This window comes from Nicotiana attenuata, unplaced genomic scaffold (assembly GCF_001879085.1).
Source record: "Nicotiana attenuata strain UT unplaced genomic scaffold, NIATTr2, whole genome shotgun sequence".
NCBI classification, from domain to species: Eukaryota; Viridiplantae; Streptophyta; class Magnoliopsida; order Solanales; family Solanaceae; genus Nicotiana; species Nicotiana attenuata.
The window spans coordinates 41,563-113,651 of NW_017670976.1; the positions used below are offsets into that span (position 1 = coordinate 41,563).

The window sequence follows — 72,089 nt, forward strand, 5'->3', positions numbered from 1 at the left end:
GCTAAGTCTGTAACTTAAGCTAGTAGCTCGTCTACGTAAATTCGGGCAGCATCTCCCTTGTAACAAGGGCCTCCTCCAATACCATATACCAACAACAACTGCCAGGGAAGTTCAGCAACCTATAAATATCAATAACAAGACACCATATAACAACAACAAGTCACAACTACTTCACGACGAGCGGCAAGCTCCGATTGGAATCCGTATAGCCCATATCACCCCTTATAGACTTCTTACATTAATTTAAAAGTATCATTAACATGATAATGAAGTCATTCATCAATGATTCCATCCTTATACCATATATTTATAACAAAGGAAACAATCCTCAACTCCAACTATCTTCAATTAGTAGCTTTATTCACTAGTTCATGTCTACTCCATCCATTTAACTTAATCAACGTCAAGATAACCTTAAGCACATGCAAGAAGACAATACACACAACTCCTATAGTAACTTCAAGTCGAAATCCAAGTTATATTCAGCTCACAACAACCCTCAATAGCAATACAACACCATAGAAGTGACTTAAGCTAATCCAAGTATTATCTTGTAGTTTATCATCCTAACAACTTAACCAACATACAAGCAAGCTTAATCACAATTAGTAGGCTGTTATACTCACCTTAGACAGCAGCAACAACTTGGAATTTCATCCAAATACAGCCCACAACAATCCTCAATGACAACACAACCTCAAAGAGGTGTTGTTCTTCACTAGAGCTAAGTTTTGATGTTGAGATATGGTGTAATCACTTTGGAATCACTTCAAACACTTGTGGAATCTGTTTAGAAGGGTTAGGAGAAGTTTGTAAACGAAGTTGAGTCGAAAATAAGTGAAAAATAGGCGTCCAAATCGTTTATAAAGTGAAGTAGGTCGACCACCGCCTAAGTGGGTCCCATTGGGAGCTGCTTGCGCGGTCTCGCGAAAATGCGAATATCTCTCTACTCCGATATCGTATTGACAAATGGTTTAATGCGTTGGAAACTAGACTCGTAGATCTTCAATTTGATATGTAGATCATCCATTTATGCCAAGAATATTGGGAGAAAAGTGCATCTACATTTGACCTAAATTTCAGCACATTATAAATGCAACTTGTGATGACCTTTGCTAACTTTTGTTCCATAACTCGTTTGACTTAAAAACATAACACAGGACTATCATACGACTACAATAAATCATAAATTAACCTCCTCATCATGTTAATCACCCTAGTCTCACCCCGAAACAATATGTTATAACATTCCAAACTTGTCAATTTTCGACGAAACTTATTTTCTTCAATTCGTTTAGCTTCTAAGCCTTCAAACCCTCTTGCTACTTGGTATTAATGATATTAAAAATTTGTAACCTCCACGTTAACATGATGAACTAACTTTGTAAACTTTTCAAAGATGATTCCATTTCTGAGCTTACATTAATTGGCTTATGTCGTACTGTTACGTACGAAAATATGGGGTGTAACAGATTTCATCGAAAAATCAGTGATGGTAATATGTATACTTCTCTTAGATGTGTTTGTATAGAGGTACATGTTTCCTTATATAGAGATGAAGATATATAATTCTAATTTTACAAAGAGTGGTTTGGAGTTATGAGAGAGCAAAAGAAAATGAGAATATTTTAATAGAGAGAGAAGAAGATGAGAACATTTTAATAGTATTCGGTTTAAGTTTGCCCCGATCTTTTGGAGGTTTTGGAGTGTGTGGGTCTGTGAGTTAAGAGAAGGAGAAGAAGATGAGAATTTTTAATAAAAAAAGTGGTGGGTTAATTAGTGCAACCTGCTTACTTGGCTGCTGACATGAAAAAAATATTAGAGAAGTCAGATGCCACGGTGAAGGGACGTTAGGACAAAGAGCAATTGTGAAACTTTGTTAACGGTAGGGGTAGATCTGGACGAAATGTATAACAGGGGATAAATGTAAACTATATGCCATAGTAGAGGGACAAATTCGAACCTTTTCCCTAAAAAAATATGGATAAGAGGAAGTGATGGGACATGTTCTTTTCTAATAATCTATACTATATTAAAAGCACGAAAGCCCTTAGTGAAATGTCGTTCGCCTTTTTTACCCTTCAAAATTAAAGCTTACACTAGACAAAATAGTCATTTAATTATTTTTCTAATATTTAGGAATATTCATTTAATTAATTCCCTACTATTTAGGAATAGTCATTTAATTAACTTTCTAATATTTAGGACTTTGAAATCAACTAAAACTTAACTTATTAGTAAATTTTTTCTTATTTTATGTCACGACCCAAATTCCATTTTAGGTCGTGATGACGCCCAACACCGTGGTTAGGCAAGCCAACCCTAACAACTAGTGAGTTCTCAATTATTTTATTAAACATTCCCAACATTCACTTAACTTATATTTAAAACAGTCGTTAATTGACAATTTCATAACAATAGAAATACAACCCAAAAATAGTAGTCTATTAATGTGTGTGCCAGGAACTAGTGTCACAAGTACTAGGGCAACTAAGAGAATGTAAAAAAAGAATACCACTATCCTACTGCCCGAAACAGAATAGACAGTACATAATAAAAACAAAATAAGAGAAACTCCGGTATGCTGCTGAACGGCTCAGAAGGGGCAGCTCACCGTGAGATCTCGACCAGGAATCAGGAACGCGTGCCGGAGGGGTAACTAGATGCACCTGCCTCAGATCCTGTACAGTTAAGTACATAAGCATAATATGAGTACATAAACAACATGTACCCAGCAAGTATCCAGTCTAACCTCGAAGAAGTAGTGACGAGGGATCGACTTGACACTTACTAAGGTCAATATCAATAATATATAAGGTTTACACTAAGCATGGATGGCATGTATATAATGACATTCTCAGAACAAGGAGCAACAATATATATCGGATTCAGTCATGTCATATAATAACTTACATTTCAAGGCATTTAAGCAGAGTAAATCATGGGTGAATTCCACATAAATAACATGCGCACATTATGCCGAGGTCGTACGGCCCTGTCTAACATGTCCTAAGTGTCACGCCCCCTTTTTTCCCGCTTTTGACGGGGAGGTCCGGATTTCGACATTCATGGGGGTGATAACTCATTTCCTTTTGGGAATTGGGTATTTGTTGAGTTTCCACTTAACGAATTATGGTGCGTTAGGGCACCTAGAGTGATTAACTCTTGAGTTTGCATTACCAGAGATTAGGGTAAGGGCTCGAAGTAACCTCGAGGGGAAGGTGTTAGGCACCCCTCTTGGTCCACCAACGGTGGGTCCCGGCCAAACTTATATTCACAAATTAGTCCATTACAAGTAAACAGTTGAATCAAATAGGTTGCAAGTAAAGCACGTTAGATAACTCAAGTAATAAGATTTAGACAAATTGTAAAAACAAAAGTTTTGAATAAAAAAGGGAAATTTGGTAAAGGAGGGGTCCTAGGTTGGTTGTCCTATAGGATCACCCCACACAATGTCCAGTAAACACTCCTTAATGAGGGGCTACACGTGACATTAGCGCGTATTCATCGTATCCCATATCTACCCTTCCCATCCCCTTATTGGTCATGCGAAGCGAGTGTTTGGTCAACGATTTCTATTGCGTGCTGATACCCGTCCCTTCTTAATGGTCCTGGAGGGAGTTAGGACCTCTACCTATAGGTGGTTCTAGACGTACACCTAAGGTTTTAAAAGGTGAAAATTCTAAGGCGACAATCAAAACACTTAGGACTTTCAGCACGTAAAAGGGGCAATTAGAGGCTCAGAGTTTCCTCCTCAAACAAACACATAAGCAGCACGACTCAAGCACAGTTAAGGTCTTTTATTAGACAATGTCCTAAGGCAGGATATCTAGGTGAATATGCAGAAGACAAACAACCTCTTTTAGACTCAGAAGTTACAACCCTAGCAATTGCCTATGGATTTTTAAAGCTTGTTAGGATCATAAAACATTAAGCAATAGAAACAGTTTCAGAGATGCATTTTTGAAAACGCCCTAAGGGCTTGCCTATACGCGGAGTGCTGATAAGCACATTTGTATAGAAACAAAACAGGTTTTGAAACGGACTTCGTTAATACCTATAGGCATGATATCTAATGAGATTGAGGCAGTTTGAAAGAACTTGTTTCAAGAAATATGAAACACTTAATAAAACCAATTCAAAAATGAACTAGGCGTGGACTAAGTTTATTTATTTAGACTTACTGGATTGACAGGCAGAATTTCAAATATGGTTCCCTATAGGCATGATGTCTACGTTTGTTAATATGATTTTAAGACATGCAGACATAAACACTTGCCATAACATAATTTGGATTAATTTCTATAGGCATGGCATCTATTAGTTAATCTGATTGAAGGCATGATTATTTAGAACCTATAGGCATGGTTTCTAAACATGACGGAATGTAAAACCTTATGAACATGATTTCTACTTGGTGAGGCAATCGAATTTAAACATGAAGGCCTAGGAGCATGATTTCTATTGGAAAAAACAATCACATTTAAACATGAAGTCCTAGGAGCATGATTTCTACTTGGTAGAGCAAACAGATTTAAAAGTAAAGTCCTATGAGCATGATTTCTACCCGAATTACCCCATAAAACATGTATCTACCCACCCTTTTCACTAAATACCCCAATATCTGTTTACAAGTTACTACAGACCAATGAATGAATTACATAAGTAAAATAAAAAATCAAGAAGCTATTCTATAGGGAGCCTCCGATTAGGCCCAGACTTCCCAAAGCCTCCAATGGTCTCATATGCCTCAATTCCATAGACAAAGTCAGAGTCTAGGTGCATCAAAGTTCCCTAAGGATCTCAAGGATCCCGGGCAGTGCTTACACCTAGACTTAGTAACCAAAAATTGAACAAGTGCAGTGTGGAAAGGCCAGCCTCAGTATGCCAGAGTTCAGAGGGTTCTCAAGAGGATCCTAAGGCAGTACACATACTAGAGGGGGCAGAACTTATTGACTAAGAGCAGAGTGAGAAGTGATGGACACAAGTTGAAAGGTTTTAGTAGAAAACTGTATTAAAACAAAAGTCTGTTTGAAATTAATTTAGTAAAGAAATGGAGACTATTTGAAAAGAGATTGAAGGAATGAACAGAAGTACAAACATCTTAGGATAGGTTTATACATAGACAATTCACAGAACCAAGTAAACTCAGTAGTCACACATAGGGGTCAAGGGGTTTGGGATACATAGAACACTTGACTGCAAACACATAACCCAGCAAAGGTCTAGGACTGGTTTAGACATGCTCAGAAACACCTGACCCTGGCATAGTCACAAACCAGACATGAAGAACATAACCACATAGAGGGGTGATAGGGATTTGGGGATTCATGGTGGTAAACACATAACAAGTAAGAGATGATTGGTGTAGACATGCTCAGAAACAAACAGAAGGGGAACTGATCTCAAGGGAGGGGAAGACATGATAACATGCTAGTAATGTAACCCTCAACTACAAGTTTCACAACAAAACCACAAATAGAAGCAAACTAGAAACAAGATGAACTGAAACAACAAGAGAATTATATTGTTGTTGGAACTTTGAATTGAAACTACTAGGACATACCAGTAAAGAGGATAGTGAGCAGAATGAAAGAACAAGAGAGAACAAATGGTTAGCCTTGGGCTTGCAGCGGCTTAACTTAGAGCAGGAGCAAGTAGCACAAGAGAGAGAGAGCAGAAATCTTTAAGTATGAGAGATAGTTTTTGAACCAAGTGTTCCCTGTCTGTGTGTGTTTTATGAGAAAGCATATATATAGTTTGAAACTAGTAGAATTAATAAGGTAAGAATCAAAGTCCATAGTAATTAAGGAACTCAGAATCAATCAGTCAGGAAATCAAGGTAAGTAACTCCCTTTAATTGAGGAATTAACCTCAAACGGTAATAGACATATAACAAATAAGGAAGGAAATCGTATAAGGCTGAACATGCCAATTAAGGACATATTTTCTGCATGGTACAAGTACACAATATGTAATAGAGGCCAGGTTCAGCAAACTTCAATCAAGGAAAGACTTGAGCAATCAATTAATAGCATAATTGACCATAGAATAAGGTTAGAAAACATTCTACAAGGTAAAAATCAGTAGAAATAACATGCGGAATCAGTGAAAGATCAATCATAATGATTTAAGGATGTAAGAATAGGAGATAACACTGATTTAGCACCACTCTATAAGAACAAGCACATCGTAAGCAAAAATCAGAACCCTAAGAGGTCGAGTAGGACAAGAATCACATATAAAATTAGGGATTCATGTAGAGCATAGTCTGAATTAGTAGGCTAAGCATGATACTGGTAGGAGAAGTGAAGAATCAGAAACATCGGTGAACAAAAATATAGCAAAATCATACAATAGGCAAGGATAACCACAATTAGGAAAGCTAACAAGCAAACGTAGGGCAAAAATCACAGAATCATAGGAACATACAGATTAACTGAACATATTATCAAAACGACACTCAGAAACCCAAGGTTAGGACTAAGAAATTAGGGTTTTCAACATAGACGCGTTGAAAAAGGAGAAAAACACAGAATCAATCGAGATATGCAAAGGATAGAGGTTTAAACATGAAGAATCGATTTAAACAGAGTGTAGAAAAAGTTTCGAAAACCCTAACTTTTAAAAGAAAGTAAAACAACTCACAATCGATGATTTTTGCAAAAGAGGTTTGAGAACGGTGTAAAACATAGAAAGAACAGACTCGAATCGTTAAAAAAATAGCACATATCTAAGAAATACAAACGAAAGTTAGGGTTCCAAAGGAAGCCCAAATAGAAACGGAAGAACCTGTTTAGAACCTCAAAGATCGTAACAAATATAGTATGATTTGGCTCAAAATCACACTGGAGAAGCCATGAACAGCCAAAACAGCAACCCTAGATACAAGTTGGTGTGGCCCAGGGCCCTTGAAGGCTTCAGAGAAGATGAGCAAGGCAATGGAGGAGCCATTAGAGGCTTGGGGTTGAAGAGTGGTCGCTGGAGAAGACCGGAGAAGGGAGGCGGTCGAAAAAGGTTTAGGGTTAGGTTGAGAGAAGAGAGGAGATGGGAGCATCTGAGGGCGGCGGGCTGTAAGGAATGACTAGGGTTAGGGGGTGTTAATTAGGGATTAAAAAAGGAAAGAATGGGTATGGACCAGATTTGATCGGGTAGATGGGTTCCGGGTTTGGGTAAGTGTATATAGGGTCTGGGTCGGGTAATTTGGTAGGAAATTGGGCTGGGGTTGGGTTCAATTTAGGCTACAATTGAAAGCCAAATCTGGCTATAATTTAAATAGCCAATTTTCCCTATTTTAACTTATAATAAATAATAAATGGTTTTATTAAAATAATTTTGTGTACCAAATGATTTAAAATATATATTTATCATTTTAAAAATATAGGGACCAATTTTACACATATAAAATGTAATTATCCATTAAATGGGCTAACATTGCAATTATATGCAATTTAGTTTTAAAAAAATACCAAATGCGATTATAAAAATGCATAAAATATTAACCATATTTTGGTAGAAGTATAGAAACTAAATGAATAAATCATCATAACAATAATTTGGGAAATAATTATTGGGGATTTTATGAATAAAAGGGAAGGAAATAAAATCAAATTAAATCCTTAAAATTATGGGAAAAAATTATAAAAATCTTGTGCATGCTTATATATGCATGTATATGCTCTTTTGAAGGTATTTATGCATATTTAAAATATATAGGGAAAAATTGAGTATCAACACTAAGTGATCTCAGTAGCAAGCAAGAACGTAATCATTTGCAAGTATGGCATGATACGGGTCCTAAACTACCCGGACAATTAGCATAATAGTAGCTACGCACGGACTCTCGTCACCACGTACGTACGTAGCCCCCACAGACAAGCACATACATTTATTTAATTCACCTAGGGGTTTATTTCCCTCTTACGAGGTTAGAAAGGAGACTCACCTTGCTCCAAAGCTTACTTCCAATATCAAGAACGCGCTCAAACCCTCAATTCGGAGCTGAACAATCCAAAACTAATCAAACGGGGTAAGAACTAGCCAATACAAGCTCAAGAGTTCATATTCTAACTATTAAAGAAATTTTCCAACCCTAAATACAAGTTGCCTAAAATCCATCCCCGGGCCCACGTGCCCGGATTCCGAAAATTCTCAAGGGAAGTTGTTACCCATAACCTAAGGATCAAGAATATATGATTTTTACTTTATTCCACAACAAATTTCGTGGTAAAATCTTGTTTCTATCAAAACCCTAGGTTTTACTCTAAATCTACAATTTTTACTAATTTACAATGTATAATCTACCCCTAAACTATGTATTAAACTCACATTATATAGAAATAACTTACCTCACAATGCTAGGCCGAAATCCCCTCTTTGGAAGATCCCAAGTCGCCCAACAATTGAATGAAATGTGTCAAAAATGACACATTTTCCGTATTAAATGAAGGCACTGCCTTCTGCGATTTTCGTACCTGCAGTTAGGGGACCACATCTGCGGTCTCGCTTCTGCGAGGAAGTGTCTGCATCTGCGGACTTTGCTTGGGCTGGCTGGGGGCTGAACCTGCGGTCTGGGGCTGCTTCTGCGGAAAAGGAGCCGCATCTGCGGTTCCTGGGCTCCTCCCCTAGGGCCGCACCTGCGAGGGATCGACCGCTTCTGCGGTCTCGCACCTGCGGCTGGTCAACCGCAGGTGCGGTTATGACAGATGCCTGGAGCTTCAGCTCCTTCCAAATATTCTAACTCAACTCGAGCCTCGTCCAATTGACACTCGGGGCTCCCGAGGCCCCGCCCGAACATACTGACAAGTTTGAAATGATTAAACGGACTCGCTCGAACCCTCGGAAAACTGGAAACAACATTAAACTAGGAATCACACCCTAAAACCAATTGATTCAAACTTATGAACTTCAAGTTCTTCAATTTACTTGTAACGCGCCGAAATGTACTTATACTACTCGGATTGACAAAAAATTTTGCGTGCAAGTCTTAAATGAGACTACGGAACTATTCTCGGTCTTTAAATTCCATTCGGACCTCGATATCACAAAAACCCGCTCCAAACCAAATTTCAAGAACTTCAAAATTCTTAAAGGACCAACTTTCAGTATTACGCGTCAAAATGCTCCCGGGTCATCCGAAACCCGATCCGGACATACGCCCAAGTTCGAAATCATCATACGAACCTGTTGGAACCTTCAAATCCTGATTTCGAGGTCGTTTACTCAAAATTTTGACCGAAGTCAAACTTGGTCTTTTAAGCCAACCTTAAGGAACCAAGTGTTTCGATTTCAACCCAAACTCTTCCAAATCCCGAACCAACCATCCCCGCAAGTCATAAATCAGTAAAAGCAAGTACGGGAAGTCTTGTTTAGGGGAACGGGGTTCTAGAAAGCAAAACGACCAGTCGGGTCGTTACATTTTAATTATGTAGATTAATCCCACCCCAACTTTTTGTCTTAAACGTGTTAACATTGTGACTCAAGGTTGTAGTCACTTTTTTATTTGGGTATTTGTCAAGAACCGGATTTTGCACCTTCGGAAATCGTAATGACGCCTACTCGTGAAAGCTAGGCAAGCCGACAATTGCCATTTTACTACCATTATAGTTAACCAAACAGGGACATATATTAATTTAAAACAAAAATAATTAAGAAGTGCGGAAATGAAGTAACAGTGCCACAACTCAACTACATAACTACCCCATAGATGTGGTGTCACAATCCACGAACGACTAAGATTTACTACAAATACAAGTCTAAAAGAAATACAACTGTTCTCGATGTGGAAGAGACAGCAGAAAACTAAAGTAGGGAAAGGGGGACTTCAGGCTCTACGAATGCCAGCAGATCTACCTTGGTCTCCCTGGACTGAAGGCAGCTACCTCAAGCTACTCAAAAGGTTCGGAACCAAAATCTGCACAAAAAGTGCAGAGTGCAATATCAGTACAACCAACCCCATGTACTGGTAAGTGTCGAGCATAACTCGGCGAAGTAGTGACGAGGCTAGGACACGACAACCATATAAACCTGTGCAGTTAAGTCATATATGAACAGAACAATAATAACAGGAAATAACAGATAAAGATAGGAAGGGGGACATGCTGCGGGGAATATCAAATTCTAACAGTATATCAATAGAGAAGCATAATGAACACCATATTTGTATCAACAGAAATAAGGAAACAGTAACACGTGCACAACATCACCCTTCTTGCTTTTACTCTTGTCCTCACCATAAGAAAACAACAGAAACGGCACGACATCACCCTTCGTGCATTAACTCTCACAATATCGGCACGGCTTTACCCTTCGTGCATTAACACTCACAATATCGGCACGGCATCACCCTTCGTGCATTAACACTCACTCACAATATCATGCACGCCATCACCCTTCGTGCTTTACACTCTTCCTCACCCAAACAATAGAAACAATACATCCCGGCATGGGAATCAATAATAGAAACAACAACATCCCAGCAAGGGAATCAACAATAGAAACAATAACATCCCGGCAAGGGAATCAACTAAAACCAATCTTGTTTCAACAATTAAATTCACAAAGTAATTCTCAACTTGAGTCAATACTCAACAATGATCAAATACTCATTAATATCATAAGACTTGCTCGACATGGAGAAACATCTTTTTAAGCATGAACAGTAAGTGATAAAAGACATAACGGTCATAATATAAGATTCACTTGCATGCTCGACACCAACGTATAGATACTCGTCACCACACCTATACATCGTACTCAACACTAACACGTAGCAAACAAGACCACAACACCTATTCCCTCAAGCTAAGGTTACGCCAAACACTTACCTCAACTCCACGGGCAAAATCAAGCCTCAATTACCGCTTTACCTCTCGGTTCCACTTCCAATCCGCTTGTATCTAGTCATAATGTACTTAATAACATCAATAAATGCTAAATAAACCAATTCTAATGCATGAATATAGATTTTCCAACGTTTCCCCAAAAAGTCAAAAACCGACCCTGGGCCCGCTTGGTCAAAACTCGAAGTTCGAACCAAAACCCGATTACCCATTCACCCACGAACTCAAATATGCAATTGGTTTTGAAATCCGACCTCAATTTGAGGTCCAAGTCCCCAAAATTCGAAAATCCTAATTTCTACCCAAGAACACCCAATTTCCCATGAAAAACCCTAGATTTTGAAGTGAAATCATGTAAAAAGATGAATTAGATTGAAGAAGATGAGTTAGAAATCACTTAACTATGATTTGGAGAAGTTTGGGTCTTTGAAAAATCGCCTAGGGACTTAGGGTTCGAAATTTTGAAGAATGAAGTTGAAATCCCGTCCAAATGATGTTTTGTTCAGGTGCAGATGTCGCAATTGCGATTGGAGCTTCGCAATTGCGAGACAGGCTTCGCAATTGCAAACCTGCTGCATGTCTGCTCCTCTCGCAATTGCGAGCATTTTGTCGCAATTGCGATGACTAGCCCCTCCCTAATGACTTCACAATTGCGAAGGGACGTTCGCAAATGCGAACAATGCAGGCCTGGGCTTTCTTCGCAAATGCGATCAAGCCCTCGCAATTGCCAAACCTGTTAGGCTCGCAATTGCGAAGCCTAACCTTGCAATTGCGAGATCAGAGCCTAGCAAACATACCAGATGCAACAACAATTTTCTCTAAGTCCAAACTCACTCCGTGGCCTATCCAAAACTCACCCGAGCCCTCGGGGCTCCAAACTAAACATGCACGCAAGTCTAAAAATATCATACGGACTTGCTCGTGCGATCAAATCATCAAAATAACATCAACAACTATGAATTTAACCTCAAATTCATGAAATTCATAAGATAGTTCAAAATTTCTATTTTCTTAACCTAGGGTCCGATTCATATCAAATCAACTCCGATTCTTACCAAATTTCACAGATTCGACTTAAATATTATTTTAAACCTGTACCGGGCTCCGGAACCAAAATACGGGCCCGATACAATCAAGATCAAACACCATTTCATTTCCAAAAGTCCTTATATTTTCTAGCAAACAATTTTCCTTAAAAATTCTTTTCTCGGGCTAGGGACTTCGGAATTCGATTCCGGGCATACTCCCAAGTCCCATATTTTACTACGTGCCCTACGGGACCGTCAAATCACGGGTCCGGGTCCGTTTACCAAAAATGTTGACCGAAGTCAACTTTAACCAATTTTAAAGGACAAATTCAATATTTTTCTTAAAGTTCACATAAATGCTTTTCGGATACGCGCCCGGACTGCGCACGCAAATCAAGGAGAAAGAAAATGAGGTTTTCAAGGCCTCGGAACCCGGATTCGGATTCTAAAATACAAGATGACCCTTTGGGTCATCACATTCTCCACCTCTAAAATAACCGTTCGTCCTCGAACGGACATAGAAAAGTACCTGAGTCTGCGAAAAGGTGGGATATCGGCTCCGCATAGCGCACTCGGACTCCCAGGTCGCCGCCTCAACAGGATGACCTCTCCACTGCACACGAACTGAAGGGAAATTCTTCAATCTTAACTGACGAACCTGCCGGTCTAGAATAGCTACCGGCTACTCCTCCTAGGTCAAGTCCTTGTCCAACTGGACAGTGCTGAAGTCTAATACGTGAGATGGATCGCCGTGATACTTCCGAAGCATGGACACATGAAACACTGGATGCACAGCTGATAAACTCGGCGACAACGCAAGCCTGTAAGCCACCTCTTCCACTCGATCAAGGATCTGAAAAGGCCCGATGAACCTAGGGCTTAGCTTGCCCCTGTTCCCAAATATCATCACGCCCTTCATGGGCGACACCCGAAGCAAAACTCTCTCTCCGACCATGAATGCCACATCTCGAACCTTACGGTCGGCGTAACTCTTTTGCCTGGACTGGGCTGTACGAAGCCTATCCTGAATGATCTTAACCTTGTCCAAGGCATCCTGCACTAAATTCGTATCCAATAACCGAGCCTCCTTCGGCTCAAACCACCCAACTGGCGATTGGCACCGTCTACCATATAATGCCTCATAGGGAGCCATCTGGATGCTCGACTGATAGCTGTTGTTATAGGCAAACTCCGTTAATGGAAAGAACTGATCCCAAGAACCTCCTAAGTCAATAACACAAGCGTGGAGCATGTCCTCCTAAATTTGAATAGTACGCTCACACTGTCCGTCCGTCTGGGATGAAATGCTGTGCTCCACTCGACCCGTGTACCTAACTCACGCTGAACTGCCCTCCAAATATGCGAGGTAAACTGCGTACCCCGATCAGAAATGATAGACACGGCACACCATGGAGACGAACGATCTCCCGGATATAGATCTCAGCTAACCTCTCTAAAGAATAGGAGACTGCCACAGGAATGAAATGCACTGACTTAGTCAGCATATCAACAATAACCCATATCGCATCGAACTTCCTCTGAGTCCGTGGGAGTCCAACAACAAAGTCCATGGTGATATACTCCCACTTCCACTCAGGAATCTCAATCTTCTGAAACAAACCACCAGGTCTCTGATGCTCGTACTTTACCTGTTGACAATTCAAACACCGAGCTACATATGCAACGACATCCTTCTTCATTCTTCTCCACCAGTAATGCTGCCGCAAATCCTGATACATCTTGGCGGCGCCCGGATGAATAGAATACCGGGAACTATGGGCCTCCCCTAGAATCAACCCATGAAGTCCATCCACATTAGTCACACAAACTCGACCCTGCATCCTCAAGACTCCGTCATCTCCAACTGTAACCTGCTTAGCACCACCGTGCCGCACTGTGTCCCTAAGAACTAGCAAATGAGGATCATCATACTGCCGATCCCTGATACACTCAAATAATGAAGACCGAGTGACTGTACAAGCTAAAACACGGGTGGGCTCAGAAACATCCAATCTCACGAACTGATTGGCTAATGCCTGAACATCCAAAGCAAGCGGCCTCTCACCGACCGGAATATACGCAAGGCTGCCCATACTGGCTGACATCCTACTCAAACCATCGGCCACTACATTGGCCTTCCCCGGATGATACAAGATGGTGATATCATAGTCTTTCAGTAGCTCCAACCACCTCCTCTGCCTCAAATTGAGCTCCTTCTGCTTGAACAAATGCTGTAGGCTCTTGTGATCTGTGAATACCTCACACGACAAGCCATATAAATAATGCCTCCAAATCTTCAGCGCGTGAACAATGGCTGCTAGCTCCAAATCATGAACTGGATAGTTCTTCTTGTAAATCTTCAACTACCGCAAAACATATGCAATAACCTTGCCATTCTGCATCAACACCGCACCAAGTCCAATACGAGATGCGCCACAATATACTATATATGGCCCCGAACCTGTGGGCAAAACCAACACGGGTGCTGTCGTCAAAGCTAACTTGAGCTTCTGAAAGCTCGCCTCACACTCGTCCGACCACCTGAACGAGGTACCCTTCTAGGTCAACCTGGTCATCGGGGCTGTTATAGATGAAAACCTCTACACAAATCGACGGTAGTAACCCGCCAAACCCAAGAAACTCCGGATCTCTGTAGCTGATGTGGGTCTAGGCCAGTCCTTGACTGCCTCTATCTTCTTCGGATCTACCTGAATACCCTCTGCTGATACAACATGTCCCAAGAAAGCAACTGAACTCAACCAAAACTCACATTTCAAAAACTTCGCATACAACTGACTGTCTCTCAGAGTCTGGAGAACGACTCGAAGATGCTGCTCGTGCTCCTCTCGGCTGCGAGAGTAGATCAAAATATCATCAATGAAGACAATCACGAAGGAATCCAAATACGGCCTGAACACTCAGTTCATCAAATCCATGAATGCTGCTGGGGCATTTGTCAGCCCAAATGACATCACCAAAATCTCATAATGCCCGTACCGAGTGCGAAAGCTGTCTTAGGGACATCGGATGCCCTAATCCTCAACTGACGGTAGCTAGATCTCAGATCAATCTTTGAAAATACCTTGGCACCCTGAAGCTGATCAAACAAATCATTAATCCTCGGCAATGGATACTTGTTCTTGATGGTGACCTTGTTCAACTGCCGATAATCTATACACATCCTCATCGACCCATCCTTCTTCTTAACAAACAACACCAGCGCACCCCAAGGCGAGACACTAGGTCTAATAAAGCCCTTACCAAGCAAGTATTCAACTGTTCTTTCAACTCCTTCAGCTCTAGCGGGGCCATACGATATGGCGGAATAGAAATGGGCTGAGTGCCCAGAGCCAAATCAATGCAAAAGTCGATATCCGTGTCGGGTGGCATCCCCGGTAGGTCTACAGGAAATACCTCTGGGAACTCTCGAACAACTGGGACGGAATCCATAGAAGGAACCTCAGCACTAGAATCACAAACATAAGCTAAATAAGCCAAACACCCCTTTTCAACCATACACCGAGCCTTCATATAAGAAACAACCCTACTGACAGAATGACCAGGAGTCTTTCTCCACTCCAATCGAGGCAACCTCGGCAAAGCTAAGGTCACGGTCTTGGCATGAAAGTCCAATATAGCATGGTAAGGTGACAACCAATCCATCCCCAAAATAACATCGAAATCAACCATATCGAGGAGTAGGAGATCTACACGGGTCTCAAGACCCCCAATAATAACCACACACGAGCGATAGACACGATCTACAACAATGGAATCACCCGCCGGCATGGACACATATACAGGAGCACTCAAAGAATCACGAGGCACGGCCAAATACGTAGCAAAATAAGATGACACATATGAGTACGTAGACCCTGGATCAAATAGGACTGATGCATCTCTACTGCAAACCAAAACCGTACCTGTGATAACGGCATCAGATGCCTCAGCCACATGTCTGGCTGGGAAGGCATAACATCGGGGCTGGGCCCCACCACTCTGAATCACATCCCTGGGACGGTCTCCTGCTGGCTGGCCTCCACCTCTAGCGGCCTGACCTCCACCTCTAGCGGCCCGACCTCCACCTCTAACACCTCTACCTCCACCTCTAGCTGTCTAACCCCTGCCCCTAGTTGGCTGAGTGGGCGGTGGAACACCCGGTGCCTGAACCATGGCACGAGAACCCTAATGCTGAGAACTGCTCGACGCTCGAGGGCAAAATCTAGCAATGTGCCTCGAATTGCCACAAGTATAACAAGTCCTCGGCTGCTGGGACTGCTGACCCTGAAACTCACCCTGACGGCTTGAGTAACTACCCTGAAAACTTTGGAGCGGAGGTGCACTGATAGGAGCTGGTGATGCACTGTAGGGTAGCTGATCTGAACATTGCATATGAGAGCCACGACCACCTGGAGCATCGTGAGAAGCCTGTAGTGCTGAATGAAACGGCCTGGGAGGATGGCCCCTACCAAAAGAATCCCTGCCTCCGAACGAGGCACCACTGAATCTACCAGAATGACAAGGCCTCTTGTCAGACGCCTGACCGCTCCCCTGAGCTAGAACCATCTCAACCTGCCTGGCCACATTGGCCGCATCCTGGAAAGAAATCTCGCTCCCTGTCTCCTTAGCCATCTGCAATCGAATAGGCTGAGCGAGTCCCTCAATGAACCTCCTCACTCTCTCTCTCTCGGTGGGGAGTATAAGAAGAGCATGACGAGCCAAATCAACAAATCTAGTCTCATACTGGGTGACAATCATAGAACCCTGTTGGAGGCGCTCAAACTGCCTCCGATAATCCTCTCTCCAGGTGATAGGGAGAAACTTCTCCAGAAATAGCTGAGAGAACTGATCCCAAGTCAAAGCAGGCGACCCAGCTGGTCTAGAAAAACAAAAATCCCTCCACCACTTCTTGGCGGAACCTGACAGACCAAAAGCAGCAAAGTCGACCCCATTGGTCTCCACTACCCCCATGTTCCGCAGAACCTCGTGAAAACTGTCCAAATAATCCTGGGGATCCTCTCAAGATCTACCGCCATATGTAGTAGTAAAAAGCTTGGTGAACCTATCCAGCCTCCACAAGGCATCAGCGGACATAGCTAGCCCATCACCGGTCTGTGCTACAACACCCGACTGAACTACCCCAACTGGCTGAGCTGCTGGAGTCTGAAACTGGGGAGCCATCTGCTCCGGAGTGCGAGTAGCAGGAGTCTGGGCTCCTCCTCCATCCTGAGAAACAGCTGGTGCTACAGGGAATATGCCTGCCTGAGTGACACTCTCCATAAGGCCCACTAGACGGACTAGAGCATCCTGGAGTACCGGGGTGGCTATGAACCCCTCCGGAACCTGAGCTGGCCCTGCTGGAACTGTCTGGGCTGGAACCTCATCCTCAAACTCAACCTGAGGCTCCATCGCGGGTGCTGCTGCTCGAGCTCTGGGCTGAGCCCTACCTCTGCTTCGGCCCTCGGCCTCTGCCCCTCGTAGGAGCTGCCACTAGGGGCTCGGACTGCTGGTCAGCTGATGAAGCAGTACGTGTTCTCACCATCTGCGAAAGAATAGAGTGGAAGTTCAATTAGCATTGAGAAATCAAGTCGCACGATCGGAAAGAATAGATGTGAAGTTTTTCCTAAACTCTGTAGCCTCTGGGGGATAAGCACAGACGTCTCCGTACCGATCCCTCCGACTCTACCTAGCTTGTTCATGAATTGAGAGACCTAAGCAACCTAGAGCTCTGATACCAACTTGTCACGACCCAGATTTCCCACCTTCGGAAATCGTGATGGCGTCTACTCGTGAAAGCTAGGCAAGTCGACAATTACCATTTTACTACCATTATAGTTAACCAAACAGGGGCAGATATTATTTTAAAACAAAAATAATTAAGAAGTGCGGAAATGAAGTAACTGTGCCACAACTCAAGTACATAACTACCCCATAGATCTGGTGTCACAATCCACGAGCGACTAAGATTTACTACAAATACAAGTCTGAAAGAAATACAACTGTTCTCGAAGTAGAAGAGACAATAGAAAACTAAGGCGGGGAAAGGGGGACTTCAGGCTCTGCGAACACCAGCAGATCTACCTTGGTCTCTGTCACACCTCCTTTTTACACACCCGAAGGGTGATAGGGAGTTTTTCCAATTTAAGTGACAATCGAAACGGGATTATTTTATTTAAAATTCAGAGTCGCCACTTGGGATAATTTATGGTGTCCCAAGTCACCGGTTCAAATCCCGAATCGAGGAAAGATTGACTCTGTTTTATAGTCCGCGAACACATAAATCCGGGTAAGGAATTCTGTTAACCTGGGAGAAGGTATTAGGCATTCCCGGGTTCCGTGGTTCTAGCACGATCGCTCAACTATTATTATTGGCCTAATTATCTGATTTTAAAACACTTTTAAACCTATGTGCATCTTTTAACTTTATAACCGCTTTTATTGATTTAAAGAATTAATTCAAGGTTATTTAAAACATATCGCAAGCCACGCTACATGAAATGCACCCGTGATCCACAACACGTTCTATTTAACCTTGCTGGAAATTAGAACCGGGCCACATGAAATGTACCCCCGGATTTTAGTAACCGTGATAATTATATAATTAACGCACCTATAGCAAACTACGAAGTTCATTTTGATTTAATTTATTTATGGCACACCTCAAACCTTTTTCTATAAGTGTTAGTTCTTGAATCTAATCTTATGAGGGCCATGGATTATAAATTTTGTTTGGCATGTCACGCCTCAATTTATTTCAAAGGGTTTTATTACTCGAAGTTGTTATAATCGGGTTACATGAAATGCACCCCCGAATTGGGATTTACGTATCATGACCATGCCACGGTAACCGTACCCATGGCCACGATAATTTATTATTGATCGCGCCTAAAACAACTAGCGCACTTGAATTATTTTCCTAATCTTTGAGATTGTTGTGATGCCGAATTAATGAACAAGATATTATTGGGCAAATAGGCTAACTAACATGATCTATTACTTGCCTAGATTTCTTATGGTCCAAAACCCACCTTATGGCCCATTCTTATTTCTTGCCAAGAAAGAAATAACTCCAATTTTTCTATCTACCCAATTAAAAGCACTTATTCAAGAACCAAGACTAGACGAGATACATCACAATCGAAATAAAAACTCATTAAAACAATTTAAATGAAAAACTAAAACATGCTACTCAAATAACGTAGAATCACAAATCAACCAACACACGCGCCAAGATATTTTAATAAAATAAAAACGAGAATGAAAATTGAGAAATGGACCTTTTATTGATGAACAAAGCTGAAAATTGCAAATCAATCGGGCTAAACAAGGCAACGACCCTTGGACTGAAATACCGAAATTACAAACCGGAACCTCGAATCGACACCGAAAAGCACTCTTCCACATGATGATGCTCTGAATTTTTACTCCTAGCAGCTCGATTGGGAGGGTAAAAAAAGGTCTGCCGCTTTCTTGAGTGTCTAGGGTCTAGGTCTTAGAGTCTAGCTTTATTTTATAGGGGTAGAAATTGGGTTAGGTCAAATGGGGAATGAGTATGGGCTCAATATTTTGGGCTATTCTATATTGGGCCTTTTTTTTCAATTAAGACCAAACAAAATTAGTCCCAAGTTTCATACTCTTTTTTTTTTCTAAAACAAGACCAAAAATACTACACCATTTACTAATTAATTCTACTTAAGTAAAATAACTATTAAAATAAGACTAACCGCTAAAACAAACCTATTTTTTTTGGTATTTTTCAAATATCATACTAAAAGATAAAAATAGAATTAGATTAAAATCATTGCAAAAAATAATATTCCTAAAAACAAAGTGGAACTATTTTTGTATTTTTTATTTATTTTTTTTGAATTTTATGTAAAGTAGATAAATTAAAAGTAACTAGATTAGCTAAAAAAAAGAAAATATTTTTTGTAANAAATATATTACCTAAAACAAGTGAACTATTTTGTATTTTTATTTATTTTTTTGAATTTTATGTAAAGTAGATAAATTAAAAGTAACTAGATTAGCTAAAAAAAGAAATATTTTTGTAATTTTATTTTGTTATAAATAAAGTGAAAGGGTCAAAACTAGCTAAAATATCGATATTAGACCTAAACTAAATATTTATATGCTAAAATATGTAAAATCTTGGGGAGGGTCAAAAATCACATGTCTACAGCTTCCCCTCTTTGACTGGAAACACGAAGAGTTTTCAGATAAAGAACGACGAGACAGGTTTTTTGACCCAACCCTTATTTAGAGAGACCAAAAACTTAAAAGAAAAGAGGATGTGACCGAGCCCTGGTATCTGAGATGCCTACATATCCTTGGCTATAAAGGAATCAGGCCAAGTGTAGCTCAGAAGTGAATGAGGTGATGGAGTATACCGAGGTGGAGAGCCGTTTGAGGTGCCGTCGAGGTTCTGGTCCGCGGTCCCGTTATTACATCAAAAATCAAAATTAAAAAGACTAACTAAGCCTATCAGCTACGAGTTACAAGATTCCTATTTATGAGTCTTCTGAAGCTTGATTTTGAGTCTTGGGTGGTTCTTCATGCGGACTCTGATCTGAATCTTGATGCTTGTTAGCTGCAGGTGTTGGTTCGATCTTCTTCAGCCTTTTCAGATCAAGACGGGACATGCAGAGCTTGTGACTTCAATTGTGTCTTGAGCAGCCCACATCTTTTCTCCGCTTCTGCACTTTGGATTCACTCTTTTTTTTCTTTTATTCTTGATTGAGACTTCTTTTGGTTATCTCGGACTGTCGACTCGTATTTTTGAGGCGAGCTTTCGCTACTTCTAACTTGACTTGACTTCTGAAATGACTTCCCTCGTTCTCCAGGTGGGGCGACTGCTAGTGACTTGAAACTTCACATGACTCTGAAATGAATTCTGAAATAAGTTCCCTTGTTCTCCAGGTGGGCGCCTGCTACTACAACAAAACAGACAAAACAAAAGAAACTTTTCTGCCCCAGTTTGCACTAGGAAGATTTCTGAGTTGTTAGCAAAACTATAAATCACCTACGCTGCTGATGAAGGATGCAATGATGAGAGTAAAATTAATGACTCGACTAGGATGTGTGTCTCCTAAAAGTGATTGAGCTTGCGAAAAACTATAAACTAAGCTTGACTAAAGTTAAGACTGACCCTATTCTCCAGGCGGGGCCCCTGATTTCAAGAAAACTAAACATTGTTAACTTAAGAAAACTAAAAATTGACCCCCCCTTTTTTTTTTCAAATCTAAACTTCCCTTTTTCTTTTCAAATTATCCTAGGAGAAAATTCGTCAGAATAGGTTTTCTATCTTAGGAGAAAGATTCATCAGACTAAGATTTTGATCTTAGGAGAAAGATCATCAGACTAGGTCCTTTTTTTTGATATCTTAGGAGGAAGATTCATCAGACTAAGACGTTTATCCTAGGAAAAAGTTCGTCAGACTAGGTTTTCTATCTTAGGAGAAAGATTCATCAGATTAAGATTTTGATCCTAGGAGAAGATTCATCAGACTAGGTTGTCTATCCTATTATCTTAGGAGAAAGTTTCATCTGACTAAGATTTTGATCCTAGGAGAAAGTTCATCAGACTAGCTTTTCTATCTTAGGAGAAAGATTCATCAGACTAAGATTTTGATCCTAGGAGAAGATTCATCAGACTAGGTTGTGTATCTTATTATCTTAGGAGAAAGTTTCATCTGACTAAGATTTTGATCCTAGGAGAAAGTTCATCAGACTAGGTTTTCTATCTTAGGAGAAAGATTCATCAGACTAAGATTTTGATCCTAGGAGAAGATTCATCAGACTAGGTTGTCTATCTTAGGAGAACAATTCATCCGACTAAGATTTTGATCCTAGGAGAAAATTCATCAGACTAGGTTGTCTATCTTAGGAGAACAATTCATCCGACTAAGATTTTGATCCTAGGAGAAGGTTCATCAGACTAGGTTTTCTATCTTAGGAGAAAGATTCATCAGACTAAGATTTAGATCCTAGGAGAAAGTTCGTCAGACTAGGTCCCTTTTGTTATCTTAGGAGAAAGGTTCATCAGACTAAGACATTTATCCTAGGAAAAGATTCATCAGACTAGGTTGTCTATCTTAGGAGAACAATTCATCATACTAAGATTTCTATTTGGAGAAAAATCCATCAGACTAGGACTTTTCATCCTAGGAGGAGAAAATGTGAAAAGCAATGGCAGCATTTTATGCACGCTAACAAGACAGGCAAGGGCGAAGATTTGAGAAACTTCCCTTTTGTCGGCTCTCCTCTTCTTCCTTTCTTTTCTTTCTTTTTTTATTGTTGAACCAACTTTCTTACACTGCTTTGTTCCTATTTCAAACAAAGAAAACTTGTGAGTCTAAAATGTGGTGGTTAGTTTGTGGCCTTGAACTTTGAGGCCACCTGCTTCTGCATTTGCCAAGATGACTGATTTCCACTCGAAGACCTTGCTTGTTCCCGATATCCTCTACTTGTTGCATTGCATGAACTGGCGTTCCCCCAATCCTTATGTCTCATATGAATCCCAAGCACTTCTATTGCTCCCACTTTGTGTACATGATGTTCTTTCTTGATTTAATCACTGACCTCGGCCTTGAAGTTGTATTGTTCCTTCACTTGCCTTGACAACCGATTCTCACTTGGAGACCTTGCTAACCACTTTCCTTAACGCAGAAAATACCTCTGATCCGTTCACCAAGCACCCTCCATCTGATATGTACCGATACCTTTTTGATCTATTCTCCCCAAACCCTTCATTTGTTGGGTTGTTCATGAATTGACAAATACCAAGCCCTTGCATTTCACAAGGATCCCAAGGCATGTAGATTGTTGCCAACTCAGTGTGCCTGCTGTTCTTTCTTGACTTATGACGCTTTGATGTGTTCACCAGATCCCGTTTTGTCCAATTGGAAAGCTTGGTGGCAGATTTTGAATTCATTTCTCACTTGTTATGACCAAACAAACTCAGGAGGAGGAAGAAAACACAACAAAAGGAACAGAGTAAAGGACAAAGGAAAGAGATGATTCCTAACAAGAAAACCACAAAGTAGAAACCTATTGGATGTGGATACCAACTCTACTGACCATGACATGCACTTGTGACCTATTCTGTTAAGCAAATCTGATGCTCAGCTGTTGTCGTACCTTTTTGCCGTGAAACTGGGCTTCGATGCTCCGCCTATCCAATTTGAATCACAATCCTTTTTCGACTTGTAGTGCCCGAAGGGTTTTCACCATCAAGCCTCTCTCATTTTGGTCTTTATCTCATCTCACCGTCGCCTTATGGTGCCTATGAAGGTTTTCACCAATAAGACTCTCTCATTTTTTATTTCTCTCAGCTTTCATCGCCTTGTGGTACCCGTGAGGGTTCTCATCAACAAGACTCCCTCATTCTTCACTTCCCTTGTTTAGACCGGAGTGTTGCCCTGATATGATTCACCTCTACTCGCTTGATTTGGTATCTGTCGAAGACTGATCGAAAGGTCTTTCTTTGGACCGTAATGTGGGCTTTTGGATAGGGTTAGAAAGAAAGGGTATCAAAGTCTCAAAACAATTCAACATGGGTTCAAAATTACAACTTTCGGAATTAGATTTCTCACAACAAGCACAACTACTGCCCCAGTTTCTTTCTTTGGGGACATTTGGATTTTCATTTTGGTGTGACTAAACCTCAGAGAGAGGCTGCCTACGTATCCTTTCGGAATCAAGTCAAACGTAGTTCAGGTCATAGAAATTACTTTGTTGTTGTGATTTTTCTTTTCTTTTTTTTCTTTTCTCTTCTTTTCTTTTCTTCCTTTTCTCTTTTTGTTGTTTTGTTGTTTTTTTTTCTTTTTTTTTCTTTTCCTTTTTTTTTCTTTTTCCTTTTCTTCTCTTTTTCTCTTCCCTTTTTTTCTTTACCTATCTTTCACGCTTGTGTTCCTGATCTTTGCTATTGATTCCGAAAGAGGGGTATGAAATAAAATAAACAGGGCTCAAAGGGGTAAAAAAGGATAAAGTGTTTAGATAGCAGAACAAAATGCCTTCGTCATTCCAATCTCCAAAACATGCCAAGTGCAAACTTCACAATTAAACAAACCAAGGAAAACATTTGTAACATCTTTTGATTGTACCAAACTTGATAACCATATCCACACATTCGCTTTCTACATCTGTTGAATACAAAGCTCCATTGGACAACACTCTCACTCTGCTTACCACGAATAGCCCCTGTTAATTTGGCCAACTTGCTTTTACGGTTTCTTTATGTTCTATCTGCCTCAGTTTCACATGGTTCGGGCCTCAAATGATCTGTTCATATTTCCCTCCAGTGTCCCTATATCTTCAACATTATTTCATTGCTTCGTGCCAGACTAACTTTTAAAAACCAGGCTGAGAATTATGCATGCATGTCATGTCACTAGAACCAGCATGAAAAGAATTGTAAAGAGAAGAAAAGAACTAAACAAAAATGACTAGAAATGGCAGAAAATAGAGAATTGCATTAGACAGACGGTGAAAGGGTTTAAACAACAAAACAAGCACAATAAACTGGGGTACAACCCTTAGAACAAACCTAGACAACACTACATGAGACACTACGACCAAAGGAACTAGACAAAATAAAAGGATAGAAGGGTTTGAGTCACAAGACGATATCCGGATTACAAGCCTGAAATAACCCGGACAACAGGGATGACAACAACCTAAGCCACCAAGCTCCTCTCCGATTGACTAAGCAATGGAGCGTCTTTCCAATTACCAAGCACAGTATCTTAGCCACTGAATTCTGCATCAACAATACCGGGAACTTCACAAGTCTTCATCACATTGTTCTTATCAAGTTGCTTTTGAGTTCCTTTTGCCGGCTCGTTCTTAAGATCAACCTCTGATAGTGCTGAAAGCTTGGTAGCCCTTGGACCTCCGAGGCTCCCAGAAGAATTCTCATATTCCTTTTCAGAATAAATCATGCCTACCATATGCGTCTCATTATCCACAGGTGATGGACTTTGGCTAGTGTTTGCTGCATCCGGATTTTGCACGACAATGTCGCCTGCATCAATAAACTTCTGAATTGCATTCTTCAGCTTCCAACACTTCTCTATGTCATGTCCCGGGGCAATTGAGCAATATGCGCACCTTTGGGAAAAATCAAACTTCTTTGGAAGAGGGTTTGGTATTTTTATCTGGATAGGCTTCAGCATGCCCGAACTCCTTAGCCTCTGGAACAGATTGGCGTATGACTCTTCCAATGGAGTGTAGACTTTCTTCTTTCGTAGTCTCTCATCCCAACATGCTTGATTGGGTCGGAAACCTGATCCAGGGGTTTTTTGGCAGGCTCGTGGGGGTAGATAAGCATTTTGTGGAGCCGGGTACCGAAAAAGTGGTGTATGACTCTAGGAATTCTATGGAGAGAAGTAGCATTGGGAAGGGTCACCTGGTGTACAAGGATATCCACGGGGACGGTGTCGGGGGTGTTGATCAGGAAAACTCATCGGATCATCTTTTCTGCTTCCCCTCCCCCACCTAAGCTTGCTGGGATATTCTGAATGTCATTCGACCAGCTCATAATCTTACCTGACTTGATTCCCTCTTCTACTAACTCCCCCATTCTTAATACCTCATCGAAAGGTCTACCCACGGCCGGGATCAAATGATTGAAGTAGGTGGGCCCCTGGGCTCGTAGGAAAAGCTCAACCATTTCTTCTTCACCAATCGGGGTACTGACTTGAGCAGCTTGCTCCCTCCATCTGAGCCCGAACTCCCTAAAGCTTTCCTTCGGCTTCTTTCCCATCTTAGATAGCGAGGAGCGGTCTGGGGTAACACTTGATTTGCATTGAAAGTATCGGACAAAGTCTTGAGCCATGTCACCCAATGTAAGCCACTTATCAACATTTTGACGACCATGCCAGTCCAAAGCTGCCCCAGTTAGGCTCTCCCTGAAATATGCCATCATCAGGTCATCTTTCTCTCCAACACTTCTCACTTCATTGCAATAAACCTTCAGGTGGGATACCAGATCCCAAGACCCATCATACAAGCTGCATTTTGGTACATTAAACCCCATGGGTAGGCGAATGTCAGGAGACACAGACAGTTCTTTGTAATCCACACTATCCTGACCCCTCATTCCTTGCTTGTCCCTTAAGGACTGTTCTATGCTTTTCAGCTTCCTGGGTACCCCCTCTAACCCTTCTCTTCCTGTGAATTTTCCAGTTTCAACATGAGGCTCATCCCGTGGGCCTTGGTTGTGCGAGTTCGGAGCCTTGTAAGCAACCTCGGAGGGGTGATATTGGGCGTTATGAGCTTTGGCGGGTGTTCATTGTCGAGAACAGTGGATGTGATCGGGGGGCATCTTTGGGAAAAGATAGTTGGACGAAGAGTGATGGAGCCACTAGGGCGACTGGGAAAGCTGTGATAAGCGGGTAAATATGGAGAGTGTGGAGGATCGCCTGATGTTGTGTCCGGGATTTGGGTAAGGACAACGTCTAGGAAGCTGGGTGGTGGCGGGGGTGGTGCTTTCCCAATCATCCATGCCCGATACATGTCTGCCACGTGTTGTCTCAACATCTTTACCTCTTCTACCAACCCGTTGTCCTGTTCAACCAGCTGTTTTCAGGCATTGGTATCAACCCACTCAGTTCTGTTGTTCTCTGCCATCGTCTTTTGCTTTTGTGTTGTAGGGAAGAGCTACTCTAAAACCACAAACCAACCACCTTTCTGCTGTGAATATGATAAAAATGAAGCCACCACGTTAGCATTAGGGCATTTAACATATTGGTAACTACACATTTGGGGAATGAATGCACCTAAGCAGTTAACAGTTTCTACTATGCATTTGCTCGACTGCTTGCGTCATCCCGGCCTTTCTTTTATTTCCTTATGCAACTTTTCTCTCTCTTTTTCTTCTTTTCTTCTTTACTCTTGCCTTGATTTTTCTTGTTCATATTCTCTCCTTTCCTCAAATTTCTCTCATTTTCCCTTTTTTCTTTCATTGTTTTTCCGCTCTTTTCTTTCCTTTTTCTCTTGCTCTCTTTTTATTTTCTCTCTTTTTCTTCTTTCTCTTTTTTTTCTTTTTCCTTTGGTTATGGTCGAATCCTATGGAGATTGCCTACGTATCATGACCCCGCATGAATCAGACCAAGCGTAGTTCTTGCAAATAAATGCGAAAATAAGGAAACAATTTTTGGGGAATTTTTCTCAATTTTTCATTAATAACAATTGCGATTACAAAAGCTACCAGACTATTTGTTTTTCTTTTTCTCAAAAAGGGAAGTTACAAAAACAGACTCAAAAACAAAAATACAGACTCGATTAACTAGGAATACATCAAAGCTTCAAACCCTGGGGCCCGCGGGGCATCACTCGGCATCGCCACAGGCCTGCGCAGGACTGAGAAGGTTTCGATGTCAACTGGGTCATCCTGGACAAGGAGTTCTAAGGAAAAGTGTGACTATTTAAAGAAAGCTGACTTATTGTGACTTAAAAGAAAAGTGGCTATTTTTTTCAAAAATTTTATTTAAGAAAGCAAAGACTTGGTTTTGCAAATACGGCCTCTCAGCACTTCCGGGAGGGATATTTTAAGGCTGTGCCCCCAAACCATTTAAAAATGACTTAGAGTGGCTGTTTTTGCAAAAATAGCCTTCCGGCGCCCTTTTGGGGACATTCGGCTTATTTTAAACAAGAATGGCGGCACCCGACTTATTTTGACAAAAAGTTAAAGTCTTGGTATTTTTGGCTATTTTTGAAAAAGGGTGGTTGGACCCGATGAGGGTTGCCTACGTATCTCACATCCGGTGAGAATCAAACCAGCGTAGTTCGGTCAACTTGACTTTTTTTTTTTTGTAAAAAAAAACATCGGCAGAGTTTCGGGGTATTTTCAAGCATTGGGTTTTCTTCAGAACCGGGTTTTCTTCTTTCCTACATCACTCTTGGTCTTTTTCCCTCTTGTTTTTCTCTTTTTTTTGATTTTTCCCCTCTCTTTTCTTTTCTTATCTAGTCGGTCAGCATGCAAGCCGAAACAAATAAATGTTCACGTAGCACACAGAATGCATCATGATGGTCTATTATTTTGGGTACACCTGTCCTAGACGGACCCAACCCCTGTGTTGAGTCCCCTAAGTCAAAATGCACGTGATGCAAACAAGCGCTCCTACTAGGGATCCGGCATGGAGCTGTGTTTTTTTAAGTTTAAATCCTGGGGTTTTGATCTAGACATAGGGTACCCGAGCGGACAACTGGGGCCGAGAAGGGGGCGACGTACCGGGAGCACTAAAGTCTGCCCGGCCTTGTCGCTTGCCCAGCCTCGCTCTATTTGGTATAATTTCTACAGAAAAGCGGGCTACGCGAACGTATGCACCATTTTCAGAAGACTTAGATGGGGTGGCGTAAGAAGGAAATTATATACAATTCAACAATATTAAAGCGGGAAACAGATAGCATTTAGCACGAAGGTTCACAAAATACAATAATATCAACAATAAATAAGCCAAGTAAAAATCATAAAACAAGCTCGAATTCTTGAACCCTGAACAAGAGTTCTGGGTTCTTGTCCCCAGCAGAGTCGCCAGAGCTGTCACACCTCCTTTTTACTACTACACCCCCCGTAAAAGGGTATAATAAAGGGAGTTATTTCCAACTTGAAGTGACAATCGAAACGGGATCTATTTAATTAAAATCAGAGTCGCCACTTGGGATATTTAAGGTGTCCCAAGTCACCGGTTTTAATCCCGAATCGAGGAAAAGAATGACTCTGTTATTATAATCTGCGAATCAGAAATCCGGGTAAGGAATTCTGTTAACCCGGGAGAAGGTATTAGGCACTCCCGAGTTCCGTGGTTCGAGCACGGTCGCTTTGATCCTACTTGGCTTAAGAAATTATTTAATTACTGATTTTTAAACCTATGTGCTTTTGCTTCCTTCACCATTTTTAATTAGAAAATTATCTTGAGACGGGTTACGCGTACGTATACTCGCCCGTTCAGTGCGTCAAAAATCATGTCATGCGAACGTGTCCACAATCAATAACGCTTAGTTATTATTAAGAGTGTTCGGGCCGAAGTTGCGCGAACGCATACTCCGGTTTGGTTTTTAGAAATGTGGTTGTGTTACGCGAACGTATACGCAACCACACTTGGTATTTTAAACGGCCTTAAAGGATATTCTACGAAATATTACTTTTGTCTAGCCTACGAAATTACTACAAGGCCATATGCGATTTTAATGAACTTATGTGAACTAAAGAAAATAACTAAAATCTTGTAACCTATTTTAATATTAAGCAAAGATTGAGCGAAGTTGCGTAGACGCATACTCCGAATTAATTTAGGATCATGGTCATGTTACGCGAACGTATACGCAACCACAATAATTGGCTCAGTATATCATAAAGGGGGGGGGGGGGGCATTGGGATTTCATGGCTTCTACATCGAGCCAAACAGACGTCCAAACCATCACGTCCCCAAACACACAACGAAATCATTTAGGAAGAAACAACCAACTATCAGTACATGTTTTCATGCAGGTATGCATTAAGTGGCTACCTGGACCTTATTTGAACACACGAAAGGTCATTGGGCCTCAATTGAAGCCCCAAACGAAGGATGAAGAGTTCACAATATTTTTACTAGCCTTCCTCGTTTCCAACCTCAACATGGAGAACATACTTTTGCATTCGCCCATTACACAGCAATCAAACCAAAATCAGTTGACAACAAATCCACTATGGCTGTTATGATGCTAATCATATGGAAATTTATGAGAAACAAACAGACTGTGTAGTGCTATATAATTTTTAATGCTCTTTTCTCCTTGTTTTAGCTTTGTATCCAATCACAAATCCTTAGTCACCTAAAAACAGGCTTCGAGCCAAACTAAAGCGAAACAAACCACGTGAAGAAAACAGTAAATCCTAAAAATCCAAAATAACTCAAATCCGAACCTCAAAGAGACAACAATAACTATTTCTATCCAAATCTCATGAAGCTGATATATATTAATGAATACTTGCCCAAGGTAAATGTAATCTATCCATCCAAGCTCTAACGTACAGCAATAGAGTTTCCACAATATATACAACCAATCAACTTACACCCTACTATGGCTAAATAGTCTCAAAACCAAACAACGAATAATATGGTTAACAGTCCATGCATACAGCTGTTTCGAATGTCTGAAATTACTTACACATACACAGGCCAAAACCTCATGCTTTCAACGGGATAGAAAATTAAAGAGCATTCCTAATATACTATTATGCTAACATAAACTAGCTAATCTAAACACCATCACACCATGTTACTGATTTCAGCAATTCCAAGCAAACAATTGACATGAAAACTAAAGAATGGTCATGTATTTCATTAAGTTTCAAGCCATTACAGTTCCAGGTTTACATTTATCCCTTTGAGAATCAAAAAATACCTAGAAAGGAGGTAACAAAGAAGAAAATGAGGATCAGAAATTCAGCAACAACAGCAGTACAGCCCAGAACAAACGACTTTCAGTGAGATCAAAATCAGCAACCAATGAAACAGGATGAACCAAAATCAGCAAATTGAAGTTTCAAAATGAAATCAATGGAACTGTGGTATTTTTTTTTGGGTGTTTTCTGATTTTTATACTGAAATTAAATGGGATTATTGGAACAGTAGAAATGGTTGCCTTTTCTGGATTTCTTAGCCATTCAAAAAACCTCCCCCTCTAAGGCAAGAAGGGGTGCCTTTTATAGGCACACAACTAGGGCAACCCCTGCAGATTTTGTTTGCCTTTTAGTCCCTTTTATTTTTACTTTTTAGACTATTCAGCCCCTAAAATCTTAGCTTGTTGCCCAAGCTACTTTTTAGACTGGGTCAAGCTAGTTGGGCCTGTGACGACCCAAAGGGTCATCACCGGATTTCTCTCTTTTTCCGTGCTTCCGAGGCCTTGAAAACCTCATTTTTGCTTGCCTCGATTTGCGTGCGCAGTCCGGGCGCGTAGCCGGAAAGCTTATATGTTAAATTCTGTGAAAATTTTCAAAATGTGGCTTTAAAATGATTAAAGTTGACTTCGGTTAACATTTAGGGTAAACAGATCCGGACCCGTGATGTGACGGTCCCGGAGGGTCCGTAGAAAAATATGGGACTCGGGGGTATTCCCGGAATCGAAATCCGAGGTCCCGAGCCCGAGAAATGAATTTTTGAAAGAAATTGTTTTTCTGAAAATGATATGGAATTTTGAAAAGAAAATGAGTTAGAAAACATAGGTATCGGGCGCGTATTTTGGTTCCGGCACCCGGTACAGGTCTTAAATATATAATAAGCGCTTTTTGTGAAGTTTGGTCGAAATCGGACGTCGTTTGACGTGTTTCGGACCTAAATATCTAAAGTTAGAAGTTTAAGAAGTTATAAATAAACATGATGATTTTGAGGTTTGATTCATTGATTTTGATGTTATTTTGGCGATTTGATCGCTCGACTAAGTTCGTAGGATATTACTGAGTTAGTGTGTGTGTTTGGTTGGGAGCCCCGAGGGCTCGGGAGTGATTCGGAGGTGGTTCGGGGTAGTTTTACACTTAGAAAACATAGCAGATTTTCTGCAATTTTTGCACAGCAAATCCCTTCTTCGCGTTCGCGTTCCAGTCACGCGTTCGCGAAGCTTCAGTGGTCCCTCTTCATCGCGTTCGCGGACAATACCCCACGTCCGCATAGCCAGGCTTCCCCTTCACCGCGTTCGCGAGTCCTCTCTCGCGTTCGCGTACTAGCCAGTCCCAGACCCCAGCCCCTTCTTTTACGCGTTTGCGATTAGCACCTCGCGTTCGCGATGCCTTAAACTATCCACCCTTCACGAACGCGTCCTCATTCATGCGAAAGCAAAGGGCATTTTTGCCCAGCGAATTTTTAAGTTCAAAACAGAATCAGTAGCTCGGGATTTAGCCATTTCTTCACACGAACTCCTCTCTCTAACACTCCATAGGCGATTTTGAAGAGCTTCTTTCTCCATAGCCTCTTAGGTAAGTATTCTTAACTTCTTTCCCTCTTAATTTCTTCCACTAATCACTAATTTCCTAGCCCTAAATCATGAATTCAAAGTAGAAAATGGGAGTTTTGGGTAGAGTTAGGGCTTTGGGGATTTTGGGGTGATTCAACCTCAATTTGGGGTCGAATCTTGAAATAAATTATATATTTGAACTCGTGGGGTTATGGGTGATTGGGTTTTGGTCCGAGCCTCGTGTTTGGACCATGTGGGACCGGTGTCGAATTTTGGTGTTTTTGGAGGAATGATAGGAATTTCATTTCTAGGCTATGGGATTATATTTTTGAGCCCTTATCGATATTATTGAACTAATTATGCCTAGATGTCATTGTTTCGGAGTTGGATTGTAAAGGAAAGGCGGTATTAGAGAGTTGATTGCTATTCTTGAACCGAGGTAAGTGTTTGCTCTAACTTTGGCTTGAGGGAATAGGATTAGGATGTTATTTGCTACTTGCTAAATGTGGAGTACGGTGTATAGGCATGGTGACGGTTATTTATGCACCGGAGTCTAGCATGACCGTGAGTCTTAATTGCTTTTAATTCCAATGATGTGACACAACTTCCTTTGTTTAATTGATAAATTTCATATAATGTGAACGGTTGAGGAAGAATTGTGATTGGTATATTTTGGAGCGTTGGCTCGAACAAGAATGTGATAGTTGAGAAAGAAGTGATTTAAAAGAGGATGTGTTGTGATTACTCTCCCTTGCCGGGATATTTGGGTTGTTAGTTGTACCCTTGCCGGGTTAAAGTGTTATGTTGTCGAATTCCCCTGATGGGGCCTTCTTTACAAAGTCAGATATTTAGAACTATAATATGGGATCGTGTGGCACACCGTCCACTTATATACTATAATATGGGATCGTGTGGCACGCCGACCACTTATATATTATGAAATGGGATCGTGTGGCACGCCGTCCACTTATGAATCAAGAAATGGGATCGTGTGGCACGCCGACCACTTATATATTATGAAATGGGATCGTGTAGCACGCCGTCCACTTATGAATCAAGAAATGGGATCGTGTGGCGCGCCGACCACTTATATATGAGTTATGGTATTGAGATAGTTTCGTCGTTATATCCGTTGATCTGTATTCGCTGTATTTTCCCCGAGCATGCCCCCTTCCCCCTTTTTTTTAGTTGATGTTCTTTGTTGTTATTTCTGTTGCCTTTGTATGTATATATCTGCACAGGTTGATTTTGGTAGGTCCTGTCTAGCCTCGTCACTACTTCGCCGGGGTTAGGCCAGGCACTTACCAGCACATGGGGTCGGTTGTGCTGATGCTACACTTCTGTGCTTTTGGCACAGATCATAGTACCAGAGCAGGAGCTTTTGGACAGCAGTAGGAGCATTGGGAGCTTACTTCAGTCCGGAGATTCGCGAGGTAGCCTTGCTGGCGTCCGCATGGCCTGGAGTCTCTCTTATCTCTGTCTTTCGTTTGATTTCCTTTGTATCGGATCAGACAGTACTGTATTCTTCTTCAGACTTTGTATTTAGCATTCAGTAGAAGTTCGTGAGTTAGTGACACCAGATCTGGGTAGAGGTGTATTTGAATTTCCGCACTTGGTTTCTGTTAATTATGTTTCAAGACTTCCGTTTTTTATATTAATTGCCTCGTTCTTCTTTATACTGTTAATGATGTTGAGAGAAGTGTTAAATTAATTGGCTTGCCTAGCTCCTATTAGTAGGCGCCATCACGACTCCCGAGGGTGGGAAATCCGGGTCGTGACAGGGCCATAGACCCTGAAACCCTAAATGGGCCTGACTGCTATTACCCAAATTCCCCCATTCAGGCCCTTAGACAACGAGCCCTGATGCCCAAATGGCCAGGGCTGCTTGGGCCAAATGACAAAAGAAGAAAGAAAGAAGAATAGCAAAGAAAATAATGAGGTAAAAGAGTTGAGTCAAATAACTCAAATGACTCGGACAAACACAAAAAGGAAACACTTAATTAATCAAGCCACGAACAGAGACTTAAACGAACAAACACAAATAATCTGAACTATCAATTCTGGAAAACTTAAACAAGGACAAGAGTCGCAGGAGACGAAGAAGGAAGATAGTTTGAATGCAATACCTATTGAGACCTGCACACATGAGCAAGAGAGCCTGAAACTTCATCTTCTAGGATTTCCCGGCCAACTATGATATTAGTCATGTGTTCTTTATAAGAACACATGAACAATATCAAAATGAGCCGCAAGACTTCAAAAGTAGACTCGAATCGGGGCTTTGGGAATTAGGGTTTGACTTCGACCCGGTATTTGAGGATTTCTGGGGTGATATGAGAGAATAGGATGGGGAATCCGTGATGAGGGAGGAAAGGGGAAGCTATGGTGTGAGTTTGGGGTCGAACAAAGGCGGCGCCGCCACTGGAGAGCCCAAGGGCGGCGCTAGGGTTTTGAAAGTTTGAAAGGTTCCAATGGGATTTGAAAGGAAGCGTTTGGAGGTTTGGGATGGGGGTGCGAAAAGGGCTCAGGGGTGTGATTATGGCGGCATTTGACCGCCGGCCGCCGCCATGAGCGAATTCCGGCAGGCGGCAGACGGTGGTCTGTGGCGGAAGTTGGTGGAATCTCTAAGAGACGAGTGGGGGTGATGGGGGGTCAAAGTACGGGGGTCTTAGGTTATTTGGACATTTTTAAGTTAAAAGGGGGAAGGGTTCCTGGTCGTTCGATGTATTGGATTAAAGGGCTGAGATTGATTTGGTTTTAAGGAACTCAAAACGACGTAGTATTGGCCTGGTACTACGTCGTTTGAGTGGTCTAGGGACTGGAGGATTGGACCGAGTTGGGGCATGGCTTGGGCTGGTGGTCCGTTTGGGCTAGAGATTTAACTACTAAAGCTGGCCCAATTTCCTCTTCCTTTATTTATTTCCTTTTCCTTTTCTTTTTCTTTCTTTTTTGTTAATTTCTTTAAAACTAAAAAGCAAACCTAAATTAATTCCTAAATCAAATTATCCTATCACATTGAATTAATTAACCATAACTAACAAATTACCACAAATAATTAAGAAACCAAATTTAAAGGGAAAACTATCAAAATTCCAAAAACTAAATTAAAACAAAAGTACACTATTTTTGTGATTTTGTATTTTTTAAACTCCTAATTACCAATCAATTCCAAAAAGTATGCAAAATTAAACCCTAAAATGCAATGCACATATTTGTATTTTTATATGAATTAAAAATGCGAAAACAAATGCAAACAATTAACAGAAAATGCCACGAAAAACCACAAAATTGAAAATAATAAAAAGAAAATATTTTTGTTTTGAAATTATGGGAGCAATTCATATAGGGCAAATATCACGTGCTTACAACATCCATCTCAACATCCTCATTTCTGCTACTTTCAACTTCTGGATGTGTGAATTCTTGACTGGCCAACACTCAGCTCCATAAAACATGGCCGGTCTAACCACCGTTTTATAGAACTTACCTTTGAGTTTCGGTGGCACATTCTTGTCACACAGGACTCCAGACGCTACCCTCCATTTCATCCACCCCACTCCTATACGGTGCGTAACATCCCCATCGATCTCCCCATCTCCCTGGATAATTGACCCTAAGTACTTAAAACTTTCTCTCTTGAGGATGACCTGTGATTCAAGCCTAACTTTCACATCCGCTTCCCCCGTCACGTTGCTGAACTTACATTTCATATATTTTGTCTTAGTCCTACTCAACTTGAAACCTTTAGACTCTAGAGTCTGCCTCCATTCCTCCAGTCTCCTATTAACGCCGCCTCGCGTCTCATCAATAAGAACTATATCATCAGCGAACAACATACACCATGGCACCTCTCCTTGGATATGGTGTGTCAGTGCGTCCATCGCCAGAGCAAATAAGAACGGGCTGAGCGCAGAACCTTGGTGTAATCCCATAGCCACCGGAAAAGGCTGTGAGTCACCTCCCACTGTCCTAACCCGAGTCATAGCTCCATCATACATATCCTAAATAAGCAAATCCCCAGGTAATTCCTCAAGAAAATATCCCCAACTAAATTCGCATGTAGAGTTACCTAGGGATTTTCCTTCGGATTAACATAGGATTTTTTTTCATTTTCTTTATTTTCTTACCTGCCGATTTTCCTACGGAAATCTACTTGCCGATTCATTTCCGCGGGTAATTTCCCAGGTAATATTTTGGCGCATAATGGCGCCAAAGTTACCTATGGATTTTTCTAGGAAAATATTCATCGCAGGTAAAATATTTTAAATTTAGGAATCCTAATGTTTCCCATGAAAATCCGCATGTATTATTTGCAAATAAAATCTCCAGGTAAAATTCCCATGTAATTAGCACTTTTGTTGTAGTGTGAGATTATATCGATTAAAGTCTGTTCAAAAAGGGGAATAGGGAGGGATTTATATAGTAGTAGAAATTAAACACCCAAACAAGGAAAATCTTCAATCAGACACGAGAAAGGAAAAGGATGTCACATGCAATCGAAAACCAGTAAGGAAAAGAGAAAAATTTCAGACCCTAATTTTAGGGAAAGTGAAAAAATCGGCAGAATCTAAAATAAAAAAATCAAACACCACACAGAATAGGACGAATATCGACAAAATGTCACCCAAAATCAAAGAATAGAACCAATTTTGGTTCGATCTAAAGAGATATGAAAACCCTAGTTTTAGGGTAAGTAAGAATCAACAAAAATACACAGAGATTCCTACCCATAATAGAACAAAGGATGAATATAGACGGAATAGCAGAAAGGTCAGGGATTTGAGCCGATTCAGGTTCGATTTTGATGAGATTTGCTTGCCATGTTTAGGCAAGCACCATAAGAGAGTAACCAGTACCAAGAGGAAGCTGTATACGACAAGCAATATCAGTCAAATCCCATGTCTGGTGGGATTAGGAGAAGGATTTGAGTGCAAGACGGCTAGGGTTTAGTTGAAGAAGAAGAGGGATGAGAGCATATGAGGGCGGCGGGTTGGATGAAATGGTTAGGGTTTGGGGGGGTTTGGTTAACTACAAAGGGGAGAAGGGATGTGGGCCGTTGATCTTGAAAGATCAACGGCTAGGATTTAAAAATTGACGGGGCGGGTTAAAAATAAAACGGGTACCGACCGGGTTGTGGGATTGGGCTAATTGATTTGGGCTAGGAATTATTTGGGCTAGGGTATTAAGTGTTGGGCATTTTTAGGTCCGAATTTAATTTTAAAAAATGGGCTATTATTTAAATACACAAAATTTAACAAAAATAATTTATAAAAATACTTTAATAAATATAAAAAATGTTATTTATGCAATAAAATGATTAACAATAATAATTTAGCATTATAAAAATATAGAAGGCTATTTTGACACAAATAGTATAGATAAAAAGCAATTATATATGAATATAGGCTATTATTGTAAAATTAGGTAAATAGCTTAAAAATGCAAAAATAATTATACGAAATAAAGTAAAAAGTATTATGAAACATATATGAGGATGCACAATAGTAATTTGAATGATTAATTAATCACAAAGTAATTTGAAGGAATAATTAATAATTATTCAAGTAATTAAAATGCAAAAAAAATCAATTTAAAGCTCTAAAAATTATGAAAAATTATACAAAATGCATGTATAGGTTTATAAACTAAATGATGATGCAAATATACTATTTTGAAAGTATATATATACAATTTAAAAATATGAGGGAAAAAATGGATATCAACGCACAAGTTATGATCATGTTGTATTCAACTTAGCTATCATGTTGCATAAATTCAAACTCTATCAGGTTGTCACAATTTCAAAGCTATTAACAAAGAAGATGAAAAATACATGTCAGTAGGGTGAAAGGCAAGTTATCACAAATTGGTAGGACTTTATGTTGCATAAAACACAAACTGTACTAGATTTTCAAAATTCCAAAATTATGAACAAAGAAGAAGACAAAGTACATATTATAAGGTAGCATGCAAGTTATTGATAAATTGGTAGGATTTCTTGCTTTATTCAACCTAGATATCTAGTTGGACAATAACTTATAGTAAATTCTACTGGATTGACATGTTTCGCCATTGATACCTTATTAAACTTTTGTCATTTGCTCTACCAGATTGTCTTACAAACTCTATTAGATTGTTATGATTTCTAGTTTTCACCAATGGCACCTCATTAAACTTATTCTATTTACTTGTCTTATAAACTCTACCAAATTGTCATGATTTTCAATTTTCACTAATGGTACCTTTTTAACTTATTACATTTACTCTACCTGGTTGTCATTTTTTTTTTTACTTGTGTACAACAGTAATAAAAAGGTAGAACTTTTAACTATATTAATCATATCACTATACTTCATTTGGTAGAGTATTCTACTAGATAACACGATAGACTTTGAAGTAAATGTATTCTACCAATATATTTAAATTAGTTGTGAATTTTACCATATTGCATAAATTCAGTTCTCACATACTCAACTTAGTTAAATAAAAAGATATAAGCTTATATCTAGAGGACGTATATGTCATTTGGTCGCCTAATACACATGCATGGACTATTTTGACACCAAAGTCAAAATCGGGGACATTTTTTAAAGACCATGCAAGCCTAGGGCCACACCACGCAAATTTTTTGCTTAGAAAATAGGTTAAATACTCCGTAAAGCATGAAAAACTAGAAGTTAGCCCATGTTTACAAGAGAAATGTATATTCTTAGTCGCTTCAAAAAATAATAGTCAATAATTTTCTTTTTGAATAAATATATATATATATATATATATATATATATATATATATATATATATATATATATAATTTTTTTGCTAAAAATACAATTAATTTGGACCGACCGGCCAATTTTATATTTTGCCCCATTTACAAACCCTCTGGTGTTTAACAAATAAATGAGCCCGTTCTTACCTCGTTCCAGTTGTGTCAAAATTCAACTATATAGGGTACCAAAGTTTGAAACAACTTAACTCAGGATGTAATCATAGTGATCCACTTAGAAAATATCGAAATACTAAAAATATTCTGTTTTTGTTATAAAATAATAAAAGTAGAAGAACAATATTGCAGAGAAAGAGAGAGAAGGAATTCTTATTGAATTTTTTGGGATGAATTACAATGGAATAGAACCCTCTATTTATAGGGAGAGGTTGACTTAGCCACCAAGTAATAAACCCTAGAATCTCTCTAAATATGGACATTCACCATAAATAGAATTCTATTTATAACAGTTTTAATTAAAGTATTCCCAACAATATCTGATTTTAGAAAATTCGCAAACCATTGGACATCATATCAAACTGTTATTCTACAAGCAATCTCCTCAGTGAAATCCTGATGAGCAATTGAAATACCTTGCTATAAAAGTTGAGCTTTGATGTCTTCTTTGTAACTCTAAGAATTGTAAAGAATCTCCATGAATTGCTTGATTGATGGACGAAGTGTACAAGAACATATGAAGTAAACTTACACAACATCCAACATGCAGGGGCTGATGCAATATAGTCCAAACGGGTTCAACTGAACTAAGTATTTTATGACGGAACATAAATTTTATGCGAAAATCACTAAAATTTCAACAACTACCATCAAATTCATTTCTTGTATCTGCCTCTGCCTTGCAGCTACTCCTACCATTGCAAATAAGCCGCGGTTTTGTCGCCAACATCGCCATAAACAACATCCACGTTAGCTTCCATTAGTTTCTTCATGAGTAAACTAGCCTTCTCTCGAGCTCTGACTGATCCTCTAACAGAAAGATCAGCTATCACAGATGAAAACTCAGGTAACCTCAGAGCATCTCTTATGCATCTCTCACTTTCATCAAACAAACGGAGTAGAATATCAGCAGCTCCCTCTTTACTCAACATGCACCTTCCCTTCAAAATTTCCAACATTGATAGCACAATTTTTTCAGTCCCTTTCAAAGCAGTTAGTCCCTCTTCAAATCTTGCAAGCAAGCAGAGTATTGCCAGTGATGTTCCAGCAAGATCCTCACAATCAGAACTTTCAACTAATTTGATCAGAACCGGAACTGCCCCCGCTTGGACAGCCACCGTGCAATTCCCATGAAACTGCACCAGTTCAGCCAATGTGCTCAGAAAGTGATGAGAAGCAGGGCCTCTTGGTCTCGAGATTGCCTTTACGAGAGCCTCAACGGTTCCAGCCACTCCAAACTTTGCCTTGTTCTTATCTAGCATTGCCAAACTGCAGAGTAGTGAAGCTGCTATCCTGCTTGGTTCAGCTGAAGTTGAAGATAGGATCACAGAGTTGAGAAACAGGATCTTATCCATGTCTGCTAGAGACTGCTTCAGATTAGGATTGAGTGAGAGGTTGAAGAGAATGGAAAGCGCGAGAAGTTGAATAGTTGAAGAGGAGGGAGGCATGGACAGGCTGAGCAAGGTAGAAATAGAACCATCTGCTTGAGCTAACAAGTTCCTATTTTGAGGACTAACCTTTGTGATTGAAGCTAAGGTTAGCAGAGCTTTCTGCTGATTTTCATGGGATTCAGACTGTAATTCACTAAGGCATTCAGCAATTGCCTCCCGTGCCCTCATACTTGCCATTAATTCACTAAGGGGCATGAGAACTTCAACTTAACTATATAATGACAATACCGATGACGGCCTCCTATCATTGGATTCTCAACCTACATGATATTTAACAAATTCGTTTGCATAAGCCAGCCAATATAATCAGTCTCTGCTAAAGAAATGGATATTTCGCAATTCGGCAATTCTAATACATGGGATTTCGATGATAACATAGTTCTTTGCCTATATTGTAATTTAATCAGAAGACACAGTCAGCAACAGAATATGCAAGTCTTAGTATCACAATTCACATCAATCCAAGAACAATAAGCCAACTGACATTTGACAACTAAGTTTGTCAACTAATGTAATGACCAAAATATACCAACCTCATTAAATTCTAAGGTCCTTGACGCATTGAGTGAGCAGTAAATTTCTCTTGGACCTCTATAGAGTTTCTGCTACTAAATATTGATACCATGGCAAGGAGATAAAACAATTTATTGTCCTCATCATATATCAAGGTTCTATTCTATAAAGCAAAATGAGTCAGCTGTAGTGAAATATTCTTAATAGGATCAATAGCACCTTCTTAGACATTTTTATGCTCTTTAAATGAGTTGCTACGGGACAAGACACCAAAAGCTGTAAGTTTAACAATATTCTTTTTTTCCTCGAGGACGAGCAAAGATTCAAGTATGGGGGAATTTGATGGATATAATTTATTCATATATTTTAATATGTTAAATATTAAAGATTTTAAATAAAACATGAATAAATATATCATATTCTCCCATATTTTCTAACATACTTCGCAGGAAAAAGAGCATATGAAAATCGAAGAAAAGAAGCAAAAAAGAATAAGAATTGAGTAGTCAACTGGGAATGAAGAAGCAAAAATAGCACCATAGTTGCGACAATGGCAATTGGAATTCATGAAGCAAATTACATAAGTTGCAACTAGCAAAGTATGGTTGAGACTATGGTTCTTCCTCCGTAGAATGAAACACATTTGGCAAAGTCATAGTTGCAACTACAATTTTCATAGTTGCAACTATGGAGAACCTTGGCAAGAAAACTCTATAAATAGAGTGTGAATTTTGAAGAGAAGGGATATCGAGTCTTGTTGGAAGAAATCACTTTATAGTCTCTCTTTGTCTTTAATATTTGCTACTAGTTGTCTTTATTTTAGAAGAATAATATTTCTTCATAAGTTCTTTATTCTTAAATTAGTTTTTCTTACTTCGTAATGGAGTAACTTCTTTTGTTGGGATAGTTGATGAAGCTTGATATATATATATTTATAATACTATCTCAGTTTAATACATCCTTGTCTTGAAACTTTCTATTTATATTTTATGTTGTGCTATAATAATAGTTTTTAACTAATCATTGTTATCACTTCTATATATTTTATCTTTAAGTTACTATCATATTAATTTTGTAATTCTCACGGAGCAAAATTAATATATAGTAACTATTGAATAAAATAGTGAAGTGAGAGCAATTATTAGCAAGCTATTATTAAAAGTCGATAATCTTGCTTGTCTCAGTTTTAATTCTCACGGAGGAATTGTTGTAGGCAAGATTATTGCTTTTTTAGTAAAAATATTCTCAAGAAGTTTTTACTACCTCTTAGCACAATTCAAGCAAGAAAAATATTTCGGTTTAACTGTCACCAGTTTTAACTCAATTAATTACATAACCTCACGGAGTGTTATTAGTTGGTTAATTCTTGGTGAGATAAGATATAATTGTATTAGCAATAAGCAATTATCCTTTAGAGAAATACTTGTATAAAGTGAGATTTTATTATAATATATTATCAAGTGAATTCAACGATTCCCAACTCTTTTTTTTAAATTACAAATCTTTCGAAGTTGTTTGATCTTGTTAAGTATTTAACAAGTTTTAATTCCACAAACTTTTCATCAATCTGATTCTCTCAAATAGTAGTTGAAATATTAAGGGTCTGTAGCATAGATGTTCCAATCTCTGTGGGACGATATCATAAACTATACTAGAATTTGACAAAGCACGAGCAGGAAAATCCTATACACATTGGCCTCGTCAAATTTTTGGCGCCGTTGCCGGGGATTGGCATACATCTACTTCAGATTAAATATTTTGTTACTAATTTGAGACCTTATTATTGCTATTTATCTGTTACTATTATCACTAATTACTAAGTAGTACTATAACTACTACTGTCATATTAATATTATCGTTTTCTTTTTGTAATAGCACTTTAAAAAGAAAAGAAAAAAAAATATATCATATTAGTACTTCTTCCTATTATTGCTACCATTAGTTTTCCTTCATTATATTTAGTGTAATTAATATTAGTACTATCACCTGTTATATCATTTTTTTTTACTTCTTTTTTATTTTTCAATATAGCTTGTTGTTACATATTATTATTTTCTTATCATTGTATATTTTTGTGTAATAATATTATTATTCTTATTATTATTATTAGTAGTAGTACTTCTACAGTGTTATTCTTATTGATCACTATCATTCACTAGTACAACTTTTGTTTATAATTAATAATACTATACTATTTCAATTCACTGTTAGTATTACTACTAATGCTTACTTGTTAGTTTTATTGTTTTATATTTTTATTTTATTTTACTAGATTAATTACTAGTATTATTATCTACAATATTGTGGTATTTATTTTTCTTCACTAACTATTTATATTTGAAATTTACTTTAGTTTAGTATTAATTACTAGTACTATACTAGAAAGTAATGTTAATTTTTTTTTACTTTTAAAATTTTAAGTAGTTTATGACCCGCTCTTCTATAAAGGAATTGGCTAATTACGATCCTGAAATTGAAAGATATCTTCGATTGCGCAGGAAGGAAAAAACATCATCTTCTCAAGGAGCAACTTGTGAAGAAATGGAAAACCAGGAAGCAGAGGACATTAACCCACTTGGAATCCCACCTCCAGTCCATGTAGAGGAGCAATTTGATGAAGTGGCGCCAAGGCCAGCAAACAGAATCCTTAGGGATTATGCTAGACCTGATCGCTTCAACTGTGAATCTAGTGTCAGGAAGCCCCCAGTGGCAGCCAACAACTTTGAAATCAGGACCGGCCTGATTCAGACAATTCAACAATCCTGTATCTTCACTGGTGATACAAGTGAAGACCCACATAGTCATTTAATTGATTTTCTAGAACTGGTAGAAACTGCTAAGTATAATGGAGTACCTCCTGAAGCTATCAAGTTAAGGCTATTTCCTTTTTCTTTAAAAGGAGATGCAAAGACTTGGTTGCGAAGTCTGCCTCAAGGGTCCATTACGACATGGGACCAGATGACTCAGAAGTTTTTAAATAAATATTTTTCCCCTGCTAAAACAACAAAGTTAAGACAAGATATATCTAATTTCTTGCAGACTGACACTGAGTCAGTTTATCAAGCTTGGGAAAGATTAAAAGCAATGTTAAGAAAATGCCCACACCATGACATTCCTGAACATATGCAATTATACATTTTTTATCATGGGCTAAAACCCTCTGCTAGAAATGTGATAGATGCAGCTGCAGGAGGTTCTGTAATGGGAAAAACCATAGAGGAAGCATTGCAACCGTTGAATGAAATTTCTGAGAATGCTATCCAATGGCCATCTGAGCGTATAATTAAAAAGGCTGCTACGGTAAATCAGGTTGATGCTTTAAATACATTAACGCAGCAGATTGTTTCTTTGGCACAAAAGTTTGAATCTTTTCAGGTGAATACACAACAATCAAACCAATCTGAGTCTTGTGACATGTGCGGAGGAAACTACCAGAACCATGAGTGTCAAGCAACCAATCAAACGGAGGAACAGGTTAATGTCATCGGTTACAAGTCATATCCTTTTGGGAGTCCAATAGCACAGAAGCATCTAGAATTTCAGTGGAATAACCCAAATGGTGCAGAAAACTCTCAAAGCTTCCAGAAACAACAGGTACAAGGTTCGCCGGGATACCAGAGTCAAAATCGTGGGCAACCGAGTTACAGACCTTATCAGCAAGTAGGACCATATCAACAAGCAGGGTCATACCAGCAAAGGCCCCAACAAGCTTATCCAAGTCTTGATGAACTTTTGTACAAGTATATTAAGGTCACTGATGAAAAGATGGAAAGCCAAAATTCATCCCTCAAAAATCTGGAAATTCAATTAAGCCAATTGGCAGCTCTTGTGTCAGAAAAGATTCAGGGTCCCTTACCAAGCAATACAGAGAAAAATCCAAAGGAGCACCTTAAGGCCATCACTTTACGGTCAGGTAAGGAACTTGATGAATCTTATGCAGGCAGACAAGAAAAGAACCAGACAGAACAACAGGTAGACAAGGGTAAGAATTTTGAAAAACCATCTGAACCATCAAAGGAGAAAGAAATAAAGAATAAAGAAGAAAAATTTTCTGAAGAAATGGCTGCCCCACCTGTGACAACCTTTTCCACAAAAAATGAAACGAGAAAAGCTTGATGGTCAATTTGCAAAGTTTTTGAAAATCTTAAAACAGATTCATATTAATATTCCTTTTACTGATGCTTTGTTGCAAATGCCTTCATATGCTAAATTTTTAAAAGAAATTTTGTCAAGTAAAAGAAAATTGGAAGAAGTTTCTGTGGTAATGCTTACTGAAAAATGCAGTGCTATACTTCAAAATAAGCTACCACAAAAACTTGGTGATTGTCACGACCCAATTCCCACCCGGTCGTGATGGCGCCTCTCGTGAAGACAAGGCCAGCCAACAGAAACAATCAACATTTGCTTTTAACATTTTCTTAGCATAAACAGGTTTAATCCATAAATACTGATTAATCACACGTGCGGAAATAAACGTAACATAACGGGAACACAACCATCCCAAACTCAGCCGATCGGGGTGTCACAAGTCACGAGCTACTACAGAGTTGATGAAAAATATACTACAAGTCTGGAAAACATAGTCTGAAGATGAATAAAATGTGCAAAAGATAAGGAAGAAACGGGGTTGTGGACGTCGACAACTACCTCGTCTCTCCTGGTCCGCCTGGTCTGGAAGGAAATCAGCGCTCAGGTACGAACTCAGCAGTGCCTGTCTCTGCACACATGGTGCAGGAAGTAATGTGAGTACTCCGACCCAGTGAGCAATAAAAATAAATAACGACTGAGAACATAAAATCCCACAAGGGCACAAATAATGCTATCTCAAGCAGCAACTTCAGAATAATAATAGAAACCAGTGAAAAATAATAAGAAAAACCTTTTTTGAAAACAGTTAAACATCAATTATACTCAATCAGTAAGTCAGCCATTGTTACCTGACCAACGCGTACTCCAGTGTCATTGTTACCACTGGTCGATCATAGTTACCTGTCTGGTTAGTCACTGTTACCTGACCAATCACATTTAACAGTGTCATTGTTACCACTGTTCAATATTAAATCACTATAGATGGGTACCCGCGCTCACTGTGGGTGTGCAGACTCCGGAGGGGCTCCTACAGCCCAAGCGCTATCAACAAGGCCTGAAAGCCTGAACAGTATCAATACGAGGCCTGAAAGCCTCCTCACCTCACTCATCATGCCCTCACACAAGGCCCTCGGCCTTAATCAGTCCAGAAATAGTCAACAGCCCCTCGGGCAACAGTAAAGCAATAATACTCAGCTCAAACAATAGTTCAAATATCAGTTTAAAACTCCAAGTTTGAGTAAATATGGCTGAGTTCAAGAAACAGTGTAAATCACATGGACTGAGTTCAAATAATATTTCTAACAGTGAGGAAAACAGTGATGATAGTTCATAAAGAGTTCAAACAGTCGGCAATAAGCCCCAAATATGGCAATAAGCCCAAATCATGGTGAAAACAACAAGTCATTGCTAATACGCGGTAAAATATCATCCGGACTGGACCAAGTCACAGTCCCCAATAGTAAATGACCCCGCGCTCATCATGGAACGCGTGTCTCAACTCAACATAGCACCAAGTTGTGCAAATCCGGGGTTTTCAAACCCTCAGAACGTCATTTAAAATCATTACTCACCTCTAGCCGGTCAAAGTCTAGCTCGCTATGCCTTTTTCCCTCTAATTGACCTCCTCGCGTGTCGAATTTGATCAAAACCACAAGGAATACATCACAATAGGCAAATGGGTCATAACCCAATCGAAAAGACTCGAAAAATATCAAAAATCACGAAGTTGGCAAAACCCGAGCCCCGGGCCCACTTCTCGAAAAATTATGAAATTTGCATCACCGGATTCCTCGTCTCGCCACGAGTCCATACATATCAAATTCATCAAAATCGGAGTTCAAATGCCTCTTCAAGTTCCCATTTTATATTCCAAAAACCAAGCCCTAGTTCTTCCAATTTTTACCCAAGTTTCTAAGAATTAAAGGTAGATTCTTCAATAAAATGATGTTTCTAGACCATAGGACTTACCTCCAATTAATTCCCAGTCAAAACCCTCTCAAAATCGCATCAATAGCTCCCAAGCTCGCTCAACAATGGAGGAAAAACTGGTAAGAGCTCGCGAATGAAATAAACCCTTTAAACCTTTCTGCCAACAACACTTTTCGCTTATGCGGTCCCGCTTCCGACTTATGCGGGACCGCTTCTGCGGCAAAAAAAGTCCGCTTATGCGGTCTTCACTTAAAAACCCAGGCTCCGCTTATGCGACCCGAACTTCGCTTCTGCGGTCCTCTCAAAACCGCTTCTGCGGTACAATGTCCGCTTAGGCGGACCCGCTGAAGCGTCCAACATTCTGCTTATGCGGAACTATCCTAACNATTTAAAGTCATTACTCACCTCTAGTCGGCCGATAACCTAGCTCGCCAAGCCTTTCCCTCTCGAATCGACCTCCTCGCGCGTAGGATCTGACCAAAACCACAAAGGATACGTCACAATAGGCTAACAAATCGTAACCCAATCGAAAAGACTCGAAAAACAACCAAAATCACGAAGTTGGCAAAACCCGAGCCCCGGGCCCACTTCACGAAAAATTACAAAATTTATATCACCGGATTTCTCGTCTCGCCACGAGTCCATACATATTAAATTCATCAAAATCGGAGTTCAAATGCCCCTCCAAAACCCAATTTTTCATTCCAAAATATAAGCCCTAGTTCTTCCAATTTTTCCCAATTTTTCCAAGAATTAAAAGTAGATTCTTCAAATAAAATGATATTTCTAGACCATAGGACTTACCTCCAATTACTTCCCAGTCAAAATCACCCAACGAAGCTACTGCAACTCTCGGAATTCCATTCCGACCCCCGGATCAAAATCTCACCTACCAACCGGAATTCGCCAAAATTCATCATTCGCCAATTCAAGCCTAATTCTACACCGGACCTCCAAATTCAATTCCGACCACACTCCTACGTCACAAATCATCCCCCGAAGTTAACCGAATCATTGGAATTCACATCCGAGCCCTCTAACTACATAGTTAACTTCCGGTTGACTTTTCCAAAACAAGCTTCCTTCTAAGAGGCTAAGTGCCTCATTTCCAACTAAAACCAATCCAATTCCATCCGATCACCTCAAATACCAATACTGAAATGCAGGGGAACATATTATGGGGACAACGGGGCGGTAACTCACGTGACGACGGGCCGTGTCGTCACATCCTCCCCAACTAAAACAAACGCTTGTCCTCGAGCGGGTCAAGGAACATACCTGGAGTCTCAAACAAGTGAGGATATCTGCTCCGCATCTCCCGCTCGGTCTCCCAAGTAGCCTCCTCTGCGGGCCGACCTCTCCACTGCACCTTCACCGAAGCTATATCCTTTGATCTCAATTTTCGAACCTGACGACCCAAGATAGCCACTGGCTCCACATCATAAATCAAGTCATCATCTAACTGAACCGTGCTGAAGTCTAACACATGGGCCGGGTCTCCAACATACTTCCGGAGCATAGAAACATGAAATACCGGGTGGACTCCCGACAAGCTGGGTGGCAAAGCAAGCATGTAGGCCACCTCCCCAACTCTCCTAAGTATCTCAAAAGGACCAATGAACTGTGGACTCAACTTTCCTTTCTTTCCAAATCTCATAACGCCCTTCATAGGCGAAACCTTCAACAAAACCTTCTCGCCCACCATGTAAGATACATCTCGAACCTTCCGGTCCGCATAACTCTTCTGACGCGACCGAGCTGTACGAAGTCTCTCCTGGATCACTTTCACCTTATCTAAGGCNAAAACTATCTTGTCAGCGGTAAGGTTAATCACAAAGCATTTGGTGGAGGTAAAAGCCACAAGGTTACCTCTGTCACACAGTTGTGACACACTTATTAGGCTATATTTCAAGCCATCTATCAGGTAGACATTCTCTATGGAATGAGAATCTGATTTGCCTACCTTTCCAACCCCAATGATCTCACCTTTCTTTCCATTACCAAATGAGACATTACCTCCCTTTAGGTCCTCAAGTGAAAGGAACCGGTCCTTGTCCCCAGTCATATGTTGTGAGCAGCCACTATCCATATACCATATTTGGCTCCTCCCTTTCACTTGGACCTGCAAAAGGAAATCAGGGGTTAGTCTTAGGAACCCAAACTAGTTTGGGTCCCTTTCTATGGGCAAAAGGATGAATCAGATTCTTTCTTGCCCAACTAGGCAGCTTATACTTTCCTTGAACAAAAGCTTTGTTTCTTTGACTGGCCTTTTCTTTTGCATTACATTCATATTTGTAATGGCCAGTCTTACCACAGTGTGTGCAGATTTTATTTTCAGGAAGAGTGAGGTACTTGCTTTTTGGATCCCATTTAGGAGCTTGAGTCCCATAGCCAAGTCCTCTTTTGTTACTGCTATGATGCTCTTGCAACCAGGAGAGAGCATCAGAAGCCTTGTTCCACTTGCAAGTTCTGTCTAGTTCATGTTTTACCTTCCCTAGATCTTCTTTCAAAACTTTAATGAATTCATCTTTCCTGTATAATTCATCTTTCATTTTCCCCAAATTTTCTTCTAGAGTGAGATATGTGTGATCAGCTATCTTCTTTCCTGTTCCTAATTTCAGTTTCAGATTTTCAGACCTAAGTTCTAGGACACTGTTGTCAAGTTCAAGAACCTGGTTCTTCAACTCAGCATTTTTGTTATCACTCTCATTTGCCCTAGATTCTAGACTTTTGCATTTTGCTTTCAGAATCACACATTCCCTAGACAGAACTGCCTTCTCATTATTAATTATCTCAGACTCATCAATGAAGTCTGTTAATAGCTCAGCCAGCCTTTCTTTAGACAAGAACTTAATCTTGTCTTTGAGATGAAGAATACTTACCTCTTGTTCATCATTTGATTCTCCGATGGCCATCAGTGCTTGCTCCTCCTCAGCTTCATCTTCTGAGTCTTCATCTGAAGTTTCTCCCCAAGCAGCAACCATAGCCTTGGTTGAACCTTTGTTTCTCTTTGGTTGAACCTGTTCCTTCTTCCTGTTCCTTCGTTCAACTCTTTCTTTCTTCCACTCAATTTCCCATTGAGGGCAGTTTTTTATTATGTGGTCAGTCTTACCACACTTGTAGCATCCCTCATTGGTCTGTTTCTCCGGAGCTCTTGATTTGTTGAAGTTTGTACCTCTTGAAGAACTCTTTCCTCTCATCAGGTACTTCTTGAAATCCCTGGTGATCATAGCCACTTCATCATCTTCCTAATCTGCACCTTCAGCAATTCTGAGAGCTAAGCTTCTCTCCTTTTTGGGGGTATCCATCTTCATGGTTTGTCTCCTCATTTCATAGGCAGTTAAATTTCCAATTAGTTCATCCAGTCTGAGAGTAGCAATGTTCTTGGATTCCTGAATGGCAGTGATTTTGCTTTCCCATGTGACTGGCAGAACTCTTGTCAGAATCTTCTCAACCTTGTCTTCTTCAAGAATAATCCTTCCAAGAGATTCAAGTTCATTTGTCAAAGTGGTGAATCTAGTATACATCTCCTAGATAGTTTCTCCTTCCTTCATAGTAAAATTCTCATATTGAGAATACAGAAGTGTTCCTCTTGATCTTTTCACTTGAGGTGTTCCTTCATGAGCCACTTGCAGAGTGTCCCATATTTCCTTAGCAGTTGTACAGCTTTGGATCCTACTGTATTCGTCTGGTACTAGACCACATACAAGCCACTTCTTGGCCTTAGCATTTTTCTCCCACTTCCTCAGGTCCTCAGCAGTACAATCAACCCTTGTTTTTGGCACATCAATTCCTTCAGCATTCTTCTTAGTGGTTGTTAGGGGACCATCAGTGACTATGTCCAAAAGTTCATAATCTTCCCCTATAATGTGATCTCTCATTCTGTTCTTCCACCAGAATAGTACTGACCATTGAAAAGTGGAGGCCTGGCAGTGGATTGCCCTTCCCGGTTCCCAGGTGGTGCACTCATGTTGATCTTTTCCTAAGGGGTTAGCCTCTTCAAGGATAACCTGCTCTGATACCAATTGATGTTCTAAACGTCAATACCACACAAGGGGGGGGGGGGGTGATTGGTGTGGTACCTAATTTTCGCACTAGAAGAACCTGGTTCTTCTAGATATACTTACTATAACTGTTTGCGAAATTAAGAGTGCATAAAATAAAGAACACAGAGATTTTTACGTGGAAAACACCTTGCTCAAAAGGTGAAAAAACCATGACCTACTACTCAGTAGGATTTTCCCAAACGTCCACTAAAATCACTGAGCCAAAAACAGCATTTACAAACTCTTGTAAACCTAAGGATTAAACTCTAATCCCAGTATGGCACACAGCCTCAACTGCTGCGACACTTTCAAGTTAACTCTAACTTGAATACTCAAAGTACCTAATACAATTGCTTCTATGAAAGCTGAAAGGTACAATATGAAACACCTACTACAATTGAACTAGAAATAAAGAAAAAACACAATGGAATTGGTTCTTCACTCTTGGTTCATGTAGCTTCAGATTTGCACACTCGAATCACACATAAATTGCTTACAAAATTCGCCTAGCTCTTTTGCTCTCAATTTAGTTTAACTTCTGCGTATGTGCAATCACCTGTAAAAGAGAACAATCTTTATTATTTATAGAGTTAGTAATAAGAGTTTGATTAAAACTCGAATTGCTGATCCTTCATCAAATTCGAGTCCTAGAACAACTCAAACTCCAATCCATATCCTTGATCCGGATGTAGTTCTCTTTACATAAGGAGACTTCAACTCCTTATCCTATGCAACCTTTTCGATCAACTCTGAAGATATTGTTACTGATTGTTGCTGACCCTTGAGACTTATCTTGACACGTCTGTGACATGAATAAATATATCAACAGTGTGTATGTCTCACATGATGGACCTGGTTCATGACTGAGTTCATTTTGTCAATCTTCAAAACTTCATCTGAACTTGGGCCAACAGAAATGCTTCTAAAGAAAAAGAAAATATTTTTGAATCTTGAATTTTCTTTTCAATTTTTGTAAGAAGAATGAAAATATTTTTGGATTTTGAGAAGAAATTAAAAGAAAATAGGGTCTAAAAGAAAGACTTTCTAAAGAAGCAAGTAATGGAAAATATTTTTGGATTTTTTTTAAAAGTTGTGGTCTCAAAGAAATACTTTTCTAAAGAAGGAAGTCAAGAAAAATATTTTTGGATTTTTGAAAATTGGGGTCTCAAAGAAAGACTTTTCTAAAGAAGGAAGTAAAGGAAAATATTTTTGGATTTTTGAAAATTGGGTGCCGGAACCGATGAGGTTTGCCTACGTATCTCACATCCGGTGAGAATCAGACCCGCGTAGTTCGACCAGTTTTGACGGAATAGAGGAAACATGACTTTTGAAAACATTGACTTACTTTCTTTCTCTTTTTTTTTTTCAAAATTTGGCAGAGTTTCAAAATTTTTCAAATACCTACCGCTCACTCTCTTTTCTTTTTTTGTTGTCATTTTTTTCATTTTCTTTCCCTATTCTAGAAGCCAGTCAACATGCAAGCCGAACCAAACAGATACGCAAGTAGCACGTAAGATGCATCAAGATGGTCTTTTAGTTTGGGTACACCTGTCCTAGACGAACTCAACCCCTGTGTTGTCCCCAAAGTCAAATGCGTGTGATGCAAACAAGCGTTCCTACTAGGGATCCGGCATGAGGCTATATTATTCTAGGTTTGAAAACCTCGGTGTATGGTTCCAGACCTGTCTTACCCGAGCGGACAGCTCGAGCCGAGGGGGGGCAGCATACCGGGAATACAGAAGCTTCACCGGCTTTGCAACTTGTCCAAACCTCGTTCTAAAATTGGGATATGACTCTAACAGAAAAGAAGTCACACGAAGTGTACACTTCCCAGATGATTTAGAAGACTCACAGAGAAGAGGGTTTCGTAACAGTTTATATACAGTTCAAGCAATATAAAGCGGTAAAAAGCAACATTTAGCACATTAGGCTCAAACATGTAAAAATCAGATAATAAAGCCATGTATAACAGTTATTCTAAGCTCGAATTCTTGAACCCTGAATCAAAAGTTCAGGGTTTTTGTCCCCAGCAGAGTCGCCAGAGCTGTCACACCTCCTTTTTACACACCCGAGGGGTGATAGGGAGTTTTTCCAATTTAAGTGACAATCGAAATGAGATTATCTTATTTAAAATTCAGAGTCGCCACTTGGAATAATTTATGGTGTCCCAAGTCACCGGTTCAAATCCCGAATCGAGGAAAGATTGACTCTATTTTATAGTCCGCGAACACAGAAATCCGGGTAAGGAATTCTGTTAACCCGGAAGAATGTATTAGGCATTCCCGGGTTCCGTGATTCTAGCACGGTCGCTCAACTATTATTATTGGCCTAATTATCTGATTTTAAAACACTTTTAAACCTATGTGCATCTTTTAACTTTATAACCGCTTTTATTTGTTTAAAGAATTAATTCAAGGTTATTTAAAACATATCGCAAGCCACGCTACATGAAATGCACCCGTGATCCACGACACGTTCTATTTAACCTTGTTGGAAATTAGAACCGGGCCACATGAAATGTACCCTCGGATTTTAGTAACCGTGATAATTATATAATTAACGCACCTACAACAAACTACGAAGTTCATTTTTAATATCTAAATTAATATTTGTGAGGGCCATAGATGATTTAATTTATTTATGGCACACCTCAAACCTTTTTCTATAAGTGTTAGTTCTTGAATCTAATCTTATGAGGGCCATGGATTATAAATTTTGTTTGGCATGGCACGCCTCAATTTATTTTAAAGGGTTTTATTACTCGAAGTTGTTATAACCGGGTTACATGAAATGCACCCCCGAATTGGGATTTACGTATCGTGACCATGCCACGGTAACCGTACCCATGGCCACGATAATTTATTATTGATCGCGCCTAAAGCAACTAGCGCAGTTGAATTATTTTCCTAATCTTTGAGATTGTTGTGATGCCAAATTAATGAACAAGATATCATTGGGGCAAATAGGCTAACTAACATGATCTATTACTTGCCTAGATTTCTTATGGTCCAAAACCCACCTTATGGCCCATTCTTATTTCTTGCCAAGAATGAAACAACTCCAATTTTTCTATCTACCCAATTAAAAGCACTTATTCAAGAACCAAGACTAGACGAGATACATCACAATCGAAATAAAAACTAATTAAAATAATTTAAATGAAAAACTAAAACATGCTACTCAAACAACGTAGAATCACAAATCAACCAACACACGCGCCATTGAGAAATGGACCTTTTATTGATGAACAAAGCTGAAAATTGCAAATCAATCGGGCTAAACAAGGCAACGACCCTTGGACTGAAACACCGAAATTACAAACCGGAACCTCGAATCGACACCGAAAAGCTCAAAACCCAAATCGACCTCAGATAAACTAAAACCTCCAGTCAAATCAGATCCTTGAAAATGACAAAGCGCTAAGCTCCGGGAACGGCGGAGAGAATGACTTTCTCGCCCTGAGCAAATGAGTGTACTGAAACGCCCTACATCTAATCTTGCTCGTCGAAGTAAGATACAGTTCCATTGGGAATGATGTCACCAACGGCGATTGCTGCCATTTCGTATAATTGCTTTCTCAATTATCTCTAGCGACAATTACTAGCAGCAGCAAGAGAGCTAATTGGTTGACTAGCTGGATTAATTTTTTTCAACTCAACAAAGTTTTCAAGCTCTTCCACATGATGATGCTCTGAAGTTTTACTCCTAGCAGCTCGATTGGGAGGGTAAAAAAAGGTCTGCCGCTTTCTTGAGTGTCTAGGGTCTAGGTCTTGGAGTCTAGCTTTATTTTATAGGGGTAGGAATTAGGTTAGTTCAACTGGGGAATGGGTATTGGCTCAATGTTTTGGGCTATTCTAAATTGGGCCTTTTTTCAATTAAGACCAAACAAAATTAGTCCCAAGTTTCATACTCTTTTTTTTCTAAAACAAGACCAAAAATACCAAACCATTTACTAATTAATTCTACTTAAGTAAAATAACTATTAAAATAAGACTAACCGTTAAAACAAACCTATTTTTTTGGTATTTTTCAAATATCATACTAAAAGATAAAAATGGAATTAGATTAAAATCATTGCAAAAAATAATATTCCTAAAAATAAAGTGGAACTATTTTTGTATTTTTTTTTTGAATTTTATGTAAAGTAGATAAATTAAAAGTAACTAGATTAGCTAAAAAAAAGAAAATATTTTTTGTAATTTTTATTTTTGTTATAAAATAAAGTGAAAGGGTCAAAACTAGCTAAAATATCGATATTAGACCTAAACTAAATATTTATATGCTAAAATATGTAAAATCTTGGGGAGGGTAAAAAATCACATATCTACAGTGTCCCTGGACTGAAGGCAGCTACCTCAAGCTACTCACAAGGTCCGGCACCGAAATCTACACAAAAAGTGCAGAGTGCAGTATCAGTACAACCGACCCCATGTACTGGTAAGTGTCGATCTTAACCACGGCGAAGTAGTGACGAGGCTAGGACATGACAACCATATAAACCTGTGCAGTTAAGTCATATACGAATAGAAAAATAATAACTAGAAATAACAGATAAAGATGGGAAGGGGAACATGCTGTGAGGAATATCAATTCTAATAGTAATTCAATAGAGAAGCATAATGAACACCATATTTGTATCAACAGAAATAAGGAAACAGTGACACGTGCACGACATCATCCTTCGTGCTTTTACTCTCGTCCTCACCATAAGAAAACAACAGAAACGACACGGCATCACCCTTCGTGCATTAAGTCTCAGTATATCGGCACGGCATCACCCTTCATGCATTAACACTCACAATATCGACACGACATCACCCTTCGTGCATTAACACTCATAATATCGACACGGCATCACCCTTTGTGCATTAACACTCACAATATCGGCACGGCCTCACCCTTCGTGCATTAACACTCACTCACAATATCATGCACGGCATCACCCTTCGTGCTTTACACTCTTCCTCACCCAACCAATACAAACAATACATCCCGGCAAGGGAATCAACAGTAGAAGCAACAACATCCCAGCATGGGAATCAACTAAAACCAATCTTGTTTCAACAATTAAATTCACAAAGTTATTCTCAACTTGAGTCAATACTCAACAATGATCAAATACTCATCAATATCATAAGACTTGCTCGACATGGAGAAACATCTTTTTAAGAATGAACAGTAAGTGATAAAAGACATAACGGTCATAATATAAGATTCACTTGCATGCTCCACACCAACGTATAGATACTCGTCACCACACCTATACATCGTACTCAACACTAACACTTAGCAAACAAGACCACAACACCTATTCCCTCAAGCTAAGGTTAGGCCAAACACTTACCTCAATTCCACGGGCAAAATCAAGCCTCAATTACCGCTTTACCTCTCGGTTCCACTTCCAATCCGCTTCTATCTAGTCATAATGTACTTAATAACATCAATAAATGATAAATAAATCAATTCTAATGCATGAATATAGATTTCCCAGTGTTTTACCCAAAAAGTCAAACACCGACCCCGGGCCCGCTTGGTCAAAACTCGAAGTTCGAACCAAAACCCTATTACCCATTTACCCACGAACTCAAATATGCAATTGGTTTTTGAAATCCGACCTCAAATTGAGGTCCAAATCCCCAAAATTCGAAAATCCTAATTTATACTTAAGAACACCCAATTTCCCATGAAAACCCTAGATTTTGAAGTGAAATCATGTAAAAAGATAAATTAGATTGAAGAAGATGAGTTAGAAATCACATACCTATGATTTGGAGAACTTTGAGTCTTTGAAAAATTGCCTAGGGATGCTTAGGGTTCGAAATTTTGAAGAATATAGTTGAAATCTCGTCTAAATGATGTTTTGTTCAGGTGCAGATGTTGCAATTGCGACTGGAGCTTCGCAATTGCGAGACAGGCTTCGCAATTGCAAACCTGCTGCATGTTTGCTCCTCTCGCAATTGCGAGCATTTTGTCGCAATTGCGATGACTGGCCCCTCCCTGATGACTTCGCAATTGCGAAGGGACGTTCGCAAATGCGAACAATGCAGGCCTGGGCTTTCTTCGCAAATGCGAAAGCCCTCGCAATTGCCAAACCTGTTAGGCTCGCAATTGCGAAGCCTGACCTCGCAATTGCAAGATCAGAGCCTGCAACACATACCAGATGCAACAGCAATTTTCTCCAAGTCCAAACTCACTCCGTGGCCTATCCAAAACTCACCCGAGCCCTCGGGGCTCCAAACCAAACATGCACGCAAGTCTAAAAATATCATATGGACTTGCTCGTGCGATCAAATCATCAAAATAACTTCAACAACTACGAATTTAACCTCAAATTCATGAAATTCATAAGATAGTTCAAAATTTCTATTTTCTCAGCCTATGGTCCGATTCATATCAAATCAACTCCGATTCTTACCAAATTTCACAGATTCGACTTAAATATTATTTTAAACCTGTATCGGGCTCCGGAACCAAAAGACGGGCCCGATACCATCAAGATCTGTCACGACCCAAAATCCACTAATGGTCGTGATGGCGCCGGACTCCACTGTCAGGCAAGCCAACAACAAATAACTAGTAACTTCTCGTTTTAAATATTTCTGAAATTACTTATTTTATGCGTTTAAACAATACGTGATAAATTCCATTGAATATATAATGAAATATTTAACAATTTTAAACTTCCGAATAAACCCATAGACATCCCCAGAACCCGGTGTCACAAGTGCATGAGCTATTTCTAAGAGACAATACAATACAACATCCGTCCGGAATACAAAAGGACAGAAAGTAAATACAATATACTGGAAGGTACTATACTAGCTGCGGGCCGCCTCGAGTAATGCAACTCACCTAATCCCAGTATCATCCATGCTGCTACGCTCAGTAGGCTACTAGTAGTACATGTGCCTGTGCAACAAAAATGCACAGAAGTGTAGTATGAGTACAAAAACAACGTGTACTCAGTAAGTATCCCGCATAATCTCGAAGAAGTAGAGACGAGATGACAACTTCGACACTTACTAAAGGTTCAGTAATAATATTATTAACACGATGACTCACGGATTTATTAAGATCAACAGTAGATACAAATGAATTGCTAGACAGGTAAAAAGTTTCTTTTTTATAAAAAGCCTCCGGATTCATAATCCTTTAATTAACAATTATCTCAAGTCGGGAGAGCAGCTACAAATGTCAATAAATGTCAAGGCAAGCAATATAAGCATGCGCATCTCATGCCGAGGTCGTACGGCCCGATCCAACATGAATGTAAAATGTGCACTGTCGAGGGTCGAACGACACGAACCATAGATGCATCTATTACCCCGCTCGCGAATCATACATGCGACGCGGTCAAATTTAAATAAACAATCACCCTGCTCACGTACCATACATGCGACGCAGGTACACATAGAAACACGTGCTCAACCGCAAATTAAGAATTTTACGGGGAATATTCATCCCATTAGAAGCCATTTCTCTTTTAATGATTTAAGGAATAAAGTTTAATTCTCTTACAAATTTATTTACCAATTCGATAGAATTTCAGCAATTCAAACTGTCAATAACATTACAAGTATTCCAAGTACATCATGCTTTTGGATCCTAGACTACCCGGACAATAACATAATAGTAGTTACGCACGGACTCTCGTCAAGTCGTGCGTACGTAGCCCCCACAAATAGGAGCACATAACCAATAAATTCACCTATGGGGACAATTCCCTCTTACAAGGTTAGAAAGGAGACTCACCTCGCTCCGAAGATCCATAACCGGCATTCCACGCCCTTCCGAAAACTTAAATTGATGCACAACACTCCAAAACTAGCCAATAGTTATGCAAATCCATTAATATACGATAAACTACTCATATTAATTCAATTTATAAAAACTCCTAATCCCGATCGGAAAGTTGACGAAAACGCCCTCGGGCCCACATGCCAGGGTTTCCAAAATTTTCGAAGAATAAGTTTACCCATAGCCTCGCGAACTCAAATATATAATTTTCTCTTAATTCCATACCCAAAATCGTGGTCAAAATCCAAGAATACTAATTTTCTAGGTCTTCCTCAAACCCCAATATTTCTACCAATTTCCATGTCCAAATTTGTATTGAATCATGTGCTTAACTTAAAACTAGCATAAATTACTTACCTCATGATGAATGACGGAACCCCCTCTTCAAAAGCTCCAAAAATCGCTCAAGCCAAGAGAAAAATGGATGAAATGAACTCAAACCCCGATTTTAAACATTCTGCCCAGCCCAGATCCGCCCTTCTTCGTGTTCGCGGCCTGTTGCTCGTGTTCGCGAAGGCCAGTTACCCAGTGCGTTCGCATACCAGGCCTCACGTTCGCGTAGGCCAATAACCTCAGGCCCAGCTTTTCCTTCTACGCGTTCGCGATCTCTCCCCCGCGTTCGCGTAGTAGCTCAACCCACCCCTTCACGTTCGCGAGTTCCTCTACGCGTTCGCGAAGGCCAAATCCAGCAGCCTCCCACTTTCCTCTTCACGAACGCGGGACTCCCTTCGCGTTCGCGAAGAAGGAAACCAGATACCAGCAAATCAGCAGCAGCTTTTTACCCAAATTCGATCCGTTAACCACGAACTTTAGAATTTCAAACTTCTACTTTCGATGTTTAAGCCTATCAAATCAAGTCCGATTGACTTTAAATTTTGCGCACAAGTCATATTCGATATTACGGACCTATTCCAACTTCCGGAATCGGATTCCGACCCCGATATCAAAAAGTCCACTTCCGGTCAAACTTCTCAAAAACCTTCAAATTTCTATCTTTAGCCAAATGACTCCAAAATGACCCACGGACCTCCGAATTCACTTCCGATCGCGCTCCCAACTCCAGAATCACCATACGAAGCTACTCCCTAAATCGGAATCCCAAACGGACATCGATAACACTGAAATGCACTTCAACCCAAACTCATAAAAATTTCTTCTAAAATGCTAACTTCCACAATAGGCGCCAAAACGCTCCCGGGTCATCCAAAACCCGACCCGGACATACGCCCAAGTCCGAAATTATCATTCAAAACTGTTGGAACATTCGAATCCTGATTCCGAGGTCGTTTACTCAAAAATCCAACCTTAGCTAATTCTTTCAACTTAAAACTTCTGAAATGAGAATTTCCTCTCCAAGTCAACTCCAAACTTCCCGAAATTTAATTCCGACCACGCGTACAAGTCATAATGCCTGAATTGAAGCTGCTCATGGCCTCGAACTGCTGAACGGTGCGTTAGGGCTCAAATCGACCGGTCGGGTTGTTACATCCTCTCCCACTTAAACATACGTTCATCCTCGAACGTGCTAGGAACTGTGCTGGGGTTGTCTGGAATCACTGCTTAATAGCTCGTGCACCTATCCCATGCTACCACAACTTAGTTGGGCACATCAGCTCGATCAAATCTAAAGATAACCTCTTTCATTTAGGCAAACAAGCCTTGGAGTCCAGTTCAACATCCGAAATTCTCTGCCAAGCCTGCTTTCAACATACGCTCACCGTATCAATCACCACACGTTGTACCAGAACATGACTGCATACCCTTGCTGATTTCACACCATGCACCCCATCATTCACAAGACCATAATAACACTCTCTGATCATAATAGTCGACATTTCTCGAATCTGATGCTCACAATGCATCCCATGACATATATAAGTCCTGTTCCAACTCTCGCAATGCTGCCACGACGTAAGGGATGTGTAGAAATTCATAACCAACTGCTGAATCAACGATTCATAGGTTCTATACCCTGCCAAGAACCATCACCTCTTCCCGAACCAAATAATGGCCTTTAGTCTTTAATATACTTCACATATTCAGATTGCACTGATCCTAAGTCCAATGATCTCGTCTCACCCAGTACGAACTACTCAGGAAACAGCCACCCCGGACTTGGTCAAAGGTCACACATGATACCACAACGTGCCAATAGGCTACCAATTCGAATGCGATACAATAGGAAAACGAACTTCGAAAAGGAAGTCAAATTACCCCGCTCGCGAATCATGCATGTGACGCGAGCAACATAATTAAACAGACACGGGGAAACTGTACTCAACATCCCACTGTTGCAGCGTGCAACCCGATCCAAATAACGTACCCATGGCAGCGTGCCACCCGATCCACACATAGATTTCACTTAAGGAAATATACATCGAGCTAAATTACTCATTACAACAAATTGCTGAATATCGGTCACCATCACGCTAAGTGCATAATACCATCCCTGGGGAGACATATAGTGCCATAGTCTACAAAACTCAAGTACAACTAGGGTGCGATATACGATCTGAACCTCAAGAGCCATTCTGCTCACATAACATCATCTCCACGCGGAAATCTCAACACATAAGCCATTTCCCAAGCCGTCTCACAACTCACATGGCGCAATGTGTCATTACATGAAATAACTGACGACGGAATAACATCCAGACTACTCCTCCATAAGGAGCGCATTAATGAAATGAACACGCCTGGCCTGATATAAAACCCATCTTCACACTTAAATCCATCCACAAACCCCAAGCTAATTCCGATCACCTGAACTAGGCTAATGACCTTTCAAATGTCTATAAGGACTCTCCTTTCCCTCATAACACATAAGAACAACCATCATAGCCGGAGAAATCATCCGCAGTCCACAACTCAATAGATCAAGTGCCCTCCAGGCATCAATTCCCAAATCGATGATATCACCACAATCTTCATACTTGGTTTAACTCTTCAATCAATCAAGTGACTACATGCCACACTTATACAGCCTTCCCGTGGGGTACGCTCCCACAACCTTCCGTAACAGATAACAGGTCTGTACATCCGGACCACTAGCCGCACTAACGCCAAAAAGCGATCAAGAATCCGTATCCAGGATGCAAAGCCTTTTTCACAAAACACCGATCTCCGATGACGCTGAAGGCAATACCAACTTACTTTAAACATCGAACTACTTTCCTGCTCATCCGAGCTTGTGACACCCTTGTTAACACCGAACTGCAACCTTGATCCTTGCTTCAAATTCCATACCACTCACTGCACCCAACATGTCAATATTCAATAGAACACGATTCCCATCACAGCCCCGGAACTACTAACGAATTAACACTTCATCGTATAAAAACCCTTCACTTAACTCACTTCAGGAGAACCATAGCAACACATAGGTGAATCCTCATAACCGTAGAATATGCAAATCTCCATGTAGTGGTCTAAGCCACAATAGCCCTTCCAGAATCCGCCTACACTTAACAGGCCATAACAGTAGAATACTTCTGAATAACATCAATTACGGCAGCCGACAAGCCTCACACATACCGCCACAAATCACTTGCATAACTTGATCGCGCTGAAGGAACTGATCACTGCCATCAATATGCCAATTCAACTATGGCTAATCAATCTATCTTCTTTCAGTTTATCCTTGATTGCCTTAGAAATAATAATAACTCCATACAATACATAGCATACTGCATCCGCACTCATCCTGAGTGACCTTGAATCACGAGACCATGCTGTCTCAAATACCCCGAACCATTTCATACCTCCCAAATGCTACACTGCAAGTCAAAACATCATAGAACATCCTGTACCCCCTCTCATAAGCTGCTACCAAGCTTGATTCTTAACCGTACCTATAGGCTTACAATCATTAAACACCACGCTTGCCCTTTTGAGCCCACTAGGACCGTTGCTGAGAGCCACCCGCTCTGACTTGGCCCCGAATATAATCAATTCCATAAATCTTCTAGCACATAAATACCCCCTCGGCGAAGCACCCGGCAGAATCATCTCCCTTGAAACCCACATCTATACAAGGCATAAATCCTGAATCCTTCTCCAAGTCCGAACATAGGCCAATAAGGCCAACCGTAGCACACCTTTAACAATTCCTTTGCTCAAATCACCGCTTATGTCCTTTCCGTAGCTGGAATGACCCATCAATATGCTAATAACCAGAAACCTCGCAAGTAGTTAACCATGCAACCCTAGTCATAGGCGGTGGGACTCTCCCACTTAGCTTGAAGTCATTATTACACAACTCCGGACTTCACCAGGATCCTTGATTTCTTATTGATATAACTTTACGCAATCAACCGCAAAAATTCTCGGAATCTTTTCTGTAAAACTCTCTTGTTATATTCTGAATCCTCAACCATATTTACACGACCGATCTCCTTGCTGTATAGCCAATAGAACCCCTTTTCAGAAGCTTTGCCAACCATGCAACTGTCGTCCTGCTCACTGGAGATATCCCGCCTGTGGAATCTACGTGTCGACGTCGTCCAACGCTTCTACGCGGGGCGCAATCACCACGACATTAACGACCCATCCTGAGTCCCAGCTCACTCTCTAGCTGCACAAGTCCATTCACCTCTCGTGGACATCAATTAAGTGCGCGACAACATCCTTCCAATTCAAAGTTAGGTCGTATCCTTCTTCATCTNTTTACTTTCTATGTTGCGAGCGTTTATTGGATTTTGGTTTGGTTTAGTTAGGACGACTTTAAAGGGTTGGTGGTTTCGTATGGGGGGTTTTCATGGGTGGAATTTTGAGCGGGAAGAGTGATTAGATATTGCTTGGTGGATAGCGCATCGGGGTACAACCTTGTGGGTTTAGATTTCGTGTGTTCTGTTCCTATGATGTGAGACGGGTTCTCAGCCTTGTATTGTGGTGGCACTAGTAAGCTTGCGGTACAGCTCTTTCATTGAGTCATTTTCATGATTGGAGTATGCTCGGATTGTTTCTTATTAGTGCCCGAATTGCACAAGTTGCGGCTTTAGCCTGTATTGATGTGTTAGGTCACCAGAGTAATTGTGTTGGATTAGATGAGATCGTCGAGGTCTTTAATGAATACAAATAGATTCGATTTCAGCATGTTGGAAGGTTAATACCGAGGTTCGGCTCAGAAATTTGCTATGGTCTTTGCCTAAGGAGAAGTGGCTTCATGAATGGTATCTGGGAAATGGTTATGGCTTACTGCGTGTTTCATTTATCCATGGAAATATATGAAAGTGTTGGAATGAGACTTTAGTTGATAAGAGGATCTCTATCGATATTCGGTTGTTGTGTGCAGCTGTTGTGATTAGAAGTTACCGCTACAAGTGTATGAGTTATGTGGTATATCATGTGATTGCACCTGAGATAGCAGATATGGTTTGTTACAGCTTGTTGGGACTTATTCATAGTATAAATGTGAGATTATGATCGTATCGAGGATTTTAGAAATAGAAATGTGGTTCTGTGGTTTGTGGACTAGGATGGATTGTGAAATTTCAGTTGTATTGTGTAATCGAACCTATGTGAGATAGGGTGATGTGGGATCACCCCCAGGTATGTGCATGGTGAGGTTATTCAGCGATTGGTTGGCTTTTAGAACAACTCTAGGCACGTTCGAGGACGAACGTATGTTTAAGTGGGGGAGGATGTAACGACCCGACCGGTCGTTTTGAGCTTTTGCACTTTGCTCGCCAGTTCTCGGGCATGACTTGCCCCGTGTGGTGTATTATGACTTATGTAAATCGTTGGTTTTGGTTTTCAGGTTAAACGGAATGAATTTGGAAGAACAGTTCTCAGTTCGAAGCTTGAAATTTGAAAGGTTTGACCAAGATTTGACTTGTTTGTATAGGATCTCGGATCGGAATTTTTATGATTTGGTTAGCTCCGTTGGGTGATTTGGGACTTAGGAGCGTGGTCGGAATGCATTTTGGAAGTCCGTGGAAGGTCTAGGCTTGAATTGGCGAAATTGAGATTTCAGCGTTTTCCGGTTGATAGGTGAGATTTTGATATAGTGGTCGGAATGAAATTCCGAGAGTTGCAGTAGCTTCGTGGTGTCATTTGGGAAGTGTGTGTAAAATTTCAGGTCATTCGGACGTGTTTTGGTTGGGTTTTTGATCAAAAGCGTATTTCGGAAGATTTTAGAAACATAGGCTTGAATCCGATGTGTTTTGGGTAATTTAATGTTGTTTGAGGTGTTTTGATGATTGGAACAAGTTTGAATAAGGTTTTAGGATGGGTTGGTGCCTTTGGTTGAGGTCCTGGGGGCCTCGGGTGAGTTTCGGATGGTCAATCGGACCATTTGGTGCCTTAAAAGATAGCAGAAAGTTGCAGGTTCAGGTTGCAGAGAATTTGCCCTTCGCGATCGCGTAGGGTGTATCGCGATCGCATAGAAGGAATGGAGGAGTCTTTCAAGTTGTTCTTCGCATTCACGAAGAGAGGCTAGCGATTGCGTAGTATGGGAAAGGCATTCATCGCGAACGCGGGAGAGGAGTCGCGTTCGCATAGGGTTAAATGGACCTGAGTCTTGGTTGGATATTTGTGCATCACGAACGCGTAAGGGTGTCCGCGATCGCGTAGAGTTAAGTCGCCAGGCATCACGTTCGCGTAAGAGTTATCGCGTTCACGTAGAGTTAAATTGAGGGAGCTGAGTTTTGTGCTTCGCGATCGCGAAGGTTCTCCCGCGATCGCGATGAAGGAATAAGTGCCTGGGCAGAAATGTTTTAAACTCGTCTTGTCCGCGAATGTGGGTCTATTTTCCTCCATAGTTGGTCGTTTTGAGAGCTTTTTGAAGGAGATTAAAGAGGGATACAAGGGGAAACGTTTGGAGGTAAGAATTTTGGACTTAAAACTTGATTCTAATGTGAAATCTACCTAGAAAATCATGGAATTTAAGCTAAAAATGGAAGAAACTAGGGCTTGGGATTTTGGACTTTTGAATTTGGATTTGAAGGACCATTTGGGGTCGGATTTGAGAACTTTTGATATGCATGAACTCGTGGCGAGATAAGGAATCTAATGATGTAAAAATTTCTGAGTTTCGAGAAGTGGGCCCGGGGCTCGAGTTTTGCTAATTTCGGGATTTTTGGTATTTTTTGATTGTTTTCGCTTGGGCTTCGTTCCCTTAGCATATTTTAATGATTATGTACTGATTGTGGCTAGATTTGGAGCATCCGAAGGTCGATTGATGCGGGCGAGGCATCACGGGCTAGAGTTTGGACCGGATCGAGGTAAGTAATAATTGTAAATACTGTCCTGAAGGTTTGAAACACCGGATTACACATCGTTGTGTTACTTTGAGGTGACGAACACACTAGATGACGAGCGTGGAGTTGTGCACCGTTGGGGATTGTGACTTGGTCCGTCCCGTACAACTGTTAAGTCGCTTATTTGATTTGAAATCTTATGATATTCCATGTTCTAGAGAATTATATTATAGTTTGGGTTGTATGCCATGTTTGGGGACTTGTGCCGACCTGCTGAGACCCTTAGGGGCACTTTCACTAATTTTCCTCACTCTATTTGTTTTGAAAGCATATCCTCAGTCATGTTTTACCTGTTTATTGTTTAAATCTAGCTTTATCACGTTATTTGTTAAATATGTGAAAACTGTTCGGCTGAGTTCCCTATTTTGCTGGTGGTCCGAATGATCGTGAGGTTGATGACTGAGATAGACCGAGAGTCTGATTGTGAGGTTAATGACTGAGAGGGGCCGAGGGCCTGATTGTGAGGATTATATATATATGGATCAGGCTGCACACCGCAACAATATATTTATATATATGTATATGGATCGGGCTGCACGCTGCAGCGATATAGCGCTTGGGCTGTAGGAGCCCCTCCGGAGTCTGCACACCCCCAGTGAGCGCAGTCGACTATATATATGGATCGGGCCACACGCCGCAGTGATATATGGATCGGGCTGTACGCCGTAGCGGTTACTATATGGTACCTATTGAGCGTGAGTGCTGAGTGTGAGCGCTGATTGGTAGGAGTTGAGTCACGAGTGACTGAGAGGTTAGCCCGAGGGGCGATAGATATATACATGCACATGAGTGATGTTTGGCTGAGGGGCTTGATTATGAACTTATTGATTTTCACTTCTCTTTAGAGTGAGTTTCTATCGAATATGTTGATTTAATGACTGTTTTCACTCATCTTTATACTGAGTCTCTGTCGAAAATGTTAGATAAATGTTTTTAAACGACTTTCATTTAAGCTGGGGTTTATGAGATGTTCAGAACTTAATCACTGATTTGGCCTTTGTTATTTCCACGGAGATTTTCTTGTTAGGAGGTGTTTATGACTCCTGTTTTGCCCGAGGGGCTGTTTACGAAATATGTTTTGCCCGAGGGGCCGATTATGGTTTTTTTTTCCAGCTCTTTTATTAAAAATGGTATTGAACCCCTACTGAATCTGTCGGAAGACATTTTAAGTGATTTTTACCAAAAGCTGGATTTTAAAAGAGGCGATTGACTCGTATTCTTGTTTAGCAGCCGCTGTGCTTATTGAGTTTAACATAATGTGGAATTCATTGTTTCCTACTGCTCAGTCTTTATTTACTCTTATTACTTACTGGGTTGGAGTACTCACATTACCCCCTGCACCTCGTGTGCAGATTCAGGTATTTCGAAACCCGGTAGCGGGTGTTGGTTGCTCAGATGCGGAGTCATCAGAGTTAGCAAGGTGGCTGTACGACGTTCGCAGCACCACTTCCTTCCTCTCATTTTCATTTCTGTACTTAGTACATTTTACCGTTTTTTTTGTATTCAGACCTTAGTAGATGCTCATGACTAGTGACACCCCGATGTCGAGCTTGTGTAATTATTTCGCAAATTTCTCTTTTAAATGTTCATTATGAGATTAACGGGTTGTAAATGGTATAGAAACAACTTTTAGTGGAAAATGGTTGACTTGGGGAATTGTGTCGGCTGGCCTTGTCTTCACGAGAGGCGCCATCACGACTGGGTCCGGTTTGGGGTCGTGACAAGTTGGTATCAGAGCCTAGGTTACATAGGTCTCACGGTCATGAGTAGGTTTAGTAGAGTCTCACGGATCGGTACGGAGACGTTTGTATTCATCCTCGAGAGGCTGCAGAACCTTTAGGAAAACTCCATATTCTTGAAATTCTTATCGTGCGTCTTTGATTCAGCTTGAAATATAACTCTTTGAACTCCTTCCACACATTCGTATGCGCGAACGAGTGCTCAGTACCAGATGTGCATCGATGGCTTATGATTCCCTAATTGAGGGGCGAGATGTGATCTCTATGTACTGATGTTGGGCCAACCTGGAGGGCTCGAGGCTGGATTTTTGCCTATAGCTTAGCACCGAGGTGCTGATTGTGTGACCACGTGTCTCTGTGTCTATGTGTTCTGTTGTGCCCCTATTAAGGGAAGTAATGACTGGATAGTACGTGATGAGGGTGATGTGACTGCGAGATGTATTCATATGATTTAGTAGCGACGAGAAGGGTCTGCTGGAGGATGGAAGATCTATTAGGTGCTTAATTTTCGTCTTGATTCGAGTTCTATCCCGAGTTATGGGCGTGTGAAGAATCTTTTCATGTCTCCTAGTTAGGAGTGAATTTCATGTTGCGGTATGAGTCCAGACTCAGGAAGACTAAGTGACTGCGTAATGGTTATGATGGTGGAAGGTATGCATAAATGTTAGTTTAAGGCGAAACAGGTGGGTTATCTCCTGCGAAGTGTTCTGGAGTTGTGTGATCTTTATGTTGTCTGTTAGAAAATCCCATTTACAAGTGAAATATATGTGTGAATTTAATTTGGGTCGCTTAAGAGAATGGGTTTAATTGTTACGAGAGTAAATGCGAGATGTGCAGAAGATATGAAGTACCAGATGGTTTGTGTTCCACGAGCTTATGAAGGATTGAGTTAATCTCACTATGGTATTATGGAAGCAATAAAGTATATGCGTTATGAGTTATGGTGTGTATTTTGATCTATGGCTTCGAGCCAAGTGGGGGAGTTGTTATTGATTAGCTGATTGCATGGTTATGTGCTATGTTGGTTCCAGTTTGAGGCGTGCTGGTGAATCAGTTATGGCTTACGGAGATTGAGACCGAGGATGTCTCGAGTAAAGGAAAATTTTGACAAAGGTTATGTCATGCTTTATAGGTGTATGAGAATCACGGAATGTCTTGAGTTGTTGTTGGTAATGGATGCTCGGTGCATAGAGCTGGAAGTGGCTTGGTTGTTCTAGGATGAGGTTACATTCTGCGGTGTCAGAGTGCTAATGAGGCACGGGTCGTTCTATTCGTTTGATCAGGCTAATTGCAGTTTGAATAGAGTGAATGACTCTCGAGAATGGTTCTAATGTGATCAAGATTCTACACATAACAATTGGAAATTTTCAGGTGTATAATTTGGCTAGAAACTGAGGTTTCGCATTTGGAGGGTGTCAAGACTTGAGTCATTTCTATATCAAGTATGGGATTCTATACATCGCTATTAGGGAAGTAATGTCTTCAGATTCGCTGGAAGTCTTTTCAGGGTAGGTATCCTGAATATGGTGCTCTTGGGAATATTTGAAAGAGAATTCAGCGGGTTGTGAGCCTTAGACTGTGTGGTATCATGTTTGGGTCTCGTGTGGTGAGTCTGGGTTGAAGAATTGCGATGTTATAGCAAGAAGCAGTATCAGGTTAAAGGTAAATCAGAAGGAAACTCGGATAGATGGGATAGTTTGGTAGTATGCTGAACCAGTATAGCAAGGATATGATTAGCTCTTTGGATGTTTGCGAGGTAATGAGTTCTACAAGTGTTTCACGGTAATGCTCTTGGGTGATAGTGGCCTGCGTAGTTGGTTGAGTTAGAAAGATTCAGACCCGACGGTTTAGTTTTGTACAAAAGGAATCAGGAGAGTTATTGATGGTTTCTACCACAGCTAGAGAAGTATATTTTCCGCTGGCGTGAAGAGCATGGGATGTGTAATGATTTTATTCTAGGTGGGATCAATGGGAAGTTCTTGACTAGTTGAGTACGTAGATGTTTGTGGCTCGGAAGGGAGATAAAGTTCTCATGTTATCCTAGGATGGTATGGTATATGCGTTATGTTGTGGAGGATTGAGATTTGCGTGTGCAAGGTTACAGTTCAGTCCTGAACGGAAGGTCATAAAACTCTTAGGCAGCGGGCAGCTTCAGATAAATAGAGAAATGACCTTCAGATGATTAGGGAAATGATCTTCAGATGATTAAGAAAATGGTATTGCTAATTGGGGTGATTTGATGAGAGTATATGTTCAGAAAAAGGGCAATGTGATTAATTTGATGGTACTTCGGTAGTATTGTGGCACAGAAGAATTATAGTAGTACCTCTCATGGATGATTGGGTATTTGAGGTGTGTTGTATACTCGGACGGTGGAATTGGGATCGCATATGGTGATACGTGTGCTATATGGAGTTGGAGACTAGGAGTTCTCATATATAGGTTAGCTCGTGGTTGTGGACGGCAAGGATGTGGGTAAATAGTCATATGATAGCATGTGCCATGATTCAGTTATTATGAACCTTCGGAGGGTTATTTATCTGTTGTGTGTGGCTAGGGTTGATGTGTGGTTCATTGGTAGACCTATTTGGATGCGTGTTCTACATCGAGATGACTTTATTGACTTCGAGTCGCTATTGGTGAGGGATGTGTTAATTAGATTGTTATTGAGCTTATCAGTGATCTGGGGAGATCTATGAGTTACCTTTCTATGTTGCGAGGCGTTATGATTTGTTGGTTATAGGCACTTAAGGTGTGGTTCTATGGGGTTTCATGGTGGAATTTGAGCGGGAAGAGTGATTAGATATTGCTTGGTGGATAGCGCATCGGGTACAACCTTGTGGGTTAGATTCGTGTGTTCTGTTCCTATGATGTGAGACGGGTTCTCAGCCTTGTATTGTGGTGGCACTAGTAAGCTTGCGGTACAGCTCTTTCATTGAGTCATTTTCATGATTGGAGTATGCTCGGATTGTTTCTTATTAGTGCCCGAATTGCACAAGTTGCGGCTTTAGCCTGTATTGATGTGTTAGGTCACCAGAGTAATTGTGTTGGATTAGATGAGATCGTCGAGGTCTTTAATGAATACAAATAGATTCGATTTCAGCATGTTGGAAGGTTAATACCGAGGTTCGGCTCAGAAATTTGCTATGGTCTTTGCCTAAGGAGAAGTGGCTTCATGAATGGTATCTGGGAAATGGTTATGGCTTACTGCGTGTTTCATTTATCCATGGAAATATATGAAAGTGTTGGAATGAGACTTTAGTTGATAAGAGGATCTCTATCGATATTCGGTTGTTGTGTGCAGCTGTTGTGATTAGAAGTTACCGCTACAAGTGTATGAGTTATGTGGTATATCATGTGATTGCACCTGAGATAGCAGATATGGTTTGTTACAGCTTGTTGGGACTTATTCATAGTATAAATGTGAGATTATGATCGTATCGAGGATTTTAGAAATAGAAATGTGGTTCTGTGGTTTGTGGACTAGGATGGATTGTGAAATTTCAGTTGTATTGTGTAATCGAACCTATGTGAGATAGGGTGATGTGGGATCACCCCCAGGTATGTGCATGGTGAGGTTATTCAGCGATTGGTTGGCTTTTAGAACAACTCTAGGCACGTTCGAGGACGAACGTATGTTTAAGTGGGGGAGGATGTAACGACCCGACCGGTCGTTTTGAGCTTTTGCACTTTGCTCGCCAGTTCTCGGGCATGACTTGCCCCGTGTGGTGTATTATGACTTATGTAAATCGTTGGTTTTGGTTTTCAGGNNNTGTGTTGAGTGTTTGATGATTGGACGAAGTTTGATGAGGTTTTAGGATGGGTTGGTGCCTTTGGTTGAGGTCCTGGGGGCCTCGGGTGAGTTTCGGATGGTCAATCGGACCATTTGGTGCCTTAAAAGATAGCAGAAAGTTGCAGGTTCAGGTTGCAGAGAATTTGCCCTTCGCGATCGCGTAGGGTGTATCGCGATCGCATAGAAGGAATGGAGGAGTCTTTCAAGTTGTTCTTCGCATTCACGAAGAGAGGCTAGCGATTGCGTAGTATGGGAAAGGCATTCATCGCGAACGCGGGAGGGGAGTCGTGTTCGCATAGGGTTAAATGGACCTGAGTCTTGGTTGGATATTTGTGCATCGCAAACGCGTAAGGATGTCCGCGATCGCATAGAGTTAAGTCGCCAGGCATCGCGTTCGCGTAAGAGTTATCGTGTTCGCGTAGAGTTAAATTGAGGGAGCTGAGTTTTGTGCTTCGCGATCGCGAAGATTCTCCCGCGATCGCGATGAAGGAATAAGTGCCTGGGCAGAAATGTTTTAAACTCGTCTTGTCCGCGAATGTGGGTCTATTTTCCTCCATAGTTGGTCGTTTTGAGAGCTTTTTGAAGGAGATTGAAGAGGGATTCAAGGGGAAACGTTTGGAGGTAAGAATTTTGGACTTTAAACTTGATTCTATTGTGAAATCTACCTAGAAAATCATGGAATTTAAGCTAAAAATGGAAGAAACTAGGGCTTGGGATTTTGGA

At 40.4% G+C, this 72,089-nt stretch overlaps 2 protein-coding genes across 2 annotated transcripts; one reads left to right on the forward strand and one right to left on the reverse strand.

Annotated features, from left to right (window-relative positions):
* Positions 1–39,442: 39,442 nt before the first annotated feature.
* LOC109244963 (vacuolar protein 8-like) lies at positions 39,443–40,378 on the reverse strand. Its single transcript, XM_019412136.1, has one exon. The coding sequence runs from the start codon at positions 40,376–40,378 to the stop codon at positions 39,443–39,445; it is 936 nt and encodes a 311-aa protein (XP_019267681.1).
* Positions 40,379–43,141: 2,763 nt separating this feature from the next.
* Positions 43,142–44,830, forward strand: LOC109244964. Its single transcript, XM_019412137.1, has one exon. It carries the CDS (start codon positions 43,142–43,144, stop codon positions 44,828–44,830), a length of 1,689 nt encoding a protein of 562 aa, XP_019267682.1.
* The last annotated feature ends 27,259 nt before the right edge of the window (positions 44,831–72,089 follow it).

What these genes read in the sequence shown, in the direction of transcription:
- LOC109244963 (XM_019412136.1), bottom strand. Translation starts at nt 40,378, where the DNA reads ATGGCAAGTATGAGGGCACGGGAGGCAATTGCTGAATGCCTTAGTGAA.
- LOC109244964 (XM_019412137.1), top strand. Translation starts at nt 43,142, where the DNA reads ATGACCCGCTCTTCTATAAAGGAATTGGCTAATTACGATCCTGAAATT.